Source organism: Amaranthus tricolor, chromosome 4, assembly GCF_026212465.1.
Source record: "Amaranthus tricolor cultivar Red isolate AtriRed21 chromosome 4, ASM2621246v1, whole genome shotgun sequence".
Classification (NCBI taxonomy): Eukaryota; Viridiplantae; Streptophyta; class Magnoliopsida; order Caryophyllales; family Amaranthaceae; genus Amaranthus; species Amaranthus tricolor.
This window is the reverse complement of record NC_080050.1, coordinates 10,042,959-10,115,047: the sequence shown is the minus strand read 5'-3', so window position 1 is coordinate 10,115,047 and position 72,089 is coordinate 10,042,959. Positions and strand designations below refer to the sequence as shown.

The following is a 72,089-nucleotide window of genomic DNA, read 5'->3' as shown; positions in this document are numbered from 1 at the left end:
GATCAACTTAAACATATTCAAATTTTAAAAAATAACCCAATTCCTCTAAAATATTTAATCAACGAAGACCCTTATAAAATCTGGATGTTGTAGTGCAAGAATCCAATTACATACTTTACTTCATAATTAAGGATGATATCTCTCGCCAAACTAAGTCAAACAAATTCAACTTTAAAAAAAAAAGTCAATCAAATTCACATAATTCACTAATCCATCTTTCACCATAAAAAAATTTATTATCTGTGTAAAAGTCTAAAATATATTTAATGTATATTATTTTTATTGTGTATATTTTTTAATTACCAATTGATAAATTCATATTTCTCAATTTCTATTTCCAACTTTGTGATATTCTCACACTATTTTTATTTGAACAAAATTTATAGAAGACAAGTTATTATTATAATCAAAGTGTAATCAATGATACGAAAGAAACGAATTACATAATAAGCACTAACATATAATAACATATATTGAAAAATCCATTGGAGTGAGAAATACTTGTTATTAGTTGACTGCTTAATCTTAATCAATTAAAACAACAATTCTAATTTGGCGTCTTACCTTAAACTCACATTTAAAGCATATAATTATTAAATATATTTATCTTCTTATTGTCAATATTTCTTCATGTCCACTAATAAAAGCACAGTTTTCTTTATTTTTAATCATTATGATATGATACTAAATAATACTCCATTATTTAATTTAAGTCTTTGGGGCTATCATCAATCTTATATATCGTTGAGTATAACACCTTAAACAATTTGTCTTTTGTGTTCTAACTTTGTTTTTTTATCCTTATGCTGAACGTTTTTGTCGTTTTCCTTTGAGGAATCCTTTTATTTTGTTTTCTCTTTTGGTTTAGATTTAGGGTTACAGATTTAAAAGATCTATCTAACAAATTTGTCGATTTGAACTATTAATCAAATGACATTATATTCGTCATTATACATCAACAGAGCTCCGTCAAGAAAGATGAAAAGACAGAAAATGTTCTACAAGAGCATATCAAAAGTAATGCTAATACTATAATGGTGATTATTATTTGTATTAATATTTTATATCTTATAAGAAATGATTATATGAGTAAAATATTTTTGTTATTTGAATAAAATCACCCCTTCACTATTCCCTAACACAAACTAAATAATAAAAATAAAAACAAATAATTACATTACTCATAAATGAAAATAAACTATGAAGTTCGATTAATAAAAATACACGTTAATTCATTATAATCATATATATATATATATATATATATATATATATATATATATATATATATATATATATATATATATATATATTAATTTACCAAAAACACTTGTGGCTCAATAGATAGAGCATCTGCATGTTGAGCAGAAGGCGAATCCTTACTAGGCGTAGGTATCAGTTGGGGGGCGCGCATCCTTTTTACTCCCTCCTTAAGGAAAACAGAAATGATTTATCAACATCTTTAAGAAAAAAAACGCTACCTAAAACCTACCTTGTGCGGAATATTGGGAGTGTCTTTTACCTTTATATACGTACTACTTGAGTATTCATTCATCAATACAATCGGTTGTCTAATAAATACTTCGTATAACATAAGAGCTTAATCAAAATTGAAAAGACTAATTAGAATTCTAATCTGGCGTCTTATAATAGTAGTCAGTAGATCGTACCATAAACCAAGAATTAAACGCATAAATGAAAAAATCTAAGGAAAAGGGGGAGTGGGTCCAAGTGAAAAGCAGCACATTTGACTGTGAGGCTGAAGAAGAAAGACAGAAAGAGAGACGAAGATTCATATACAGTAAATGCAGTCCCCTTTGCCTTTGGTTATGTATGCCCTATTTCTTTCTTTGTTTTTTTTATTTTTTTTTTGTGTCAATCAACAACAGCTAGCAGGCAACTATATTATACAGTATTTACCATTTTTTATAAAGTGAATATCTTAATAAAGTTTTAAAAATCTATACAAAGATGATAAGTTAATTTAGCATGTGTGCTTATAGAATAAAGAACTCCTGTACCAATGAAATTAATAACAGGATTAATACAGGATCATCTAGAAGGTCATAATAAAATAATTCCTCCATTCTTTAATGTTATTACAATTTGGAATATTTCATCTTAAGAAAGAGAAATTTAATCAATATTTCTGACACATATTTACAAGACAAAATATATCCATGTGAAATCTTGTTAGATTCTTCTTAATGCATTTTTTTATTATGTATTTTTTATAGTTTTTTATTATATATATTTAGTGTAGACTGTGTTAGAGATGGGAACGACAATAAGAGGGGGGTGAATTGTTGTTTTAATAAGTTTAAATATTTTAGCCCTATTTTTGCGGAATTAGATAAAAGAAATAAAACTTAAACTTAGAGCGAAATAATGAAAGAGACAACACAATTTTACGTGGAAACCTTCTAGGCCTAAATAGAAGGAAAAACCACGACCCCTCGGGATTTCAAAACTCTCTAATATGTTTTAGGCAATTCGTTACAAATACATAAAACAACTTGCTTCACTCGAAACTTCTCCAAAGAGTCCAACTTTACTTTCTCTTTCTCTTGCTTCACTCGAAGCTTCTCCAAAGAGGCCAACTTTACTTTCTCTTTCTCTTTCTCTTGCTTTACTCGAAGTTTCTCTCTTAGCTTTAATCAAAGTTATTCTCTTTTCTAGCTTCATTAGAAGCTTTCTAATTCTCCCCTAGACTTACCCAAGTCTAGTTACAACAATTCACTCAAAAACCCTTTACAAGGATAAATTCACTAAAGATAAAATTAAAGAGTTGCACAAGAAAATATTATAAGTTAATTGGCAATTTTAGAACAAAATATTTCTTGTTAATTTTTGAAACTTACGTATGAATTTTCAAGGCTCATACGAAGGCTTAATTCGAGGAACAAACAAGTCCTCTATTTATAGATTTTAATTTAGCTATAAAAAGAAAGTAACTACACATTATTCCCTTATCCCTAATAAAATGGATCTTGAAATACAAGGTCAAAACACATGGTTAATCACTTGTACCTCTTCAATAAATAAGGGAGAAATAATTGGAAGTTTAGTCCAAAAGCTACAGTTCCCTATTTCTGATAATAGGTAGGTTGGTTACACGGTTCGCCTTTACTAATAATAGCTACGGTTCCCTTTACTAATATTATCTATGGTTCCCGTTACTAACTTTAGCTAAGGATCCCTTTACTAATATCAACTACAGTTCCCTTCACTAATTTTAGCTAAATTAGTTAATCACTAAATATAGATCCGAAATAAAAGCCTTTTTAAAAGGATTAGAAAATCACACATCAGGTGGTTATAAAATATTTTGCCAATTAACTTAATAATTAAATAATGCAACAAATTAATTTTAACTAATACATCAACTAAAAATTAGAAAATAACTTAATTAGAATTTCCAGCAGACGTATCTTCTCAAGACTCCAGTCTGGAAACAATGCACTGTTTTCATTTTTCAGTAACGTTAGATCATCAAACTTGGGAACAGTAGACCTCCTTTCTACATTTGACATCCTAAGCAATATACCTTATCTAACTTCTTTAGATTCTTTTGACAAGTACACGTTCATAGATCAAGTCATAGGTACTATCAACGATCTTAGTCATGATCGGATATCGACCTGCATACAATCTCTAAAAATACATTTATTTACATAAAGTGTAGTTATCATCAAAACCTAAGAGAGTCAACAAATGGATATCGATCTTAGTCTAGAAATTAGATAAAATATATTCATGTGAAATCTTGTTAGATTCTTAATGTATTTTTTTATTATGTATTTTTTATAATTTTTTATTATATATATTTAGAGATATTGAGATTTAAAATTTGTGTTAAAAATTGTGCTAAATACAAATAGGAAGATAAAAAGAAACGGAAGGGAGTAATTAACCCGTCCCATTTTCTTTTGCTTTTATGTTCATCTCTTGACTTATCCTTCTACACTTTGGAGTAATTAATAAGTCAATGGGTAATAAATGAATTATCCCAAAACTTTTTCTTGAGTCAACGGGGAATAAATAAATTATAAAAGGAGAAATTAAAAAATTAAACCAATATTTATTTTATCTACTGAAAATAAACCTAATTATGAAGTATTTATTTTTAAATAAATCCACTTATTCAACATAATTGCTGAAAATAAGCCCAATTATTTTTTATTCCTAAATCTTAATTTACGAAAGAAGTTCTTTAGATGGTTTTAAACAATAGCTCGCTTTATTTTTAGCGAATATAACGAATAGGTGGATATATTTAAAAATAGATAATACTCTCTATTTTTTTTGTCCACTTAACTTTTTACACATATATTAACTCAAATTTTAATCATTAATATCTCTAAGTACGTATCATAAGAAATTGTAAAATTATATATTAAAATTCTTTGAATCAAGATAAATTTAACAAGATCTCACATTAATATATTTTTCTGTTATGTAGTATATTATAAACATTAAATAACATTACATTCAAAATTCACTTTCATAAAATGAAAACTTAAAATGAACAAACAAAAAGAAACAGAAGAAATAGGTGGGTTTATATTTACCCGATCCTTAAATATCGCCACCCTTTTCATTTTATCGCCACCCCCCCTCTCCCTCGAAATTACGTATTTGCCCTTAGAGTTTAAAAAATTACAAAATTGCCACTCCTTACAAATTTCTTATTTATAATAATAATAATAATAATAATAATAATTATTATTATTATTATTATTATAATTAACTTTTTTATATTCTTAAAAAAGAATATAAATAAAATTAATAATAATAACAGTAGTAATAATAATAATAATAATAATAATAATAATAATAATAATAACTTATAGATTAATGTGGCCTATTAGCTCAGTTGGTTAGAGTGTTGTGCTAATAATGTGAAGGTCACAGGTTCAAGACTTGCACAAGCCATTATTTAATAATTATTAATTTTTTATCATATATATATGATAAAAAAATAATAATTATTAAATAATGGCTTGTGCAAGTCTTGAACCTGTGACCTTCGCGTTATTAGCACAACGCTAGACCACATTAATCTATGAATTATTATTATTATTATTATTATTATTATTATTATTATTATTATTTTCCAAAAAGAAAAAAAAATGAGTCGCCCAAAATTGGGCGATTGAACCACGGTTCAATCGCCTAATTCTAGGCGATTCAATTTTTTTTTTGAATAATAATTATTAATTTTTATTTTATTATTGTTGTTGTTGTTATTATTATTATTATTATTATTATTATTAATTTTATTTATATTCTTTTTTAAGAATATAAAAAAGTTAATTATTATTATTATTATTATTATTATTATTATTATTATTATTATTATTATAAATAAGAAATTTGTAAGGAGTGGCAATTTTGTAATTTTTTAAACTCCAGGGGCAAATACGTAATTTCGAGGGAGAGGGGGGTGGCGATAAAATGAAAAGGGTGGCAAATACGTAATCTTGATTTACAAATGAAGTTTTTTAGATGGTTTTAAACAATTGCTTGATTTATTTTTAGCAAATATACCGAATAGGTGGATATATTTAAAAATAGATAATGCTCCCTCTGTTTTTTTGTCCACTTAAATTTTTACACGTATATTAACGCAAATTTTAATCATTAATATCTCTAAGTACGTATCATAAGAAATTGTAAAATTATATATTAAAATTCTTTGAATCAAGATAAATTTAACAAGATCTGACATTAATATATTTTTCTATTATGTAGTATATTATAAACATTAAATAACATTAAATTTAAAATTCACTTTCATAAAGTAAAAACTTAAATTAAAAACTTAAAATGGACAAACAAAAAGAAATAGAAAAAATAGGTGGGTTTATATTTACTAGATCAACCAAAAGTTGGTTAATTTTCGATAAGTTAACCATTATAATAGTGGTTAGTTAAATATTGTTTTCGGACATATTTCGTCTTGAAACACGTGTTGCGCACTTTATAGGTGTTGGGACGTGACTACGTGACGTTTGATTATTCTTGTTGGTAGTGTAATAAAAATTCATTAAATACTTAAAATTTAAAAATAGTTAGAACTTGGTACTCATCAGAGGTAATTGGTAATTTTCGGACACGAGCAAAACCAGTTTTTCTGTTTGGGGTACCGAAATTTCCTGATTTGAAGTGTTTTACTTGTTATCTCTGTAGTACATGTATGTATGCTTTGATATGCATTCTAAAAGTGTTTTGGATTGTAAGTAATGTATGTGTTGGATGTAAGGATGAATTGGTATGGTTTTACATGTGCTTATGAGTGCGTGGTTTGTGTGCTTGGATTGTTGATAGGACAACAGTTTCCAAGCAGACACTAAGATGCTTATAAATAGAATTGTTAATTTGAACTAAGTTTATCAAGGTACGTACACGCTTAGACTATTGAATAACTTTTCGAATTTTTGATAGTATACTTTTCATTCATGTTGGGTGTACATAAGGTATATCACATAAGGACTATATTAGTTACCTCAAATAATTTAAATGACATTAAAAGAAATTGAAGATGTTATGTTTATATTGCCATAAAAGGTGATTACAAATAATTGTGATACCCAAAAGGGATCCAAAAATGATAAGAAGGAGGTTGGGATAACCCAAAGGTGACCCAAAAAATTTATATTTTCCAAATGAAGCCGCTCATTTGAGCACCTATATATATGACTCGTTCAAGCGGATGCAGTTTAGTCCCACATTGCGTTTTCTATTTCGTGGCCTTTGCTTGGGAAACAATTAAGTAGTGTGATGTCCTTGGGCTTCTCTATTATATTGTGGGCTATATAAAGGCTCAAATGAAATTAGAAAAGATTAGAGGGAAGATAATATATAGAGGCAACTAGGATTAACAACAAGGGAGTTTCTACTACATTGTAATAGTGTATTTGAGGGTGATTTTCATTAAAGGTGAGATCTTGATCTTGAGAGGTTGTTCTCAAGTGTGAGAGGTTTATTGTTTGATATATTGGTGAATCATTAACGAAAGTAAACATCTTTTGAAAGGGAGGTATTTAAAATACCTCATAAATTGTTATGTATTGGTTCGTTAGATTGTTACTTAGCTTTGTTTTTATTTTATCAAACATTCCTAATAGCTCTCATTTCATGAATCATTTTAATTCAATAGGTCAAAGCCAACACAATTGAATTAGAGTTGGAAGAAATTTGGATTTGAGATCCCTAATTGAGACTTTACTAGTTGTCTTATAATTAGGTTAGAACCGATTTGTGAGATAAGGTTTAGATAGATAAATATAAATTTTATATTATGACCTGATAATTTCATCTTATAACAATAATATATATTGAGTAAAAAAATGTAATTAAGTAAAAAGATAATTTAGAGAAATTAAACATCAATTAAAATAAGTTTATTTTTTATGAGTCTGAATCTGGCTAATGGAATCAGGATCCAAATAATTAATGGTAAATCAGAGTTAAGAGCTACTAAATAGGGAGAGATTATTAAATAATAATAACAAGGACGGAGCATTAATTATGAAGTTGAGCAAGTAGTACATCTGCAGTACATAGGTCACTCAAGTAAGGCTAAGAGGCCACATCCATGAAGCTAATGAGAAGCTGTCACATCATGGTGTGTAGCTGACTCTACAAGGACGGTGTATTGGAATTGATAATAACACCCTCGGATGGATATTTGAGACATTCCTATGTAAATACCCATTACCACACCATTCACAAGGTATATGTGATTCAATAGTTCAAGCACTTTGCTCTCAAACATTAATTGATCTTTAAATAATATTTATTGAGAACAAACTGCATTAATACATTCTTCAATCATTTTTCCATTAATGAACTCATCTACTCTATAAGACCAATAAGAGTTTGTTTGCATTACTTAGGACTCACACCACAAACAAACCGGTTTAATATTAACTCTCCAAGCTAAAAACCATTGTGCACTAAGGCAAGGATTTATTAGGCAAACATTAGGAACACTCATTGACTTGGGCAATGGAGAAGATCCCCGAAAAACCATTTCTTGTCCATCTAACCGTTGTTACTCGTGTTGGTTACAGGGCATTAAGGTAGTCTTATTCAAGATTAGCTAGAATTAGCAAGATCAAATCCCGAAACCAATATAATCTTTCATATGACAAACTATTGACTAATTCTGACTTAGTCCTTAGTTAATTGCATCCAGTTCACAACATGAACAATTTTCAATTTAACAAATTTATATATAGAGAGAAAGATTATCATCCCACAAGAATATTCTTTTACGTATACATATATACTAAATTTAAGCTAAAGTAAATTCTATGTCTTAAGGACGATTACCAACTTTAAAACAACCTTTTAACATGTGCAAATTTGCAATTGTATCTTCATTTAAAATGGTGTACACCAAAGTTGGTGAAGATAGAATGTCAAATGCGTAATGTACAAGTAATAAAACTAGGAGTACATCAGTATAGTCGAAGAACATGCATAATGCATGGTTGGCAACTTGGCATGATGCTTGTATGATCATATATTACTCCTTTCATTTTGTTAGAATATATAAGACATCATGGGGCAGAATGAATTATATTATGTAATATACTCTAACATATTTCTTTAAACTTTTGTGCCTTTTACATATTTTTTTGAGAGCTTTTTGAGAAACAATTTGAAATCAAATCGATAGAAAAGTATTTGTACATCTCTAATTCTCGATGATGAAGTTGGCAATTATAATAGTAGAAAAAAGCTAAAATTTTTAAAAATTTCAATTAATGGACGGTCGAAATTATTATATTAATTAGTATCAAAAAGTAGAAACAAATATTTATAACAAATAAAAAAGTTGTAATTAGTATATCTTATTATAATTTCTAAATATGAAACATAAGTTACTATTGTCTTTCAAAAATACCAATTTTTTTTAACAATATCGTATAATGATAAATAATCCCTATCCAATAATAATAAATTAAATAAGTAAATAAAATAGGAATTTTTTAATAAATTCTAAACATTATAAATTAAATTATTACACTACTAAATTGATAAGAAAAAAAATTAATGTATAGGTTTGTCAAAGTATCAAAATGATATCCTGAATTTACTTTCACAAAGATGATGAGACTAAGTATATAATGTAGAGCCAAACAAATTTGTAAATAAATATTATTCTCTCCTATTTATTTTTCTTGTCTCATTTATTTTTTCACACTTATCGAGATAATATTTTGACTCTTATATCTAATTATGTTTAATTATAAAATTATGAAAACTTGATATCAATAATTCTAGCATTGAGACGAATAGAAGAAGACCCTACTTGACTATATTTTAAATTATAGATTACAAATTAAATACAAATTAAAATGAATTGATGAATAGTGACAAAAAATAAATGGGAAAAGTAAAATGAACACGAAAGAGTATTGATATTTATTCATGACATACCTTGGTCATGACATAGCTTGACATATGAATATAATGATATTTTTTTCTCGATGAATGTCATTTTTACTAATTAATGTATAAAATTGGAAAAAATTTGAATATATAATTTTTTTTTTGTCTGTGTAAAATTATTAGATAACATCTAAAAATCTTGAAATTCAATTTACCTAATTTAGAAAATTTAACCGGATAAAAGACTACATATTGTTGGTGTGTACACATAATCAACTGGGGTTGTCACACATAAGCATGAAAAGCAAAGATCAAAGACAAAGCTGAAAAATATAAAAGAAAAGATTATGAAATCAACTTTGGAATGCTGGGATGATAAACTTTACGTACAAACCCAGTAGTGAAAATTATAGGTGGCAATTAGCATGGTCCCAATCTTTGTAAAAGACACTGTTGTTATTTGGAGAACAAAACCTTTGGATTTAAAAGCGCCAAGTTTCTACTGATTACTATTGCAATTTGCAAATTCTTCTACCATACAAATTAAAGGGTTTAAGCCTTTTAGTTACTAGTAAAAGTTCAATTCTTAGTGGAGATGGCAGCTCAATTTTTTAAGTGTTTCTTAATATACTGCTATATACTCCCTCGTATTTTACCTATTAGTGTTATTTATTTTTTGTCACCATTCACTTATTACTTTTAATTTGTATTTTATTCTTAATTTATAAGTTAAAACATAGTTATGAGGAATCTTGTTTAATTCGTCTCAATACAAAGATTATTAATATCAACTTTTATAATTTTTAATTAAGAACAATTAAGAATTTTAAGAATTAAAATGTTATCTCGACAAGTGTGAAAAAACTAAATGAAATTAAGTGTGAAAAAACTAAATGAGGGAAGATGACAAACAATCCATACCTGTACTCCCTTGAGAGAAAGTACTAGGGAAAAGCGGTCAATTTTACCTCCAAAGTGAGAACCCTGCATAAAAAGGAATGTGATTAACAATGTTGCCTGAAGATCAAAAACTACCCACATAAGAACCACATTAGCCAAAACAAGGGTTGGGATCAAATAATAGACCCAATAAGTAAAAAAACTACAAAATGGTAGGTAAGTAAACAGTTAGGCATCAGGGCAAGAAAGACAACTAAAGAAATTATTAATAGTCTAGAATGTGAATTTAACGTCTCTAACGATTCCTATCCCTATTACAACATATTTATATTTATAATAAAAAAAGATTAATAAATATTATGGTTAATCGTCATGGTCATTAACAAGCTAACCTTTATGACACAATTTATTTTTAAAAACTTTTTATTTGTTCCTCAATCCATCCATTGAACATCTCTAGTTAGATACTTATGTAATGTGCTGCGTTGTCAGTTTGATTAATTAATATTTTTTAATTAATATAATGTACTTTTAGCATTATGTGATTGATTAGTCGTCCAAGTTAAATTTTTGAGACAAATATACAACATTTACGGGTTAGTTTATAGGTTGAGTGTTCTCAAATTGATAATTATCTAAAAAAATTTCAGAATACAGTTTTCACTTAATTTATATATAAAATGTAGTTGCATTATTTATCCTATATAATTATACTTCAGTTATTAACTAACATACTTGATTTATTCTACACAATCTTCCCTAAAAAAAATAAGTTAATGAATGCCTTCATTAAATGTCTTTCACTATGTTAATTAGCGTCCAAAGATTATATCATAATAGCAATGTTTGTCGCGGGTTTTGGGTCATATTTTTTTTATGATTAGGCAAAAACTATAATCTGGGAATGATTGATATTGTTAAAGTAAGTGTCAATATTCAGATGAATGACGTTAACTTTAAACATATTATCGAACATGTCTTTTCATGTATATTGGAGGAGGATGGTGAGGATGTGTCGAGGTACGTTGGCTTAAGGTTTGGAACAATTTATGAAGTGCTAAATGTGGGGCAAATGAGGCTTCAGTACTAACGGGTGGAACCATGCCTTGAACGAGGCAAGACATGGTATAAAGGTTACTTGATCGAGGCAACAAGAAAGGAGGAGTCAGAAGCATCGCTCGACCGGTCGAGTGGACCTGGCTCGATCAAGCGGATAGCAGGGCAGTGATTAGTAGCATTCTGAAGTCAGTGCTCGTTCGAGCAAAGGGTTGGCTCATTCGAGCACTGTGCCTCGGATTCCCTTTTGGTCAGTATTGTCATTTGAAGAGCATTGAAAGGTTGTGTAACATCTAGTTAAATGCTATGTTTATTGAGTTGTTTATTGTCATACTTAATTAGTCTAATTAATTGGGGTGTTACATGTGAGTTTATGTGATTAATGTGTGACTCTATGAATGATGCTTTCCTTCCTCTATAAAAGGGACTAAGGGAGTATTATTTATAGAGCAAAAACCACCACAAACACATATATTGTTGAGAGGGCTATTGCATTGTTAGAAGCTTGAGAATGTTCTTATTTAGCTTTAGCATTTGTGATCTTGAGAGATTGTTCTCAAGATAAGGGGAAGTTTATTACATTGCAATTCTTGAATTTCAATCTAATAAAACTACATTTGAGGAGGAGGTATTTAAGATATCTCATAAATACTTGTGTTCATCTTTTGCTTTGATTTTTATTTTTTTTTTCATTGTTGAATCTCTTTGAGTCTTTCATGTCAGATATGTATATGGCTAAAAGGAATTATTAGAGAAAACCTTTTCATCAAGGTAAAATAGCATCAAAGTGTTCCAAAGATATTTTTTTCAAAGAAAACATTTGTTAAGTAATTTAATTACAATATGATTATAAATTCATATTCTAATTTAGGGTTGCTGTCATTCAGAAAATGGGGTGCTAAGTAATCAGTTATTAACCCTCTATATTAAATTATTTGTCAAGACTAAACAAGTGAGAATTGTAATCTATCTATCTTTTATCTCTAAAAACTATTAAAGAAGAAACAATCTTGACACGCGTCCTGTCCATTCTTCAAGTTAATGTGGTAGAAAAAGATTGAAATTTATAATTCATTTCTCAACACAGTAAATATGCAACCATATCTTTCTTATTCCATAATAAAAATAGGTAAATATGTCTGTACAACTCTTAATTAATTATTCATTTCTTATTGAAGCAACGTAATAGTTTTCTACACAACTCTTAATTAATTATTCATTTCTTATTGAAGCAACGATCTGCCAATTTTTAAAAAACACAAAATAAATATCTTATTTCTATAAATCATTTAATAATTAAATACAATATTTTTATTAGTTAATAAACTCATAATAATTGCAAAAAATATCTTAAATTCTTTGAGTCAACTATAAAAATAAGGAAAAATTACCATTATTATTACAACCTTTCGTTAATTTCTCTATAATAGTATCAACTATTGATTAACCATGAATAATAACAACTTAAGGGGTTTTTTTCATAGAATAATACCAACTTTAGCTTATTAACTAATTTACCAAAATCTTTTGTCATATAATCTCCTATTGTTTGATTTTTAACATGTTAGGTATATTTTAGGGAAACACCCTCCAAAGTTGGTATTATTCATAGTTAATCAAAGTTGATATTATTGTAGGAAAATAAGCAAAATGTTGTATTATTCCTGGTAATTTTTCCTAAAAATAATTACTATTACAATAACATCTAAATCTTGCATAAAAGATTTTCCAACCTTTGAATAACTTTAATATATAAGTAAACCAATGACACTAAATCAACTCAACTACATAATGATCCAAGACGTTGAAATCATTACAAATTTAATATCTAATGAAATAATTAGCAAACTTCTAATGTTCTTTCACAAAATATCTTTCCATTATAAAATAATGGTCACATTGAATGTTTGGATTCAACATGTCATTGACGTATATCTTTTTATTAATCAATTTTCTTCTTTATAGAAAAAAATATAAATATTTAAAAACACCTTTATTCATATATTAGCTTTAAATTTAAAATGGGACAAATATAAAGAAAAATTTAGTAAAAACAGTAAAAAGATATATCCAATTGGAAAAGGAGAAAAAATACAAAAGAGATTAAAATATAATATAAATATGTAAATGAAAATTAAAGAAATAATGCCGCTCATGATCAATAATAATAATAAAAATATTATAAGAAAAATTATAATGTTTAAAACATTACCCAATAGCCTTCATATATAAAAAATAAATAATCTTATTAATCTTTTTTATACAATATGTAATTAAATCAAGAATATTTTTCAATCTCCGTGAATCTTGTAAAGCACGGGTATCCATCTAGTTAACTAATAATTAAACTATAACTAACTTGGAAAATCTATAATCTATCTATAATCTATAATCTATAACTATTACTAAAACAAAACACTGCTGATGTCATCACTTTTTAAAATTTCTTACGTGTCGCTTTCTCCACAAAAAATTTCTCTCTAAATCTTAATGATGATGTCATTGTTATTATGACTAATTATTTCTTTGAATTTTCAACTTTTTAATTATGACTATAATATTATTCATATTGATTGATTTTTTACTATTTAGGTCACATTATTTAATGTATTAGAAAAACATATATTTTGTTTTATTTTTTCAATTATTTATAAAATCTTTATAATGTTATTTATTAAATGCGTATATAATATTTTGAGATGGTTAAAACATAACGCCGTAAATTTTAATTTTTTTGTTTATACAAATATGTCAAAAAATTTAATAAAGTCGTAGAAGCATTATCTAGTAAAACATACTAATGAAGAATTAATTAGGATACATGTCAACTTTACGATAAAAAATTTTCTGCTCTTTTCATGTTCTAATTAGACAAATTTTTTTTAGCATATCATGTAACATCTTTCTGATTAAATTTGTAGAAGCAAAAGATTTTTAAACTATTTTATTTGCTAACTTTTTACCATATACAATCAATTAAGATATGTAGTACTTTTAATTACAATGGATAATTATCGGATAACATATTAATTGTTGATGTAAAAAAATATTTTCTCTAAAATATTTTTGTAATAAATTAACAAATGAATATAATTTTGAACGAAATACTTTTTCATAGATAATCCTCTATATTATTACTTACATGACTATATTAAAAAAACTAGACAAATTAAATAGATTACACATTAATTATTTATGTAAATAATTAGTATAAGATATCAGTGAAATAAATGTAAAATGATAATTTTATAACCTATATTTGACAAATTTATTATATATAAATAAATGAATTAGGTTATATGGTAATTATTATGGTAAAAAAATAAATATGTTATCTAGGCTGAAAACTTATTTGGAGGTTTTACAAAGACATTCAACATTTAAAAGATTTTTTATAATTTCTTTATGTGTTTTCCTATTATATTTATGCAATTATTTATAATCTATATTGTCTAGTGCATAATTTAATGATTGTGTTTTATATATATTATTAATATGTATTTCAATCTAATAGTTATTTTAATCTTATTAGTATATTTATAGTTTTTAAAACAAAACAAGTTATAATTTCAATATGATTAAGGAGTTATATAATAACTTAATTACATATCTAATTAGTAATTTTTTAATTAAATAATTAATAAATTGTGCTCGAAACGAACGCATATCTAGTTTTCAAATATTTTTAAGAGATATGATATTCATATAAATGATATGATATACTACATATATGATTGGATTTTGTTTTGATGGCTAAAAGAAAACCGTCTCGCTAAGGAAACAATGAAACCAGAAGTACAACGACATATATCCGAATCCCAAAATATTAATGGAACGTAATTAAATTCCACAATTGGAGAACCCTTTGTGATCAAATTAAGCATTGTATTAGGATGAAAAGTACTACAAATTCTTATTAGGAAACCCACTTTAATATTAAGCATCCATTAACATACACATTTCAACTAATAAGTTTGGTTCTCGATGTTGCTTTAGCCGGATCTTGAACTAAGTTTGGCCATTAGCCTAATTATTTTGTTCCATTTTCTCGTCTAACCAACTTTTTCAATTGTTTAATTTTATTTTTGCATAACATCGATGCCCATTAATATAAAGGCCAACAAAAATATAAATCTATTTTAAACAATAAACTCAAATATATTAATTTTAAATTTTGAATCATAAATAGTAATTAAATTATTTAATAGAGAATAAAATGTATAGTTTATCAAATCACATGTCAAATACATATATATATATATATATATATATATATATATATATATATATATATTGAAGAAAAGTATATTATTATTATTATTATTATTATTATTATTATTATTCATTATTATTATCATTATTATTATTATTATTATTATTATTATTATTATTATCAAAGAACAACTAGAGAAATTATTATTTTTTGCCTAATAATTAAGCCAAATTTTTTATAAATGATAATTAAGGTGCCATTATTACAAGATGAAATTTGAAAATACATAGTAATTGGTTTTTTGTCTAGCAAATTATACATCTCAAATTCTTCATCATTTGAACTACGCAAAGATATGAGATATCCATACATTTGCTGCTGCTTAAAAAAAATATCTCAACCAAATAACTCATGCCAGTATTTTTCAAAATTATTATTTGATGTACGTATCCCACAAAAGTACGAGTTAGAATAGAATGATGATTTGTTTCTTACTTATTGTTATTTTTTTTTATTGTATCACGATCAATATATTGAATTATCTGTTGTGATTGATGTAACCACACAATGAATGCATTGTGTTAGGCCTTATGTGTATTTGGGTAACTAACTTTGGGCCATTGTATAGCCTTGGTATGTCTTAGGCCCATATTTTGTATATATAAACCTTACTAAATCTATTGAATAGAAAGAGGGGAAAATAATTTCTATCACATTGTCATGTGGATTTATCTATTCCTTACAATAGTACTACATTTGTTCCTTTTCCCTTTCCTTGTGCTATATATATGTGTGAGGTAGTGTAGTATTGTGTTACAACTGAAAACGAAATACAAGAAAAACTGATATAAGTTTATCTCTTATACTACTTTTCTTCTTATATTCTCCCTACCTTTTAACATTATCTATTTTATCCCTTCCTCTTTTTAACTCTCATTGCACTCTTCTTCTCTAAATTCACTAAATTAACAATCAAACATCAACATATTGGAATTGAAAGCTTAGGAGATACAAATTTGACTACGCAAACGACACATAGATAATTTTTAACCACATATTTTATTTTATCAAATTAATATAAATCTTGAAAGGGACCAAGTGGCACGTTTTGTGCAACTGTGCAATTTTTTTTCATAATTAATCACTTGCTTAATTATTATTTATTATTGTTAAATATTAATAAATTAATTATCAATTAATTTTTTTATTTTAAAATCAATAAACTAGTTTATTATAATTATTCAATTAATTAATATTTATTGTTATTTATTACGTATTCTTCTAATTATGTTGAAATATGATTGATAATCATGATAGAAACAAAGGTTTCTTCATGTGAATATTGTCTGGGAATAATTCTAGGCTTAGCCTTCTTAGAGGCCAACGTCATAAGCTCAAAAACATATCTTTTTAATTTCAGTAGAACTTACGATCATTCCCATTGTCCAATTGTTCTCTTAATGATCATTCTTAGAGGCCATTGTCCAATTGATAAAACTGTCTGGATCTCAATGGTCCCATTTATGAGGAAGTAGGATTAGTCTGACGATTTTGATAATTATGCTCCCTGGACGAATGATCTACTTGATTTTCTCTGTTTCCATTCTTCCGCTTCTTTCTATTCGAGTAAAACGGGGTTGCATATGTCTGAAGCCGTGACAAAAGTTTTAGCCTGCTTCATTGCCTTAGCGTAAGACTTTACCTAACTCGTTGTGACTCAAAGTGGCGGCCTTTGGCTATTTCATCTTCCTGATTTTTTTGTGATGCAACATGTTTCCCAAAAGGTTGCGCTACCATGTTTCGAAGGTCTTGGAGTTTTCCGGATTTGAGGTTGATTTTGTGATCATTTTTCTGGTTCACAATGGCGAGAATTTGTTTTGTGAAGATACGATTTAGATTATTTGCTAGATAGTCCAAGTCCTGCCAACTTACAGTTTATTGAGAATGACTGAGAATTGGTGGTGTGAACTATGACTGTTGGATTAAGAGGGTTAAGAACTTTAATTGTGCGAGTCTTTAATTGTGTTGTTAGTTGTCACATCGGAAGTTATGTTGGTGGTTACATGAGAGATCATGTCGGTGATTATAGAGGTTATGGTAGTTGCAACATATGATTTTTCACTTATTTCTCTAATAGACTTTTCCATGGGTGTTGACTGAGGACCAATTATTTAGGCTTACTTCGTCAAATATTTCAGAGTGAAACTTTGTAACAAGAATGGACACATGTTCTTTTTAAAGGGGTTGACAAATTTATTATTTGTTTTGTTAATAGAGAAGGAGAGAGATATTAGTGGAAAAAAAACTATCTACCACGCAAGACATAATTGTCAAAAATTGCAACACATGAGGTTTTTTTTCTCTAGTGAGAGAGGCTTCCAAACACAAACGCTGCTTGAGAAAATTAAGGCTTGTTTGGATGATTTTGAAACTTGTAGTTTTTCTTTTAATAATAGAGAAAGCAATCTTGTGGCTCATAGTTTAGCTCAATGGGCAGCAACCTCTAGTATTCAACCAAACTATTCCCAAACTAATACGTTATCTGATTTTTAATAGTTACTATAATTCTGTTTTTTACGCTATCTAATGCACCATTTAGATCTTCAATATCTTTAATTTCATGTGATAAAAATTTCAAAAAAGTTAATATTATGAAAATATGCATTAAGGATATTGTAAATAAACATTTAAGATATTGTAAGTGCTACACGCTTACTCGTTTGGCATTAAGAATATTGTAAGTAAGCATTAAAGATACGGTAAGAAGATATTTAAGGAGGATGTAAACAGGCATTAAGGAGACTGAAAGAAGGCATTTAAGGATAATGTAAGTAAGCATTAAGTATATTGTAAGTAGATATCAAAGATACGACAAGTAGGTATTGAGAATGATGTAAGTAGGCAGTAAGGATGATGTAAGTAGGCATTAAGAATACCGTGAATAGGCATTTAAGGATACTGTAAGTAGGCATTAAGGATATTGTAAGTAGGCATTAAGGATACAGTACGTAGGCATTCGTGACGATGCAAGTAGATATTAAGGATGATGTAACTAGGCATTAAAGACACAGTAAGTAAGCATTAAGCTTTAATGATTGGGCTTGAGAGACTCTCAGAGAGACGGTCTCTCAAAAGACTGATTGTTACTTAATTAAGGTATTCGACTCCTTTCTAGCTATACGTCCAAGGCGAATATTTACCTTGTCTAGATAAGAAACGGCTCTGAAAATAATTGATCGTCCACTGCTCAAGTTGACAGACACAAATATTTTGAATTATCTAATGATAACTGAAATTGTTGTGTAAAAACAAACATGCCAAAGTTGCCAACCAAAGAGTTCGTTTTAGGCCGAACCTTAATACAACATGGAATATGACTTATAACTCATTCGTATACCCACTTATTTCTTTGAGCCTGCTCCTTTATATAACATGAATCCAACATATTTATTTGATTATTAATATCTTTAATTACGTACATCTAAAATATTATGTAGTATTTGGAAGAAATATTTCATTCTCAAATTCTCAATTTTAACTACTTTAAAAGTTTTGAGAGAATTGGATCCAAATTCAAATTTCAAATTTTTTGATTTGTCAAATAATAAATTTAAGTAAATTTCAAATTTCTAAATGAAATTATAATTCCCAAACATAACATTATAAAAATTTAATATTTAAAAGCAAAATTTTTATACAAATTTAACAAGTTTCCTTGACTATAATTTTTTACAAATTAATTTTATCATGCTGAGAATATTTTCAATCATCAACTGCATTTTTGTTATGATTTTTTGTTTTGATATTTTTGGTTAATTTTAAGGTACAAAAATCTTCAAAGAATATTTGTATAATTGTAGTTAGTGATTAAAAAGGATTTTTGTTTTTTTAGAGTTTTTGTGGTGACTAGTGAGTGACTGGTGTGTACACAATCTCACGGCATGAATGAGGGCATAGTTCTCAAAATCCATAACAACTAAAAATAGTACTTGTTGGCGGTGTGTGGCTGTGTGCCATGACAAAATAGTCTTAATTATCTCCCCTATTCTAATCAAACGTCTTATTTCCTCTTTCGACATATTTACATTGAATATTCTATTTCCTCTTTTGATATACTCTCTTTTCGGGGGTTAATGTCATTCCTGATATTTTATGAATTTTAGGCAAACTGAAAAAGAATAGGACCTCTCAATGAAGGATCGATTTTGAATTTTAACAAATATTTGAAAAAATAATAGACATGAATCCTATATATTATGATTGTGATTAAAAATTAATTATAATTGTAAATTTTTAAATGTCGTATTTTTTCTAACTTTGGACCCTAGGCAAATTTCTATTTTGCCTAGGGTCAGAAACGGCCTTCCTCGTGTTTCATGTGATCCATCCTCCATTTTTCTTAAAACTAATATGAAATTCAATAGGCATTTAATTAGAATAAGAGCGGTGATTTCTTTACTTCCACGTCACACATGCTTAAACAAGCTTTAAAATCTACGTATAAAAAAGATTTTGTAGAAGAACAGAATATTTCTTTTACAAGGAAGGAATCAGAGGCCTAATCAATTCTTTTTCTTTCCATTAGCTTCAAGAGGATGAGAAAGTACACGATTTTGGCTTTGGCAATTGGCATGGACATAATTCATATTCAATTAAAAAGATATCATATATTAATACAAAGTTAGACTTGCATCTTAATCTACAATGAAATGTTCGAAAGAAAGGGACCGCGAAAACAAAATTATAACGGAAACATGTATGTACAATCACATTGCAACATAGTAGCGACTAGCGAGTGATAAGGGGGTACAAAGGCCCCGATACTAAGCCTCGCTATACAAACACTAACAAAAACGCAACACATAATGTGCTCTACACGCTAAAGATTAGTCTCGAGTCTCTAGACACATGCATCAATAGCTCAAACTATCATATAGCATGTTTACACAAGATCATTAAGGTAGGTAAAAACTTATTATAGAAACTAGTTATGGTGATAAGGCTTAACCTCTAGCCCCTAGTGAAAATAAATATTTTTCATAGGCGTCATGCACCATACTAGACGATAAAGAAAGAGCTTAAACGCATACGTCCATATTAGCGTTGACAGCTTCGGGATGGTAATGCATAATCTCCTTCCACATCGATTCCCTGATCATTTCTTCGTCTAAATCTTCATCGATTTCAAGATCGATTGGAAATTGAGCGGGAGGGTTTGCTCGAGGGTCATAGAGCGCAGACATATATGGATGTTGGAGTGCATCAGTAACACTGATTCTCTTTGTGGGATCGAAAACCAGCATCTTTTGCAGCAAGTCTATGGCTAATGGATGAGCAGTCGGGTAAAGACGAGACAACGGGGTGCCAGGAGAATAAGGAAGTGAGAGTATAAACTTCTTGGCTTTCGGGTTGTCAATAAATTCAAGATCGGGATCTCTTTGGCTACCGAGGATATTGATGATTAATTTTAGCTGGTTCAGACACTCGGTACCAGGGAACAATGGTTTACGGCCAAGAAGTTCAGCAAAAATGCAACCAACAGACCAAACGTCAATTGAAGTTCCGTACTTATCACAGCACAATAAGAGTTCGGGTGCTCTGTACCACCGTGTTACCACATATTCCGTCATGAATTGGCCCTTGCCACTACTTGTACGAGCCAATCCAAAATCGCAAATTTTCAGATCGCAATTTGCGTTTATAAGAAGGTTACCAGGCTTCAGATCACGATGAAGGATGTTTGCTGAGTGAAGATATTTTAGACCTCTCAACAACTGCAATAGGAGGATCAGTTTAGCAAACAAAATAAAAATTGTCTAAGAAAATAATTAAATTCAACTTATTAACAAAAATCAGTTAAAGCTCATCAATAAGCCAAAAAAGGACACACCCTTTCATTCCAAGTCTAGTAACCTTCAAAAAATAATGTTACTTCATGAAAAATCAGGATCATATTATATTTAATATACCGGCTATTATTAAGATGATGATGATGAGGGAAGTTAAAATTTTCATTAAAAGACTACTGAGGTCAACACGATATCACAACGATCCATGGTAAAGATTTCGCTGTAAAGTTAGTGAAACGACATCAGCAAACAGGCCTCAACATGATGACAAATCATTTGATTACTTCAAATTCACATCCGAACAGAACAGAACATTTCGTGAAGGCCAAAAACACGGTTCTACCTAGATTACACTAATTAGGAAGAAATGGAATGATGCTAATAGATTTTAGCATACAAGTTGGGAAGCAAGATGGACAAAGTCACATAAACCAGTACACTTAAACTTAGCACCATTTCATCTTTCTAGGGAGTTCAAGCAAACTCCACAATATAAGTACGTGGTAAAGCCAATATAATCCAATCACACCAATTACTAGAAAGAATCACGGTTCGAAAGTAGCTGTAAGATGCTTAAACCAAGAAGAACATGAACCCAAGACCAAAGGACTCGGAACAAACATATAGCTACAAATTTTGTTGTCTAAAAATCATTATGGTGCTGCCAAGTAGTTTATAGTTTATACAGGTATTGAAAGCATATTATCATCAAACTCTATACGCCCAAGATTCGAAATGGATATCAAAACACAATTAGAGTGGAACATATCACATTAATGTTTGTGCTTATTCCATATGATAAAAATGTTCTGAATGTACACAAAGGAAACCGGCAAGTGTGATTGAAAACAATATAAACTCACAAGAAAAACTCTTAGTTTATCGTAAAACCAACATTCATGATTTCATAATCCAACATTCTCTATGAAGCAATGAAAAAAGAACTGATATTTGGTTTAAGTGAAAGATTTAACAATCACTCCATCCCCTTCCACACAAAAACGAAAAATCTTACATAGTGCTCTCTTATAGAACAACCCGATAAACATATTTTCTTTATGTCAATAGAAACCATCAGTGTCTTTGCTATATACTAGAGGAATTCTATAAAAAAGGATGTCTTCAAAAACTGCAGGATCACCATACCATCAAAGGATAAAAAGAGACAACAAGCTCTAGTCTATGTTAGTCGGACTTTTGATTTTACTTCACGTACCCGTGTTTGATCCTTGGTGCTCGGATATTAGTATGACCCTTAAACACTTCATTTTATGTGTAAAATTAAATATTGAGACATATTCAACACTTGGATACGTACAAGTATCCAATACCCGAGTGCAAGTAACAGGCTCTAGTCAACTACCAGCATTCATATTCCCAATTCTAGCATCTTAATACAATACCAAAACAGAACTCAAGAGGCAAAAAGAACATGCTAAAGAATGCAAAATCAACACAATCCCAATAATAATTCATCCCCTAATGACATAAATCACACTATAGCAGTCAATTTTATGATCATGAAACTCATTAACATAGAAAGATCAATCAACACAACAATTATGAAGAAGTAAAGACAAATTATACCTGAAACAAAAAGTATTGACAATGATCATTAGAAAGTGCCTGAGAGGACTTTATAATCTGATGAAGATCAGTGTCCATAAGTTCATACACCAAATAAACATCCTTGAAATTCTTTGGATGAGCAGGTAACATCACATCCTTTAAAGCAATAACATTTTCGTGCCTAAGATGTCGAAGAAGTTTCAATTCGCGCAATGTTCTTAACGCATCAACACGATTCTCAAACGCGTTATGAATCTTCTTAATAGCCACTTTCTCATTTGTTTCCTTGTTTATGGATGAACAAACAACTCCGTAAGCGCCTCGCCCAATCGGTTTAATAGGCACATATTTTGTGTCAATCTCAAACAAAGCTTGCCACATTGAAAAATAATGCTTCCCTGGGCATCTAACCCCATTCGGAGGCTCAACTTGAGTTGCCATTTCCTAAAGATGCAGAAACAAATGAATCTAAGTAACTTTTTTGGACATAATTTTTTCTTGCATAAGCTATTTCATTGATAGAGCATAAAGTAAAATGGCATATCAAAGGTTCATGAACCTATAATTTATGTCTTTTTGAAGATTTATGAAGATTAACATTTAGAGTATAGTAAACCAAACAGAAAATTATGGCCCACAAACATGAAAATACATCAAACACTTCAATTTTCAAGTACAATTAGAGCATGTGATAAACGTTTAAATTGACAAAAAAGGAAAAGAGAAACATAAATATCTAATTTCATCTTGAGTTAAAAAACTAGCTGTAAAATACACATAATTTCAAACTTAAATTCCTATTGAGTAGTTGTAATTTAATCTTCATGCTAACTAATACCCACAAATTAGTGAAACACAGCAAGTACACTAAAGAGACACACTCATTATGATTATAAACAATAATGATAAATAAAAGTCAAAAACAAAATTCTCAATTATAAAATGAACTTTTAGGACTATTTAAGATTATGAACCAATAATCTGAAAGAATAATAAGCAAAAGATTAAAACTTTGACATACCTTTAGAATTAAAATTCAGAAAGCAAATTTACAAGATTCAAAAACAAGAAAAAAGCTTTTTCCCCAAGCTTGCTCCAAGCAGAGGCATCTTCAAAATGAAATTTTTTTCGTTTTTTGGGAAAAATTTACTGAACCCACATATTCTGATTAAAATCCAACAAAAAAAAAGTCGATTAGAACTGAAGACTGAAGCGAAAAATAAGAATCCAAAATGGGGTGATTACAAAAAGTGGATCAAAGAAAGAGCAATGAGCAGCAGATCTGGAGCTAAAATGGTGGGGAAAATAGGAGGAAGAAGGGAAAAAGTGGAAGTGGGTAATGATAGAATCATGAAATCGGATGAGGGGGTGATGTAAAATTGGATTAGATCCTCGATTTGAGAGATTTTGTTATTGCGTCACAATCAATTGAAGAGAGAAAGAATGGGAGGATTGAGGAAGAGGGAGGTTACAGCAAAGGAAAAAAGATTGGTGACAAAAAAAGGCCATGATTTTCTGCAACTATTTTAATGATTTTCTTACCATACCAAATACCGGTTAAAATTAGATCCCATTGGAAATTTACTTGCATTTCGATCGGATTTTGTTGCATATAATTTGGAAATTTTGATCAAGCACAAAAATATCGGATCCACTATATTTATTTCTACTCAATTTTTATATATCTATTTCTCGTTGAAGTATCTTTTGACAATTAGCCTCTTGAGAGACCGTGTCTCTAAGAGATATATTTCAAATTCAACCTAGTAAAAAGTAATGTCTACTTACTGTATTCTTACTGTTTACTTACAATATTCTTAATGCTTATTTACCGTATCTTTAATGCCTACTTTTAATATTTTTAATGTCTACTCACATCATTCTCAATGCATACTTACAACATTTTAAAAAAAATATAATTGATCGGTTCAATTAGAGACGGTCTCTTACAAGAATTTTTTTTTTTTTTAATTAGAGTCATCACTCTTAGATCCATGCGATTATGTTTAGTAGAGATTTACTAAATTTCTACTCAATCTTTATATTTTAAGTTAATATTTATGCTCAATTTTTATAATTTGAGCCAATATTTCTTTATTATATCCTTAAAATAGGTAGATTTATCGTTTTTATAAGAAGACTTTTTCTTTGAAAATAAAAAATTATTATTATTTTTTAAAAAATTAATAATAAGAAATCTATTCTTTGACCCGATGGGTCATCTCAAACTCTGCCCTAATTCGACTAGATTGACGCAAAAATCACTTGACCTATAATTGAACCGTTCAAAAGTGTCTTGACCTACAACCTAAAGGATTTATAGTTTTGATATGTCTATCTGTTGCAAAAAACGCAAGAAAGAGAAACGGGAAAAAAAATATTTTTATATATAGAACTCCAACAATACTAATCTAACTCTAGAAAATCTAATTAAAATAGGATTGATACTAGGCACCATAGTAGAAATAGTCGAACAATTTGGAATTGGTAATAATTTTTGAGGGCGATACCCCTCCTTTTTCGCCACGGGATAACACAAGCTTTAAGGAATGGGTTAGATTTGTTATCTTTTATTTTTCTTTTTTAATTAACTAGGGAATTAAAGATAGAAAATAGAAAGTAAAATGGTTAAAACTTATGTAGTTAGATCCTAAAATAATAATATATAGGGTAAATTTATTAGAACGAACCAAAATAAAAATAGGAGAAGTTTAATACGACGGTAGTATTTATTGTATTTACAGGACTTTCAATTTTAGTCCGTTCATATGTGTCAAGGAACCAACTCAACCAAACGCTTTATAAGCTATTAGAGACCTTCTTCCCATTGCCATATGGTTTTGGGATGGTATATATCTCCTTGGCTTATGAAGTGTGTGCACTTGTTTCCCCGTTAATATGCTGGCATTCACAATAAGTCCAGCCTAATTTAACATGGTATCAGAGCCGATGGTTCGATCAATAATTTTTAAAAAAAATGGTAGGTTCGAAAAGAATGGCGTTCCTACCCTAATTGATTACTCCCACATGCGAACTTGACGGGGGTTCGCATGTGAGGGGGGGTGTTGGGATGAGTTATCCCACATCGATAAATTGAAAATGGTGTGTACTCTTTATAAGCTATTAGAGACCTTCTTCCCATTGCCATATGGTTTTGGGATGGTATATATCTCCTTGGCTTATGAAGTGTATGCACTTGTTTCCCCCCGTTAATATGCTGGCATTCACAATAAGTCCAGTCTAATTTAACAATATGACTTTACAATAATTCTATTTTAAGTAATTTTCACATCATTTTCTTTAATTCTTATTCATAAATATTTTTTTCACATTTTTAATCTCCCCTACATAATTTAGTGTTCTCTACTAATTTTTTAATACTAATATTAATTATTTATATTGTAATCTCTTAAAGACAAAAAATAATTTTACTAAATTACTCCTAAGGTTGGCAGGCAATTTGGGAAAGGGGAACAATTTTTTCCATATTACATATTAATTAGATATGTTTTGAGTATGGGAGCGATTTTTAAAACAGTCGTGCTCGCGCTTTGTTCAGGCTAAAGGTCGTGGTTGCGGTGGTTGGCATCACACATCCAAACGTAAAGCTTTGTTAGGGTTGGGCTGGGTGAAAAGGGGATGTTCAAGGGTGGTTTTTTTGGGTAGTTAGGGGTTAAGGTTTGGGTAAGTGGTGGCTAAGAAGGAGTAGATGGTTTTTGGTTTTTTCTTTTTTTTTTCACTTAATATATATAAAATAATGAAAAAAATAAAAAGAAAGGATTTGTTTGTCTTCTCATTCATCTTTAACAAATATTATACACAAATTCTTGTATGAGACGGTTTCACCATGAGATATACCTCATACTTGGGTTCAATAGCCCAATAAAATGTTACGGTCTTTAAAAATTTAAAACTTTATCGCTATTATATGAAAAAAAAAAAAAGTTTAATAAAATGCAACCACAGTGTTCGCTATAACCAATTATGCTATCATATAAAATTTCTCTAAAACAAATTTGAAACTTTAGAGTCTCATTTTCAATAAAAATAAAATGGGTTGGGCAAATAAGTATACGATTTTTCATACCTAGAGGCCCACTATATATCCATCAAACCCATACACAAACCCAACTTGATTGGGGTTTTCCAAAAAATTTCAAAAAAAATTACAAGTTGTAACTGTATTAGAAAACCTCAAAAAATGAATTATGTATACAAAATTATTACCCTAAACTAAAATATTTAATCATAACATATTCCAAGCATCAACCATTTAACAAAAAAAACTTGATTTAAAAAACCATTATTATTTTTTGTTGTCAAAAAGAGTTTGGAGATGGAAATAAAACAACTCATATCCGCAAAAAGAAGATGCCAAAAGCTACGCTAAGCACAATAATTATATTAAGGGCATACTTAGATTGGGTATAAATATTTAAGGGGAAAATTAAGTCAAATTAATAAAATAAAAGCAAATAGAAATGCATTTAAAGTAGTTGAGATAGTTGTAAAGAATGTAAAATGAGCATGAAATAAGAATATTGAAGGAAAAAGAAGATGATTTTTCTTATTATAGAGATAATACATTACCCACTATTTCGTAGGATAAATATTTACCCCATAAAATTGAGAGTTACCTTCATTTTTCATTACTTTGCAACCATTTTTTCACCTTTACAATAATTAAATTTCACTAATTTTTCATTTATCAACTTCGTTTTTTTATTTTGACTTTTTTCACCCTTAATATTTACACCAAATCCAAGCACGCCTTAAAGAGTAATTAGACTAATTATTATAATAATTAAGCTTAAGGGGCTTACAATTCCAGTAGATGGGTGTTTGAAGAAGAGGTATTGAATGATCAAACGATGGCGCTGTATTTAACAACGCAACCAAAATTTTCCTGATATTATTTTACTGTTTCGTTTAGGGTTTAAATACTTTATCGGAAGGTTTTTACGGCTAAAAATAGGATATTTAAGTTCTAATTTATTGCATAGATTAACGGAAGAGTTTGTTAGGATATTTAATAAACTCCTATTCCTACGTGGATTATGTTTAACTGACTTTATTTAAATTTTTTTATTTTGATTATTAATCTATTTAAGAAAGACACTTTAATAATTGATCACCATTATGATAAAGTCACGTGAAAATAAAAGGCTAATCCTTAGACAAAATTCACTATGTTCTAATAATATTTGTTGCCCTTTTTTATTTTTGGTGGCTTAGGAGCAAGATTAGAAATAAGAGACTCTTAGCGCCTTTTGAATATACTATAGTTATAAATATTAATGAAAAAAAATCCTATAATGCACAATTAAAAAAATATGAATTATAAATAATAATAAAGATAAGATAAATGATAAAATGAATGACATTATATATCAAAAGTCAAAAAAATATAGTAATAGAAATATCAGAGTATAGAATCAAATTAGAAGTTAAATTATTCTTAAGATAAATTTGAAAAGTTTTCCATTTTTTTCTTAAATTCACAATAGGAAATGGAAAAGTTTTCATTTAGGTTGGAAGAATAAAGCGTATAAATCTTCTAAAGTTATTATACTTGTTAGACAATTATTGTCTTAACAATATTATGCAATTCACATTCCCACTACCGTACCTTTCTAATGTTTTTATTATTTTTTTAATATTTAAATTTAAAGCTACATAATTTGTGAAATATGAGGCCTTGGGCCTTTGCCCCACCCGCTCAAGGTCAGATACGAGCCTGTATCTATTTTGGTAATTGCATTGTATAATGAGTAATGATATTTACCGTCCTTAGGGCTGTAAATCAAAAATTAATAAATTCTCTTATTATTAATACTTTTAACTTTTAAATAGAATCCATTCTAGATATTGTGAAATAATTAATATTTTATATACTTATTTTAATTTCTTAAGAAAGAATAAACGGTAAACTAATAAAGTATAATTGAATTCTTATGTTTTCAAAGCAAAAATACTAGTAAATTACATAAATAAAATACAAAATTATTTCTTATATACAACCCTTAATAGTATATATATCATTTTTCTTGTATAATTAATAGGACTCTATATAGTAAATGCTTGGTTTTTCAAGAATCTTACCAAATCACAAAAATGTTGCACCAAATCACAAAAATGAACTAAATCACTAACAAATCAACAAAAATTCAAACTCAATCCCTAACGGAACAAATCAAAAAAAAAAAAAGAAAAAACAAATTAACTATAAAAAATCAATGTAAATTTGAAAAAACAACCAATATAAACAGAGAAACTTCCTAAAGAGAGTATCATACTTAAGAATCAAACAAGGTGTATTGGTTGTTAGATACTCCAATCCATTGGAGTTCAATGCATGATTTGTTGAAAAAGACTACTCCTATTAAATATCATTATGTAATAACACAATTATATAATGAACGTATGGAGCAAAGTATAAAATGTGAATAATGAAAACTAGGTGTACATAAGATATTAAAAATGTGTGATTATGGCACTCAGATTTTATTCACTGTGTACGAATCTAACATTCATTTAGTAATAGGTGAATGCATTACTATTTTTAATAGCTTGTTAACCACAATAATGACGACACTAATTAATATTGGAAATATAATGCAAATACAAATACAAGTTACTAGTACAAACAAACTAAATTCGTGTTCTCTTTGTGTTTGGCTATAAACTCCTTCTTGATCACCAATTAGAACTTCTTGAAAATGAGGTTGCAATAATAAAGGTCGCTAAAAACTTGATATATGTAGTATGTGTGCTATCACTTTCCTTTTCGGATATATATTTCTTCCTCAAGGTGCTTAAGATTTGATATTAGAAATTTACAAAGAGATACAAACTATTGCATCATTCACTTAGCACTATAAATGAAAAGAAACAACAATGTATGTAGATGAATTAAGAACTTAAAGATGCTAAATGAGATTATAACTCTCTTCTCACGCTTCATGGAACAAAGAGAAAGATGAACAAAGGAATAATCTAAGAGTAATTCAGAAAAATGCTTAAGGGGTGTCTATTTCCTTCACATGCCACCCTATTTATAATAGAGCACGTGATTAAAATCAATAAAATTCGGATATAACTTTCCAAACCGCAAAGAACAAAGAACATAAGCTAGGCAACGAGTCGCTGCTCCTTGGCAACGACTTGGCGTCTTCCTTATAGTCGAGTCGGCTTTAAGTTATGTCTCAAATTGAGACTTCAGAACACAAGTATAAGCAAAAATTCTTCTGTCTCACGACTTGAATTTTGCGATTTTCTTTGTGGCTTACTTTTGGACTTAGTATTATTGCATACTTGTCCAACATATATGTAGTCTATTGTATATAATACTTAGGACCTATATTCTATAAATGCTCAACAATTATTTCTTAAGTCATTCTCTTCAAGTGTAGAAATATATAAATATCTAAAACATCATTTTGAAATTGCACCCCATCAATATTTATATATTTTATAATAGTGAAAAGAAAAATCAATTAAATTTCCAATATTATCGAAAATTGCAAAGTATATCCTTGCAATTTTGGCTTTCATAATTATATCAGCGTCTACTTCAGTAAAAGAGTGGTTGATGAAAAGAGATCTTGTGTTGCTTCACATACTATACATATATGTGTTTATAAAAAAGATTGGGATCAAGGTGACGTCCAAACATAAGGACTCTAGAATGATGGTGATCAAGGTGATGATGATCCATGGATTACAATGGGTACATCCACATCTTCAGGAGAAGTAGCAAAGACATTAACCAAGTAGAAAATGAAGACTAAGATTACGCAAATTTGACAACGACTAAAAACCATAATAGAAAGGTATGTCCATATTATTTTAACATTTCATATGAATTTTTTTGTTTGAATTTAAAGCAAAAAAAAAAAAAGTATGATCAATGGTTCAACCCGTTCAACCCGCGAGTCAAACTGTCTAGAACCGCCTCCTATCCCACCAATGAACTGCCAAGAACAAGATTTGGAATCAAAATCAAAACCTTACGGTCCGAATCAAGTTCCACTTTTGTGGAATTAGAAGCATTTGAAATCAGAATGGACCCAACCCAGACTGTAGCCGTCACTAATACAATTATTAGTGCTGAAATATGATATAATATCAGTTAACCAACAAACAATTAAGTTGATCGACAAATCTACACACAATCACTTTAATATATTCCACTAACTTATGCAAAATACGAATTCAAAATTAAAGGTATCACTTAATCTTATTCTATCTAAAATGATAACATAATTTGTTCCTTCCGCAGTAAATTTTCTGTTTTGGTCAATTCTAGAAGAATTTGATTCCAATCTATTGTCATTTATGGCCAAAGTATTGTCTAACATATAAAACGTCAATATGTATATATATATAGTAATCTACTTTTGACTTGGTAAATTAAAAGAATAAGAGAATATGTAACACCTAAACGATAAAATAATCAGCATGTCATAACAGAGACCGTCTCTTTGACAAACATCTATTACGTTCAGTATATTAAATCTTAATGTCCACTTACTGTATTCTTAATGTCTACTTACATTATTCTTTATGCTTGTTACAATATACTTAATACCCACCGAAAAAGTACTTAAAATGCTTACTTACAATATTCTTAATGTCTACCGAGAAAATTTAGCCTACTAGCCTACTTACCATATCCATAATGCCTACTTATAATATCTTCAATGCCTACTTAAAATATACTTAATGTCCACCGAGTAAGTACTTAAGTACTTATTATATTCTAAATGCCTACTTACATTATTCTTAATATTTATCGAAAAACTTACTCTATATTTTCCTTTTTAGATCAGCCCAATTAAAGATGGTTTCTCAAAAAGACCCTCTCTTACAAATATGCATTACAATTACAGAAAATTGTTATGAAAATATAAATAAATTGGTGGTCTTTATTCTTTGACGAGATAACATATATTAGTAATATAATGTTGCTCTTGCTCTTTCTTAATTCTTATGCCCCTCTGTCCACAACATATTGCATGAGTTGCATTTTGCCATTGTTTATGAATAGTTTTTAGTTTTTATTTTATTTTTAATTTATAAGTTAAAATATAATTTAATTTAAATATTGTTTTATTTTTTTAAAAATGTAATAATTATTAATATAAAATTTTATAAATTTTTTTTGGGATTTTGAAAAAGTGTATGTAACAACATTTAAGGAAAAGTATAGAATATCTAAGCATCTCTTAGATTTGAAAGGCAGCTTATTAAAAGTGACGTTGACATTCGTAATAGTAGGGTTTTCTTTCAAGTGTTTGTAAATTTTAATAGTACTGGTATTACTTCAAATAAAGTTAGATTGAATATATGTTTTTTCATTGCATATATTCTCTTGAAATAAATTAAAGTAACTTGAAATAAATAAGAGTTTTTTCTTTCTTGCTAATAAAAGGAATTTGATTCGAATTACCTACTAAATCTGTTAATTTTCTTTTTCTCATGCTTGTAGGAATTTTCTAACCTTGTAATCCTTACAGATCTAATTATATAATATTATTTATTATAACTAATAAAGAGTAGTGGTTGAACCACAAGAAAGAATTAGAATAATTTTTACTTTTATTATAAGTCCACTAAGTAACCAAACTCAAGATTATAAGGTTTAATTATGTAACCAAATTATAGAATCTCAAAAAGTAAGTAAGACAGGAGAGTAAATTTATCCTTCATATTAATGGTGAAAATCAAATTTCTATAACTAAGATAAAAGAAAAAAATAAAACCAATAAACTAACCAACGATAAAACCTAATTAACCTAAGCCTTATTATAATCAATTAAAAATTGTAATTAAATGAAAATGAAAACAAATCTTACAAACACTAAAAATAAGAAGCATTCAACAACGCATCAACCTTGGGGTTTTACGGGTCATCAAACATTCGACATTAAGTTTCCTTACCCTTATTCATATAATCACTTGAAGAACAATAAGCATCCCATAAATAAGCAAAATGATTATTATATAATCACAATAGTCATATATATTCTTAATTTACTAGAGCTGACATATATCAAGCCACAACACAACTTATTAATTTCACTTTGACAAACTGACATGTCTATTTTTACCCCTTTTCACAATAGTAATAAAAAATTTTTAGAAATCATTTAAAATCTTAGAAGTCAAACGTATAAGAACATAAACCCGCTCTAATACCAATTATAACATTTATTATTTCTCTTTCAAAATTGTATGGATTGATGGATAGAAGATTGGTCAAATTTTCCTTACAAAAATTTCCATTTTGGTACTTACCAAACAATCAATAATAATAACTTCCAAAACGAAAATGTAACCATTCTATTTTCATTTTTTTTATACAAACCAAAGAACCCTTAAGTGGGATTAGAGGTGGATCTATGCTCAGTCAATGCTATCAACTGATAATGTTCAGTTATATAAACAATTATATTTCTAGAGATAATAATATATACGTTGGTTAGTTAAGTTAGTATATATGAGCTTTGATATGTGATAGCAAAAACTCCAAAAACCCTTATTAATCATTTTTTTATGTGATCAACATCATTTAATTTTATTCTGGTTAGAATGAAACTCAAATTGGTTGTGTATAGATAAGGTTTAGAAAGACCAAATAGAAAACGTAGAAGGTGGTAGGCAAAATGATGGTGGTGTGAAGTGAGTATGATGAGTGTATAAACTAATATGTAGCAATGTGGCTTATGATTAGATAAGAGTGTGATCGATCGCGTGACTTTGGCATCATACCATTTTAGATTTTGTTGTTGAATGAAATCTGTCTTTATCAGAATTCAAACTTCGATTGCAATACCATATATTTAGGGCTCCACGTATTGTATTGGAGCTCTATTTTATGTGATCAACCCACGTAGATTAGCAACAGATTAATTAATGATAATATAATCTACCAGTGTTAGACTAAGAGTGCAGTTACAATTATCAAACATGCTTATAAAGTCATTATCACCATCATTGGTGTAATCAACAACTACAAGACCATGACCATCCCTTTGTACTTTGATAGTTACTCCATTCTGTTTTACACGCTACATGATTGTTTTTCACAAGAATTAAAAATTTAATTTTATTACGTTAAAAATTAAAGATAATTATAATTTTTAAAGAGATATGTATAAAAATTAATAAGGTATAGCGTGCGAAAAAAAGTAGAAACAAATAAGACATTTCTATAGTTATTTGTTCTCGTTAAATTATTATTTTTTGTAAAAACTAAAATAATCTCAAATATTGCTCATTAATTCAATAAAAACTCTATTATTAAATAATTTATAATTATATACCCAACTAGTATGTGTTAGGTATAGGCTATAGAGTAGGGAAAAAAACATTGACAAATAAGACATTTACATAATTCTTTGTTCCAATTAAATTACTAATATTTTTTTCTAAAAATAAATTAAATATAACAATTATAAAAAATTATCACAAATATTGCTCATTAGTTCAACAAAAAGTTTATTATTGAATAACTCATACTTATATGCCCAACTAGATGGTATTTGTATCTCCTAGCCTAATATTCAGTAGAAAAATGCATAAAATTACTTAGCGTTTTTTTTATGAAACACAATCAAATCAAAAACCAATTTTCCATTGGATACTTGTATTTTTAAAAAAATATAGTTAATTAAAAGAGATATTCTATTGAACACCTTGCTTATGAAAAAAGTTTATGTTTGAAAATTTTTCAGGTGCATTAAAAATACACAATGAGAAGCTTCTTTTAAGTGAATAAGTGATCAATAATTTGATGAAGTGATCAAAGTGGGAGACTTTGTGTGCCTTGATGAAGGCAAGAGAGTGCTCATGAAAGGTTTCGAAGATGGCTCGAGTGGTCGAGGATGAAGAGCAAAACAGAAGTTGTCCAGTGAGCTCAGAACTGGCGCTCGACTGGTTGAGCCAATCCAGCTCGAGTCGAGCAATGTGTAGCAGCCCACAGTGATTCTGTTTTGTATCCGGTTTTGTTTGGGCTTTTAAGTCTTTTGCCCTAGGTTATTCTAATTCTCCCTCCGTTCTTTTTTGATCTTGCACATTACTATAACGGGTAGTTTCAAAAGTTCTTCCACTTTAGAATACTTTCCACTTTAGAATACTTTCTATTTTTAGAAAGTTTTTATCCCACTTTTACCCCTTAAAACCCCCCTTTTCTTTTAATGTAACCCTTTTCTTTTATTTATAATTATTTTCTCTCTCATACTTTCAATACAATCATAACTTCACACTACTATTTAATTAAAATAATACTCACTACAACCTCATACTTCCAATACAATCATTACTTCACACTACTATTTAATTAAAATAATACCCACTACAACCCAAAGATTCTATCTTCCTTAATATGTATGAAAAACCCAAAGTGGAAGATCAAAAAAGAATAGAGGGAGTATGTTTTAGGGCTATATAAGGAGTCTTAGAACATCGTTAGGGGTTTAAGAGAGGCATATACAAGAGAGTAAAACTAGGGTTCACATCATAAGAGCTCTTCCTCTTTGTATTTGGATATTTATAACTAACATGGATTTTCTAATACTTTATATTAATTGAGCGACCATATATATGTAGTTTTCAAACATTCAAGTTTTTAAAACGAAATATTCATCAAGTCTTTCGATTTTGAAAGTATAAATATAACAACCACATATCCAATTACATGAACCGACAAAGTTTCAAATCATGTATTGTTCCATAATATAAAAAAATTCCAAATCAAACTAATACACATAATAGCTAATATATAATTTTTTTAAAAAAAGTAAATGGATTAATGAGTTGGATTTGGATCTCAAACATGTGAACATGGACCAAGATTTGACCCGGACCCATAGAGTCCAAAAATAAGTGAATTTTAGAGCCTTAAATCAAGATCAGGTCGTATCTAAACCCTTAGAGTATAAGATCCATACCCATCCCTAACTCTGATCCATACTTTATCCCAAAATAAGAGAAGTAGATAATAAATTATTTATGTATCCAAATTCCCAACTTCTATATAGTAAGGATAGAGTTAAATAAAAAAAAATAACTTTTGCAGCAAAATCATGTTAGAAAAGAGCTGTTTTGGTGAGAGATCATTTTTCGGCGTTTTTCAAATAAACGATTTTAAAACAAAAAGTTTATATACTAATAATTTGTACTATTAGACTATTTAGTTTATATATAAAATATATCTCACGATAAAACTGTTTGATATAAGAATTTGTGATCAGTAAATAGAAAGGACCATATCGATAGTCCATACTCCATAGGTTCATGCATGCTCCACCAAGAATTTGTGGCATAAACTTCACTGCCCCTCTCCCAATGTGCTCTTTAGTCTCTTTCCCCTGCTTGTTAAGCTTCAAGTGGAATCTCATCGTACATGACATTAGCATATCCACCTTTAGATTTTTCATTCTTCTTCACCCATTATTTTTATTTTTTTTAAAATCAATCCTTGTCATTTCTTTTTCTGCAAATTTATCTTTACAAAATTGACTTCTAAATATAATTTAAATTTTTAGCCCATAGTTTTTCCCTTGTCATAGGTTTTTAACTTTTATTTATAATAATTTCGGAATTGTGCTCCTTAAAAATATAATTTTAGTGATGACTAGTACTTATAAGTACAATTTTCCCTTAACTAGTCAATTTAATATAGTTTACCACTTATAAAATTTTAGTTTAATTATGTAAAACATTGATATTAGTTAATATAATATAAAATAACAAAAAAGGGAGTAAGGTATATTTATGTAAGAACTCTTGAAATAATTTCTTCATATATGGAAGTAGATATCTTTGCGCATATTGAGCCATAAAAAAGTCTTCAAATAATTGCTCATATATAAATTTTCAAAACTTAACAAAAAATATATTTTATGTAAAAAGCTATTTATTAAAAGCTTTATCAAAAAGATATAAATAGTCCGTTGAAAATGTTAAATACAATTTTAAAAATTATACGTTTCTAAATTTTATTATTTCGATTTATTTGAGATATTTTATTTTAGGGTGAATAAAATTCTCTATCAATAAGAGTAGTAATGACAAGTAGGTGTTCATGTAGGTGTGAGAATTGAGCTTTCATTACAACTCACAAGAGAAAAGAGAGTTTTTAGTTGCTAAATCAACTCAATCATTTATTAACCAATACTACCTCATGTATATTCATGTTGAATATCATATATTTTGATACCATCCTACACGAATTTAATTATTAATATATTTAATTTTATTTAATTTAAAATTACAAAAAAATACTACTATATTACAATAAAAGTTATAATGATACAAATCAAACAAGAATATCAAGAACCTAGTTGTACTTAGAGGTGTTCATTCAGATCATTGAATCGTTTTCGGGTTACAGGTTGGTTTAAAAACAGGTATAGTATCCATGTTGGTTTTTACATTATTGTTAATCCATTTTTATGTCCTACCAAATCGGATTTAGTTACAAAATCAAATAAATATCTGATTATCAAATTTATTTCCAACACCTCTACCTTTATACAGGAAGCATTTTGAATCGAATCAATTTTAAATAGCTCACAAAAAAAATAATATCAGATGACACATGGAACATTTAGCAATAGAATGGGATTGAACAATTATTAATAAACCATGTATGTCCCTTTAAAAATGGAAGATCTCTTCTCCTTGCCACCCCACTCCTCAACAAAGGCCCCCATCTCTTTCAATTCTTCTTCCTCTACCACCAATCTCTCTCTTCAAAATATAAGACCAAAAAAGAAGGGAAAAAAAAGAAAAAATAAAAATGACAGCAGACAGCAAGAAATCCCCAGAAATCCCAGATTGTTACTACCCAAACAATCCCATATTAATCACCCCAGATCGTCCAACACCAAAGGAATCATTATATCTATCAAATCTTGATGATCAGAAGTTTTTAAGATTCTCCATAAAGTACTTTTACCTCTTTAAAAAAGGAATATGTGTGGAAAAACTGAAGAAATCTCTATCAAAAGTACTTACAGAGTACTACCCATTAGCAGGAAGATTAAGAGGAAGTAATGAAAAGCTTGAAGTAGATTGTAATGGTGAAGGTGCTCTGTTTGCTGAAGCATTTCTTGAAACATACTCTGTGGATGAGTTCTTGGAGTTTTCTAATAAGCCTAATAAGTCTTGGAGAAAACTTCTTTACAAAGTTGATGCTTTTAGCTTCTTGGATGTTCCTCCACTTGTTATTCAGGTTTTTTTCTTGCCTATGATCTTTCTTGACATTTATTATAATGATTTCATATGATTGTGCGGCCTAGCAGTTTAAGCTGTTGTTATGGTCAAATGAGGTTAAAGTATTACTATAGGAAAAATATGATTATTGAACTATTTTTGTGAGAAACTGTTTTAAAATAAGCAGCTCATATATTAATAATTATGTTAGTTAGACTATTCAATCTATATAAAAAGTGTCTCACAATGAATTAGTAACTAGCATTAGTAGTATTTAGTCATTTATGTAATGATTTTCATAACATTACAACTTATAGCTTTAAAATGAAAATAGCTTTTAAGATTTTCTCTATTTTAACAATTATTTATTTTCCTTGTTTTCATAACGCAGGTTGTTTTTCCTTGTTTCCCCTCTTTCTTGTCATTTATTTTCTAAAGATTTTATCCAAGTTGATATACGATATATCAAACATATATATGGGTATGTTGGGTGTAATAGTTTATGTTGTTATGTTCAAACAAGACTAAAGTATTACTTTAGGAAAAATATGAGTATTGAGCTACTCTTATGAAATGACTTCATAATAAAGAATTTATATGCTACTAATAATGTTAGTTGTGCAATTTGAATTATATATAAAGAGCGTTTTATGATTAGATAGTTTTACCCGGAAATTTGTGTGTGAGTATTTGGTAAGTAGCAATATTGATCGTATATAGCTATTCATTAATTTAATGTTTTCATAATGTTACAACTTATAGCTTTTAAGATTTTTCTCTATTTTCAATAACTATATTTAAACAACTAATATAACCATCGTCATCATAACCAATATCCAGTTCAAGAGTAGAGTCTAAGTGAGGGAAGATGACGGACAATCTATACCCGTACTCTTTTCATAAGGAGAATTAAAAGAAAGCGGTTGATTTTACCCAAAATAGAAGAATCCTTAATATAACCCATGTTTATTGCAGAGTAATAATTTACACATCCAATTAGATAGATAAATACGCTACAACTACAATCGTACTATTACAACTCTCCAACACTAACAGCTACTAAAATAGCTAATAATTCTCTCATAACTACTTTATGTCAAATATTTTAGGGAAGGTTCTGAGCATGTTTAGCATGTTTGATCGTATAGGGCCCCGAAAAATTAGAGGCTTAAAATCCTCAGTATTAAATTACGTGGTATATGTTAAGTGATTAAAATCTACAAAATTGTTAAAAAAATATCACAATTTTTGAAATTACACAAGACCTTCAAATAATTTATCTATTTTTACTATGCCCATGCAATATTTCCAAGCTATAATCTTAAATTAAAATCTTATTTATATTAATGTTGATTATAAGTATAAAGGGCAGGTTGATTCAAAATCTATTTAATTTATAAATGAATGAAATGAACTCTAATGAAATAAAGAGAAGGAATGACGACAAGCCAATACTATTAATTTGTCAAAAGTTTAGTTATCTAAATAACAAGTAAAGAGACTTCAGAACGAAATTCAGTAAAGAAAAAAAAAAAAAAAAGTGGGCCATTACATATAAACAAAGGTGATAAAGAATTATCCAACTCCACTTTTGTTTTTGTCCTTTTACATAATTATTAGAAAAGCTTTAATTGAAAACATATTGGTGCATTATTTCCCTAACATTTTTATTATATTTTTGATGTTATGAAATACTTGTTATCTTAATATTTTTTAAAATAATTTTATATATTGTAGTTAGTATATCAAAATATATATATATATATATATATATATATATATATATATATATATATATATATATATATATATATATATAAAATTAAGCATGGAACAGTATAAAAACTAAAAAGTGAAATACAACAAATATATAATGAAAGGAAATAGTATATATATTCATATAATATACTCCCCTATGGAGAAAGTATATTTTATTTGGAGTATACACATTACAAATTATTTAATAGGAGTACTCTGCATAGCATTGATGCTGGACAACTCACTAATTAAGTAACTAAGAAAATTAGAAGTTAAAGTAAAATTATTAGGTTGTGTTTGGTTCACAGAAATAAAGAAGCATTTGTTCAAAAATGTAATAAACATTTGATCCCAAGCAAATATTTAAGAAAAAACTGAAATGATCGAGTAAGTAAATTATTCACTACTAATAGATAAATAAAATGTATTATTATTGGTAAATTAAATTCTATTACTTTTTAATTTCTATTAATAGCAGGTATTTACCAGATAAAATAGATATAGCTAAGCAAATAATCTAAGCTCATTACTTGTGGTTTTTCTCAATGGGATGCTTAAAACCTTAAAAAGAAGCAATTATCAATGATCTATAAAATTGCTCCATTATAAAACACTATAACCTTTTATTATTTACAAATAAGTTACGACTAGAGTTGTACATAAAAAATAGTTGTGTCCAAGATTGTTAGGATTGGGATTCTATGTAAAATTGTTGAAGGGGTGGGATAGAAATTAGTAGAATTGAATCATCAGATTGTAGGATCCTACACATATACATTAATATGCTTTGGATAATAAATGGTTAATTATATTTGTTTTTCTTAAGTTTTAAGGTGTAAATAAAAACTTATTTAACTTCATCTATCAAAAAAACATATTTTTATTGACATTTTTAAACTGCAAATTAAGAGAAACTTGAATTCTATAGTCATATTGATATGATTATTTAGATATATAGATATTATACATAAGTAAAATCTTGACTTTTGGAATTTTTTTATGATTCTAGTTATCCTTGTAGGATCGGATTGTTGAATTATAGGATCGTGCAATCCAGTTATGATCCTACCAACTAAAATCTTGAGCTAAGTAGGATGACGTAATTCTACCAACATTAAAATCCTACCTACATTCCAGTTCGGTCGCCTATTTTGAAATCGTAGTATTATAGAATCGTAGATCAGATATAGATTTTAAAACCATGGTTGTGCCGTTTAAGACCTCCTTGGATATGGGCTCTGGGCCATTGCATATGCCAATGGGTGGTCCTGTCTACAAGTTCTCATTTGAGTTGCCTTCAAACCTCTTTAATTGTGAAATTTTGCTTTAAGATTTTCTAAAATAATGGTGGTTCTCCCTTCTCACTCTCTCTAGAGCTTCTCTTAAAAATCACAATCTGTAATTGGCTTTAACGTCCTCTCGAGATTATGATTTTCGACAAAGCACTTTTCAGGATTTTTCACAAACAATTTTGTTTGAATGAATAGTAGATCTACAATTGTCACCCTTGTTATGGACTTCAATCTCACATTATTTGTGTTCGCTTGTCTATATACTTCCTCGGCATTCAAATACATGACCATAATTGTTCCCTTTAAATCCTCCGTAGAGGACCATACTTGTACTAGTCACCATCAGGACTCCATCTTCACAGCTAATTATGGTTTATCCTCTATTCTTTGATATCCTCAATAAGACTAGAATTCTTATTATCTTATGTATGTATCTCACACCTTTCATTGTGCATCAAAAACACTTCTCCAATGACTTCAACCTTAATTTTTTCATCCTCTCAACAAGAACATTCTTTCTTTTTATAATTTCTCGAAGTTGTGAAATACCTTTCATCTTTGCAGATGTGATATGAGTGCTCAAACTCAATATACATCCACCTTTCTCAACATCAGTGTTCTTTGTCATCTAAGCTTAACGATTAACAAACATAAGCTCATATTTTGGCATTTTCTCTTTCTCTTTAACCATCCAAAGCCTTTCAATGTTTTCCTTTACAATCTAAAGCTTTGTGTTTTGTCTTCCACATACCTAAAGCCTTAACAATCAACAACCTTAAGCTCTGATACCAAGGATTTTAAAACTTAAAAGTAGGGTTTTCAATAACAACAAGAACAATATGAAACACATTAATGTAGCAAAATATTAGTTTTATTCCATAGGTTTTGTATAAAAAGTAAATTCATCACCTAAAATAGACTTTTATTCTATAACTTCACAAATTACATGTATAACAATGTAACTAATAATATTTTTATACTAAAAGTTTTTATATTTAGCTTCTTACTTACAGCCTTAAAGGATGTATATGTTATTACCCTTGAATGTGTGATTTAAGAATTACATCAATCTTTTATTTACAATCACTATATTTTTACGCTCAAACTTATGTAGTGTTTGCTTTCTCTTATCACTACAATTTGAGACACTCAACCACCTCTATAGGCTTTCATGTAAGCTATATCTTCAAGATTACTCCATCTTGAATGGTGACTTCGTTAAATTATCCATTGTTGAACACAAGTGAGTTTTCCCACATCGGAGAAAGCAAAGAAACTGTATCACTTTATAAAGTTGAGGAGTAACTCATACTACTTATCGGTTTTAGTAGTGATCCTCGTTTAGGGTAGTAAGTGGATTATCTTTTATACTTCTTGTTTAGATTGTCCATGTCTATTTCTTAAATTTTAACACTATCGCTTCTCGCGCATACTCTCTCTAGAGCTTCTCTTGGAGGAAACCAGGGGTGGATCTAATAGTGTTTAATGCTAACAATTCACAGCATAACATCTTGGAAGAGTTGGTAGTAGTCTTTGTCTTCCATCCTCAAAACCTAAATTTAAATCCCAATATCCAGATTGCTGCACATTTTTGTTGTTTTTTCTTTATAAAAAGTTTAATTTTAGGGTTAACATTACCCAAATACCTCAATTATTTTCTCTCAGACTTATACAATTCGCATCAAATTCAAAGTCCAAAAAACTTTTATCCTTACTTTTATTAATCCACCACTAGAGACAACACACCGCGATTTCATAAGACTAGGATTTTCTAAAACACAAATTCTTGTGAGAGACCATTTCTAATTGGACTAGCCCTAAAAGGAAAATATAGAGTAAGTTTTTCCGTAGGCATAAAGAATATTATAAGTACGCATTTAGAATATTGTAAGTACTTAAGTACTTACTCGGTGGGTATTGAGTATATTGTAAGTAGGCATTAAAGATATTGTAAGTAGATATTAAAGATATGGTAAGTAGGCTAGTAAGCTAAGTTTCTCGGTAGGCATTTAAGTACTTTTTCGGTGGACATTAAGCATATTGTAAGTAGGCATTAAGTATAGTGTAAGTAGACGTTAAGAATACAGTAAATAAACATTAAAATTTAATGGATTGGGCTAGTAAGACATCTTTAAAGAGACACATGCTCGAATGAGCATCTTATTTGCTTGTTCGAACACCAACATCAACTTTAGACTAAAAACACATTTCTAGTGAAAAAATTAAATTCATGTACTCTTTGTTATATAAAAATTGTTACAACTAGTGTATGTTGAAGTCCCCGATTAATTTGGGATAATATTGAAGCTTATTGTCTCCCTTCCTTTTTCGAATGATGCCAACATAAAAAAGGATTGGTTGCTTTTAAGGAGTTGGAAGTAGGAGTTCTTTCAGCCATCCACACAAAAAATATACTCATTTTGGTTTTTAATATTGAAAGCAACTTTTTATTTTGGCTATGATTCTTTCTTTCGTGGCTTATTTTACATTTATACATGTTCTTTCTGTCGAGTAGCTACTCTTAAACGTCAAAACATCACATGCTTTTATTCTCCCTCAAACACCCATATGCTTCCACATTTGGGTTTTTTAAAAAAACAAACTAAAATATATTGAATAATTTAATTTTGATTTGAAGGAAAATATATATTTAAAAAAATATTAGAATGTTATATATGTTATGAAAGGACCGGAAAAAAAGAAGGGAAAATAAATGTAACATGTTACTAGTGGAGGTATAAAAAAAGATTAATTATGTAACGAGTTCAGTCAACTCTATTATTTTTTTTGTTTTGACTAAATATTTTTTATTGTGAACTTAAATTAAATAAGCTACCAAATAAAACATTTTCTTATCAATTTTAATTTGATGATTATTATTATTTTAGCCGAACTCAAGGCTGACTCGATATAAAATTTCTAACTATAAAAATTAACACTAATTTTGATTTGAATTTATTCTAATTTCAAGCCTATCCAAGTTTGTATGTCAAAAAATATTCTATTTGCGTTATTTCATTAGAAATTTAGGCTTTGATAAAGAATAGTATGTGTTAATTTTGATAAAATGTACGTGTACAATTTTTGGTAAACTAAGTATTAGTAATATATTTTTGTTTAAGTTTTACCACTTATTTATCGGAAATTATACATTAATTGATTTATTTATTTGTGACGGCACCTGGCCAAATATAAAAGGCTAAAAATATTAAAAGTGTGACATTCAATTATATAATAATGAAATGTTTTTCACTTTTAGAAAAACTTTTTTTTCAAACTTTAAAGAATTGAACAAAAGAAAAAGGTAATTGCTGAGATTGTTTTCTCTGGCATGATTTCATTTTGATTATCTTTAACTAAACTTTTGCTGATATTTGTTGACGTTTGATTGTCACCTTTTTTTTTTCAAACCCCTAAATGTTTTTTGGTCTTTATTTGCTGATAAATGTAATTTAGCAATTATATTGATTTGTTGTGAATGGATAATTGTAAAAGATCAATGGTAAAAGATTTTATTGTTTGAAAAGCTAAAAATCAAAAATTTGAGATTTTAATGCAAGAATGTAAAAATCTTTACCATTTTTTATATTATCTTTTTCAAACCTATATAATTTTGTTTAAACCGAATGATTGAATAAACTATTTTCGTAACTGAATAGATCTTATCCGAAATAATTTGATTGTATTAGTCTATATTAAAACTATTTTCAGAAAATAAATGAAATAAATAAAATAGGAAAGAGAAATTCACCTTTTTATTTTCTTTAAACTATCATAACCTTATCGACAATCATGTAAAATTATTTTTCAAAATTATTAATCTTCATTTAAAATTTTTTCTTAAAGTAATAAAAATACAATTTCTTAATAATTACATATCTCTCCTATTTATCACAATTGTTCCATTTTCTGGAAACTTATAAATCACTTTTAACATGTATTATATTCTTAATCGCACTTAATATTTAGCAAAGCACTTCGAACAAATCATTTGAGATTTCCAATAATATTAGTATATTATTTGATTGGTAAAGCTCTTATTAAAAATAAAGTTAATCAATATATATTGCATAATTATCAGTTTATTACTACACAAACTAAAGATTTTGTGGGTAGAAAAATCATAAACATTTGAACATCCAATACATGTAACAATTCAAAAAATACATATTGCATCAGTATAATTTGTGAATTTGCTCCCTTATTCATAGGGAAAGACTACTCCTAAAATCAAGTAACTTTGAGCATTTACAACTTTAATACAAGGACATCAATCTATTCCTACCTAATTAGTCCAACTACATTATTTCACTAAATCGAAGATTGATTGATATGAAAGTTTTAATTAATGTAGAAAATTTTTTTTTTCCTCTTAGGTAATGCTTGGATTGAGTGTAAATATTTAAGGAGGAAATAAAGTCGAACTAATGAAATAAAAATAAATAGAAATGCATTTGAAGTAGTTGAGATAGTTGTGAAAAAGTAAAATAAACATGAAATAAAAATAATGATGTAAAAAGAAGATGATTTTCCCTATTATGGAGATAATATATTCCCCATCCTTCCCTAAGGTAAATATTTATCCCACAAAATTAAAAGCTCCCTTCATTTTTCATTACTTTGCAACCATTCTCTTACCTCTACAATAGTCAAATTTTACTAATTTCTCATTTAACAACTTTATTTTCTTACTTTGATTTTTTTTTACTCCTTAAATATTTACACCCAATTCAAGCATGCCTTTAATTTGCATCCCTTAAATAAATGATCAAAGGAAATAGATATTTTTTTATCATATAAACTAGCTTAATTTCTAGTGCAAATGCACAAATTATCTAAATTCAATTACCTATAATTGTTGCTAATTGTAGTGGAAATAATAAAAAAATTACTATAATTTAGCTAGAAATTAAGTTACTTGGCAAGATTTTTGATTATGTTTTCTTACTTTATTAAAAAAATTTCTTTATAAATATGTTATCATCAATTACCATTTGGGAGGGTAGATTGAGTAGTAAGGAAAAATGATAAAGAAAATATATATTTGAGCATGAAAGCATTATTACCGTCAAAATTACATGCATTTTTCACTAAAAACTAAAGAATAAATTACATTAGAATTTGACACTTTTGCGAATTACAGCTTCAATATTTATTTTTTGCAAAATTACCGACACCTAAGTATCAAAGTCAACATTATTCATGCTAATCGTAATTTTAGGTTAAGTGGTCGGAATTCTAGAATTTGGCCTAGAATGTAGCCTGAATGCAATAAACTTTGACACTTTGAGACTGTAATTTACAAAAAATAAACATTCACATTATAATTCACAAACTTTTTAAACTTTAATATTGTAATTCGTGAATTATTTAAAATTAAATCCAAAAATCATTTTTATTAGCCAAAAAAAGTAAATGTAACCATTTAATTTTTATTAACCTATGCAGGTAACTAAGTTGAGATGTGGTGGAATGATATTATGCACAGCCATCAATCATTGTCTATGTGATGGTATTGGCACTTCTCAATTTCTAAATGATTGGTCTTACCTTACTTCTAACCCCAATTCCGATCTCCCAATCCAACCATTCCATTCTAGAAACTTGTTAAAACCCAGATACCCATTACAAGTGACCTTTCCTCATTCTGCCTATGTCAAAATTACCCCTGAAATGGAGCAAAATGACCATTTTGCTCTCGACAAATATTTACAATCTCAACCCCTTGTTTCCATTTCCGTTACATTTAACCTCCCACAAATCCTTTCCTTAAAAAGTAAAATCACTCCTTCACAAAAATGTACCACATTTGAAGCCCTTGCATCTCACACGTGGCAAGCTTGGGTTAAATCATTAAACTTGTCAAATCTAGTCAAAGTCAAACTTCTATTTTCAGTCAACATTAGGAAGAGACTTAAACCAGAGTTACCAAAAGGGTATTATGGGAATGGATTTGTGCTTGGATGTGCTGAGACAACAGTCAAAGATTTGACCACAAATAACATAAGTCATGGAGTGAAGTTGGTACAACAAGCAAAGTCAACCTTAAATGATGATTGCATAAGGTCAATGGTTGACTTTTTAGAGGATAAAAAAGTCAAAACAGATTTATCCACTACACTTGTAATATCTCAATGGTCTAAATTTGGGTTGGAAGATCTAGATTTTGGGTCAGGAAAAGCTTTGCAAATGGGTCCTGTGGTTAGCGATATATATTGCTTGTTTTTGCCCGTAATGAATCATCCGGACTCTACTAGAATTCTCATTTCATCACCTCAAAATAATGCAGAAAAATTTGAGTATTACATCACTCAAATTGATCAGTTCAATGGTTTTCACAATGAAGACATAAATAATACTCCGTCTGATTCTTAAAACTTGCCCGTTCTCTAACTGATCACATATCGAAATTCACAATGTATACCTAAACATTCCATATCTTGTAGTGGAATATGTATTTTTGTACTAACTTTGTAATTATAAAACAAGATAAATAATAATTTTATATTATTTTCTCTTTATTTAGAGCATGAAATAAATTATAAAAATTTTAGCCTCAAAATTGTACTCCTATGTGTTGCATTTTCTTGAATATCTTTCTATATTAAAGGATTATTTTTTTTACTTATTATTTGTTTAAAAAATCTTAGAGTAGAATTCTCTATGAGATTTATCTCACCTATAGTAAGTACTGTTTTTCCTATGTAAGATTTTGGGTTTGGCTCTCAGCTTGTCCTAGTGTCCTACTACTCCCTCCGTCTAACTTTGTTTCATCATTTTATTTCTCAATGCTATTAAGTGGCTGGATGTATGCAATTTTACTATTGTTGTACACTTTTAATTATAATGATAATAAAGATATTGTTTTCGATTGACCTTTAATAATAAACATTATCTGAAACTTCTAATCAATAAGAAGTCAACATTATTTAATATATCATTTTATTATAATTCAACATCAAAAAAACTAAAAGTCTTGCACCATCAAAATTAAAAAAAAAAAGTAACATAGGGGATGACAACCTAAAAAAGTAAAATTGCATATATATAATTTATTTGTGGATTATGATCCATGGCTTTTATGAATGGAGATCAAATAAGGATTGTGTTACCAACTAAAATCTTTGGAACATTGCTAGTCAATCTCACTTTCATCTAGTCGGACACCAACCGTTGTTGGTCCGAAAAAATTAACTTACATCAAGTCAGTGGCGGATTCAGAAAAAAAAAAAAAAAGTGATATCAATAATTAAAAAATTTACAATAACCATTAAATAAATTAACGCAAATACCCACACCACGTTTTCATATTTTGGAAGCGACGCATAATGTCATGCCAATAAATTGGGGTATTATTGGATGGCTAATACAATGAAAATTAAAAATTTATATATGAAACATCAAAAACCAAGTAATGGGTTTGAGCCATGGTCTTTCCTGTGGGAGATAATAGCACGAACCATCTCATCTAGAATATATTTACAAATACTATTTGATTTTATTTTGGATTTAACTGAGGTCAACTGACATCGATGACCACACCTTGTATCTGCCAATGCATCAAGTCTATATTGGTCCTATGTGATTAAAGCTATATGTGCATTATTTGCTAATCAATGTTTGGCAAATGTCTTAACCCTAACCACGAACATTAAACGATCTGATTAATTAGTGGAATTTCAAGAAATATTTTCTAAACATCTAATCCAAAATCACAAGTATATCATAATAAAAATTTATTAACATAAGTATGTCATATCATTGACGTGTGAATTTCAAATTGTAAAGTCGAATATAAACTACACTGTACGAAGATATTTGAATGTCAATCTTTGTTCCTCTATTGTTGGTGGTCCTCAATCCAGCACTAATTGGATCGCCATGTATAATAATACGAAATAAGAAACCACTTTAATTTCTTGTTATTTTTTAGGTTTTAGAATGGTGTATGTAGAAAATATGCACTTATAATGGAAAATACAATGTATGAAATATATTAGATGAACAAGTGCATCATATATACATCAAAATCATGTCACTTCATATGCCTTAATACGTTTAAAATGACATAATAAAGATTAATATCTCATCATATGCCTTTTTATGTTCCATATGACATAATGAAGATTAATGTCTCTTCATATCTATACTTATGTTCCAAATAACATAATATATATTAAAATTTGTTTTAATTCACCGATTAAAACACACGATCAATCCATGTGAAAGCGCAAGCCTCAAAGAGGTTTAACAAAGAAAAACAAATGAAAATATAATGCAAAAATGAACACAAGTGTTTATGAGGTATCTTAAATACCTCCCCCTCAAATATAGTTTATTATAATGAATTCAACAATTACAAATATAATAAACCTCCCTTATCTTGAGAACAATCTATCAAGATCACAAATACTAAAGCAAAGTAAGAACACTCTCAAGTTTCTAACAATGCAATAGCCCTCTCAACAATATGTGTGTTTGTGGTGAATGTTACTATGAGTGATGAATCCTATTTATAGGCAAGATATTCATCACTCTTAGTATTCCCTCATAAATCACCATAAACATACATGTAACATCCCAATTAAATATGACAATAAACATTACAATAAACAATAGAAGTAATGCACCACATTATTGCATAGACATTACAAATTCTGACCAAAACAGAATCCAAAGTAGTTTGCTGAAATTCCGCTCGACCCGAGCCACTACCTCGCTCGGCGTGCTTCCAGGAAAGCTACTGACTTGTTCTGGACTTCTTGCTCGACCGAGCCAACACCGCTCGACCGGTCGAGCCAGACATAGCTCGATCGAGCGCCTGGTCGAGCCGCTCACAGTCTGTTTCTCTTCTTGTTGCTTTGATCAAACAACTCTCATCAACCGTTCCAAACCTTAAACCACCCATATTCGACACATCTTTATCGACCCCCTCTAAAGTACAAGACAAAGCATGTTCGATTAAATGTTTAAAGTCCGTCGTTATTAAGATTATTGGCACTTGCTTTAACACCATGCAATAAACTCCGATCAATCCATGCAATAAACTCCCACCACATTACCGAAGAATATTCTATGTCATTTTGTATAATTTTTTCGATCAGTACTTATAATTGTGATTTTATAGGACTTGATTATAAATAGTACTATAAACTAATCCAATTAAGTAAATAGATCAAAGTTGATTTTTAGTAATTAAACGATATGATCACCTAAAATAATTGAGTGTATTTTATCTTCATATAATATAAGGAATTAATATTCACACTTGATCAAAGGGCATTCAATTTTTCATATTGAAATGCCATTTATTAATACTGTGAAGTTTTATTTATCTTCTAAAAATATTCGTAATTTTTATAGTAAAAATATACTTTGGATTATTATGAGAATGTAATTATCATCATCATTATATCCATTATATTCCACTCACAAGAATATGTAACTATAATAATACGAATTATTTTGCATCAACCAAGGCTATACATTATTTTGATCAAATGAGTAATAGTGAATAAAGATTATTTTTAACGAATTTTCCAATTATATGTACTATGTATAATAATTGATTAGTTTCGCATGCTCCATTATTTATTTACTAGTCAAAGTTCATCAGAATTATAACAGAAAATATTCATATTGACTTACTTTAAATTTGAAATGTTTATTCAATTAAATTGTTGATCAAATTAAGTAGTAACAATATTAAAATTCTATTGTTTAAATGGTAGGCCATACTTATGATAATTCGATAAATAAACTTAAATATGTAAATATATTAGATATTATTCATAATTATTAATTTCAAAAGTTGAAATTTATAATATATAATTTATTTGCCTTATTTTTTAGAATGAGAGACATTTTTTTAATAATTAGTCTAAAAGTCCATAACCATAGAGAATATCTATTTTTTAATATTTGTAATGCTTGTTGAAAATATAATTGATCATGGGCCGTTCATAAAGTATAAAAACTATGTTGATTCATTTGTAAGATGTCATTTTACTAGTGTCACAATCAATCTCATCCATTCGTTTTAAATAATTTACTTAAAGCTCAAGTAGGGTTTTCCTTCATGAACTCCTCTCAATTTTCTTCCTTATCCTATATCATCATACTAGCATGAAGCATCTACTCCTAATTTTGTCACTTCCTGCAATCTCTATTTGAATTAGTAGTACTACTATTTAATTCTCAGAAGAAAATTCAACATACTTCTGTAAAATAAAAGTTTCTGATCTCTAGCTTTTGCCACTAATATAATCTTTTATGAGGTGTTTGATATATGGTTTTTGGCTTTGTTTTTTTTGTTGGTTTTTGACTTTTGGCTTATTAGTTGGTCGAATAGCAAAAACAATTAATGGTAATGGTTTTAAAGCAGCTGAAAAGTTAACTTTTAAACCAAAATGAAAAAGGTGTTCCAGCTAGCTTTTTTGGTGGGCTTTTATCTTGTTTGCCCACTTTTTTTCTAATAAATAGCCAACAACCAATGCTTAAATTTACCAAACATCTCTACAAACAGCTGGCTTTTTCAGCTAGCTTAAAAGCCAACAAAACAGCCAACATTTTCAGCTTGTCAAACAAACCAACTGAAAAAGCCAACTGCCAACAGCCTACAGCTAACAGCCAAACACTCCCTGTAAAAACTCAAAAAAAATTAGGTAAAAAAGTGTGATTGATGGATAAGTTTAGATTATATAACATATTACAGGCCTTAATCATTAATTATAGGTTTTTTTGAGTTGGTTCCTTGACATAGTATCAAAGCTAATGTGACAAAACTCAACCCTTTAAATTTAAGTGGAATATTTATCGCCGGATATAAAGAAAATATGTACTACACTCTACTTCTAACCTATATTAATGACTCTCGTATGAGGGACGTGTAAGAGCACCATAGTCGTACTTCTTAGTCATGTCATTCTTACATCATTAGCTATTTAGGTTTAGGTACCGTAACAGAAATTTTCCTAAAACAAACATAGATTAATCAGTAAAATAATGATGCAAACGCATAACCTAAACCAAGCACTTAAAATTAAGTATTCCTTAATTAATTAAAAAGGACAAAATGTCACCATATATATTTTGAGCTTAGTGCTTCCTTGTGTATGATCCACCGGACCCACATAATCCTAAAGTGTGCATTTTATTATCCCAAATTCAGGGTTGTCATTATGACGGCCTAATAATTTAAGCGCGGATATATTCCCTGCAATTAGTTTTGTTATGAGGATCTGCTGGTTCTTTTTCTTCTTTCTATATTCAGATTTCAATTCTGAAGGTAGTTTTAAGGTGCAATCACTTATAATCCAATTCAAGTAAAGATTTAAATTGAGTTAATTGTTAAATTAAAAATTAGTATTTATATAAATAACTTCTAGCTTATAATTAAAAATTAGTTTTAACTACCTTTATTGACATTAATGTGATGTTTAAAGAGAAATAATATGATGCATAGTTAGAGAAAAAAGAACCGAAAATTACTTATATAAGGATCTGTTTTTTTTTTACCTAGGCCTAAATATTGTCCGGAACGACATTGTCTTAATATCGATGCATACTGCAGAATTTATCTAGTGGGATTTTTTTTATTTATTAGTATACCATTTTGTCCAATTATAATTCTGAAAAAATTAATATACTCATATTGTATATTATCGGTATGTGCATATGTAAGGTGGTGGTTACATGATTTAAAATAAATCACTTATGAACATTCCTTCTATCATTTATATTTTAGGTTGTGTGGTCTATCATTTTGTAATATTTTTATTTTGGACGGTATTTCTACTTTGTTTCTTCAATCCTACTTGCATAATTTCAACGTCTTCACCAATTTCTTGATACTTGTGCAATTATGTGCTGTGCAATATCATGGGGTCAGGGGTAGAGGAGTAATTAATAAATTCACATTCTTTATTTATTCTTATTGAATTATACGACTAGCCTAATTTGACAATATAGATGAGTTCAGTCCAATAAGATTCAAATCAAATCCATAAATTTGTTTGATTCAAATAGACTCGAAGAATTCTTAGGGTCTGTAAATTTTGGATATAGTTTTAGACTTTTCAAGTTTAATGGGTTTAGATCATAAATGAATTCATAATATTCTTAATTTAATGGTTAGCAATTTAGTTTTTTAAGCAATTTTTGTATGAGGTCGTCTAATTGTGAGACAAGATCATATAAAGAGCTCGAATTAAAAAATGAGTGTTTAATATTAAAAGTGGATATTTTTATCAATTAATTAAACTATTCAGCCTAATTTTAAAATGTTTCATAGTGAAATTATCTTATATTTCACTATGACAGCTTTTAAGCATTTTAAAGATTTGATTTAACACTATTTGGGTCTCAATTTGAGTCCACATAAATATAAAGGATAGGATTGGAATGAGTCTAAAATTAATGAGTTGTGTAATGGATTTTGAATGGATGTAGGGCATTTTTATCTTAAACAAGTTTATAAATCAGGTCTGAATCTAATATTCCTATACTCAAGCAAAACTCATATTTTACTTGTAAAACCCGATTCTAAACTCAATAAATCTCAAAAAATCGAACTCAAAAGCGGATCTCAGTAAATCTAAAATTCATGGTCATAGCTTTCATTATTCTAGCAAATTTGGCGGGCTAATTAGAGCAATTATTAAAAAAATGAGTTGATGTAGGTATGAATCATTGTACCCATCCGTACATATTCGTAGCTTGCTAATCTTTTGGATTTTGGCCTGGCCCTCTATTATCATGACTCATGCCTTACCAAGTTGACACCACTTGTCCTTGTCCTTGTTTTTAATAACAGCTAGTATCTTGAGAAACGTATCTTAAGTTCAACCCATTAAACATTAATGTCCGCTTATCGTATTTATAATGCCTACTTATATTATCTTTAATTCTTACTTACCGTACCCTAAATAACTACTTTTAATATTTTAAATGTTTACTTGCATTATTCTTAATGCCTACTTACAATATTTTAAAAATATATAATGGGCCGGCTCAATTCGAGATAGTCTAAGAGACTGTCTCTTACAAGAATTTGTGTTTTAATAGCACGGTACATTGTTGTTGCACACTTGCACTTGTATAGCAGCATCATTAGTATACTCAGTGTATCTCGTTCTTAAGATAGTCTCTTGCTAAGACAACTTTAAAATAAAAACATGCTAATAATTTATATAGTTGGTCTCTTGAGAGACTGTCTCTTTGAGAGACGTCTTTCAGGCACAACCCATTAAACATTAATGTTTACTTACTATATCTTTAATGTCTACTTACATTATCCTTAATGCCTACTTACAATATACTTAATGCCCACCGAAAAAGTACTTAAAATGTCTACTTACAATATTTTTAATGTATACCGAGAAACTTAGCCTACAAGCCTACTTAGCATATCCTTAATGTCTACTTATGATATCATTAATGCCTACTTACAATATACTTAATGTCCACCGAGTAAGTACTTAAGTATTTACAATATTCTAAATGTTTGCTTACAATATTCTTAATGCCTACCAAAAAACTTGCTCTATATTTTTTGTTTTGGGCCAGCCTAATTAGAGATGATCTCTTATAAAAATTTGTGTAATTTATATTAGTTGGGCTATTCAACCTATATATGATTATTCGTCTAAGGGTGAAACTATCTCATACAAGATTTGGATCTTTGTATGCGACCGTCTCAAAATAAAACATACACATACAATTAATCCATTTCTGCAATTGATCACTTATAAAATAGTAAGTGATTAATTTAAGTTATATATGATCACATTCGGACTATAAAAAATAATCACTTTAAAACTATAAGTGATTATTTTAAAACTATATTAATCACTTTAAGATCAAACTGATCATTTAAGATTATAAGTAATCACTTTAAAATTCAAGTGTAAATCAAGTGGAAATTATCTCATCATGAATCCATCTCACCTGCCATAATTCCATTAATCTTGGCAATCAAATGAGTAGGATCTGTAAGATCAACTAGCACCAGCACAGAACATAATGTAGAAAATTTGATTGGTCGGATCAAATATGAACAGGTCAGGCTGAATAAATTCAGTCTGTTTAATCCCATTTTCTTTTCGACTTGTTGCAGCCCGATCAAACCCATTTTTATTGAGCTTGACCCGTATTCAGCCTATTGCACAAGTCTAATTATAGCATACATTAAAATACATATTTAGGGATCAAGAATGCCCATCTTCCTTGCTAGATTTGTTTGAGTAGAACAATTTTCTGTTGTACCAAAGATGAAACTTTTATCCTTCAATATCTTCAACAAATGCAGAAAATATTGCAACTTTAACAAAGTAAAATAAACTCCAACCTTATTCATACATTTTGGAATGCCATAACCAAGTGAGCAACTCATCCAATGAACAACGGTAATCAGGATTGACTGATTGACCTAAGGACTCGGCCACACAGGTCAAGGTGAGCACCACTCTTGCTACACCCGTCCTCGCTTATTAATACAACAATGACAACAAATGCGCCTTAAAACTTTCTAAACTGTACAACACAATGCAACTAATCTATCATCCAGATACAGTAGCAGGCAGTACAGACATAGAATCCCTACAATCCCGTATCTCTCGGGAAAACCATCAAATTAATCAGGTGAACTGGTGAGATATTGGGACATCATAAACTGTCGAGCAGATGATGTCCATACTCTTTAAGATCATCGCTCTTACTCTCATGAATGCCGCCAGAACCTTCCAGCCACTCCTCTAATCTGGCTTCCTTATTGGCCTTAAATTCGTCATATTCTCTTTCTTCTGGTAATAAGAGTTGAGATTTTCCATCCATTGATATATTACTGCCTTCAACTGTCTCATCTTCAACCTGACTAGATAACGGTAGCTCATCAGTTTCCTCCACCTGAGTAGAAATATTGCTTTCAAACGGTCTTGGCTGCGTCACATCAAGCTGTGGAACTTGTGACCATTTCAAGTTGACAGCCTTGTCTTTAGCAGACTTGAACATGCTTGAAAAGTAATAATTAGATCCCTCGCCATCATTCTGGTTATTACCCGTAGTGCGAGCCCAAGTAACTGGGCCCCAAGAACTGCTTGCACCGATCCGATAACTTGAACTACGCTGTTTGATCACACCTCTAACCGGCTGTTTAGTTGACATTATGGTTAGAGATGCTTTTATATCTCGAATCATTTCATCGATAACAGGCGATCCACATTGTTTCATCGTCTTTGTCATATTAATCGAATCCTCTAAATCCTCGGTGTGTAAACTCACTTCATGGGACTTTTCCGAAATGTTGTTCTTGTGTCTGATGACATTAGGCACTGCATTTTGAGCATGCTGCTGGATGTAGTACAATCCTACCGAAGGTTCGTTTGCCACATACTTTATCATATCTCCCAAGTTTTCATTTATCTCCACAAATCCGTCAGCAGCAGAGAGCTCACACATTTACTATAAAACACAGGTGGAGAAATTAACGATACATCGTGGCAAATCTAAAATGTTCGAACAATGGAGCATAGGAGAAAGCACACCATAAAATCTGAATTCACTATCCAACACTTAACTGATCTACATTTTTCTACGAGTTACTAGTAGCTAGAATGTTGAACATTTTCCTTATCTGACAAGTAGTAATCGATATTGAGGATTTCAAAAAGATTGACCCTTTGCGGAGAGAACAATTATCCCTTATTATTTAGGGGTTGTTTGGCACAGGGAAGAGGAAAAAAAAGAAAGGTAAAGGAAAGGAAACAAAGATACCCTCCAGTCCTTATACATCCATGTCGTTTAACTAAAGCATCTGTAAGGTTTCAAAACCCTTAAGTTTTTTCTACGAAACCAATCCATGACACCACTGTTTGAAAATGCCAAAAACATCCTTCTCTTGAACACACACACCCCTTGTCTGAAACGTAACAATCACAGAAATTGGCAGATGCTCCTCGACTACAATAGTCAGTGTTGCTTAACCATCGTCACCTTACGCGACAATGCTTTCAAATTTGACCACAAAAACTCCAGAGGTGGAGATCTCACGGTCAAGTTTGTTAAATCGGGATTTTACTTTGAATTGGAAGCAGCTCACAAAATCGAATCATGAAATCGGATCGTAAAATCGATTGATTCTACAAAATTTGCAGATTGATTTTAGTTATAGATGTTTGTATTTAGTTTTGAGGCATTTTATCTGTAAAAGAACACTTAGATTCATCTATTATCAAAGTATTTCACAATAATTTAACAAAAAACACCCAAACATAAAATGATCATAAAATAATACTTAAAATTTCACCACAATCTTACAATATTTTGGCAGTAGCACCACAATAAAACTTCAATTTCACAATCAGAAACATTGAGTATTTATGTGATTGAGTCTACAACAATTTTAGAAAAAGAAACAAACAATAAGAGCAAAAAACCTCAAACATCACAAAAATCATGACAATAATGGCAAATCCAATAAAAAGCAATACAAAAATATAAAACACATTGGAGAAAGTAATACATAACCTCAAAAATCAAACATCAAATTCAGACAATAAAAATTGCATCTTCCTCAAAACGAAATCAAAATAAAAAAAAGGGGATATTCAACATGATAGGCATGAATTCTTGCAAAAGGCCAGTGGTAGCAAATCTTTAAAAAATTTCCACAAAATAGTATTGTACTTTTGAACATTAAGCTACAGTAACATTATGAACCAAAAAACGTTTGTTTTCCGTCATCTTGAGAATTACCTTTTTACCCTTGTGTTATTTCATTAAAACACAGTAACCCCTTCTCCTTCATCCATCTTCTTCCTCTTCCTCTCCTTCATTCATCTTCTTCCTCTTCCATTCATCTTCTTTCACCCATTATCAGTTTGGAATTTTTGTACAACCTAAGAAGTAAAGAGGAGAAAGCAACCCTGATGGAAGAGAGAGCCATATAAGCACCAGCAACCAAAAGAAGGAAATTTTAGTTTCAACCCTCCTTTGTGGCCATTCATTTGTTTTGATTGGGGAGAATATCCTTTGTGGGCATTCATTTGTTCGTCAGTTTTGGCTTTTTAATTTGTATTTTTGTACATGATGATGTATACTTCCTTCCTGAAATAACATTGTTTTAATTGTGGAAAACTTGGTATTCCGTATTTCCATTGACCCAAAAATCACAACGCTGTAAAATTGCAAAATTGGTGTCTTTTGCTATTTTGAAATTACGCACTCTTCCATAACTATATTTGCCTTGAGTTTTCTTGAATATTTTCCTTCAATTTGGATGATTAAGTTGTATCGGACCCAAAGTTTAACAAGGTTGTAATATTATTGATCATCATGGTCTTCTAATTGAGTATCACTTTCATTAAATAGAGTTTTTTACAATCAGAGTTCATGAGTGAATTACAAGCATTATGTGGGGATGAAAATTTATCATCTATCCAACAAGATGAAGGTGAATCTGAGTTTTTATTGCACTTCCTTCTACTTGTGCTTCTGATGGAGGAGACTCAAGATTTTTGAATGCAAATCAACTTGAAAGTGCATACTTTTCTGCTTGATCCCAAAATCATGTTTCCACAAACGGTTCTGTAGTTCGTGCAGACAGAGAGTTGTATCTTGTACATCTTGAACATCTACATCTCTTGCTACCACTTGAAAGAATATAAATCAACTTGAAAGAAAATGAATGGAAGAGGAAGAAGATAAATAAAGGAGAAGGGATTATTGTGTTTTAATGAAATAACACAAGGGTAAAAAGGTAATTTCTCAAGATAATGAAAAACAAACATTTTTTTGTTAGTAATGTTACTGTAGCTTAATGTTCAAAAGTACAAAATGTTCAAAGTACAGTGCTATTTCGTGGAAATTTTTTTTAGATTTGCTACCACTGGCCATTTGCAATAGTTCATGTCTACCATGTAGAATATCCTAAAAAAAAATCATCAATTATAAGAATTTTCTTACCAGACAAAGATAATACAAAATGAAGTGAAAATTTTAAAAATGCACTTTTTACAAACAAAACTAAAGAAAGATCAAAGGAAGAACCACTTACAATCACTGAAAGAAATGGCGTGTAGAATGAGCAAAAATAGAGAAGAAAATTGAGTTGAAAATGGCAGAGGTTGGAGAAGGTTGAATACAATGGCAAAGAGAGATCTTTTAGAAGACAACAATGGTGAAAACCAGCCTCAAATTGAGTTTCATCTGTTATGAAAGTTGGCTAGGGTTTTATATCTATAGCTGGCCCATTATTTTAGATATTTAAGTTCTGAAATGACTTTTGCTAAAATTATTATCGGTTTAAAATCGCGATTTCACCAATTTTAACCGATTCTAACGATTTTTTCAACGATTTTAATGAGGTCCAATTTCATTTTCGAGTCAACTAGGTAGGGTTGGTGTATTTAAGATCTTAAAATTGTCCGGATTGCAATTTGAATAACATTGTGCAGGGTTGAATGATACCATCCATATGCAGAGTCAAGTTACAAGTTGTGGTGGCGGATTTCCTTTCGGTTGCAGTGTAAGGTAGGAAGAAGCTGGAGTTGTCACCGATGGTGGAGATTAGGCAGTTAGTTGGGTTGATGGTGGTGGTGGTGTTAGTGCCTCTAGTGGTCAAGTTGTGGGGAGATTCGGACTTTGTGAAACTCTTGGGGGGCTAGGACTTCTAGTGTGGAGAACTGGGGATTTACGAGAATTGAGAAAAGGAAAGGGGGTTAAGGAATATATAAAATGCATCAACAAAGCATTACCTAAGAGAATTAAAGGTCTTGGCTAGGACTTCTAGTGACACAAATTTACGTTGTTAGGTGCCAAGATCAATGTTGGAGGATGAGAAAAAAAGATCACAACCCATGAGGTCAGCGAAGAAAAATCATCACAACAAAGGAAGACCCATTTCAACTTCCAAATTTTAGCAAGACCCTTGAATTACATCCTCCCGATAAATCAAAACTTCAACATATGTAGCTATCTAATACGTAGATCCTATTGCAAGGCAATATTTTTCCAAGCCAAGATGTATTCAACCTTACTCGAAACTATTCAGAAAAACAATAGCTGAACTGTCACTCCTGACTCCTCCCAAAAAACTGAAAACAGCAAAAATGAGCTGTGTCCTGTCATAGATAATATACTACCTCCATATTTAATTAATGACAACATTCCATTGTATATTCATAACTAAAGTGTAGTCATTAATTATAAATGGAGGAAGTAGATGAGTAGACGGAGAGAAGCACTACCATAACGAAAAAGAACAGACTGTGAAGAGGATATGTTTCTTGAATGAAGACAGTAGACAAGATACATGCAGTCCTAAATATAGACTATAGAGGATGGAAATTCTTTCCAAATTGAGTATGTGAATGTGAACAGACTTGAGATATCAAGATATCAGTATTGCATTTCCTGCATTCCTATACTTTTGTAAAATTGACAAACAAGTCTGTACTGAAGTAGAAAAGCCATTGTACATAAATATAAGTGTGTAGGCAAAGCAGTAGCAGTAGCAAATTAGAGAGAAATTGTAGGAATTGCATGAAATAAATTTAAACGTAAATGATTATTGATTATAATTCAAAGTATTACAATAGAAGATAGGTAATAGTCTAATAATCATCAACTTGGAAAGCATTGTCGTGTCATAAGAAAAAAACATACAGACACTAATTTAGTTTAATAATCACCAACGTATAGCATTGCCGTGTCAGAAATGGAACGTGTCAACACTGTGCTATTAGGGAAATGAAATATTGTTGTATGACTGGTACTGAAATAACAGTCAATTTTATGACTGCAAACATACTAGAATATATTTAAAACTCCTTTATTCGTTACAGCCTCCACCCCCCCCCCCCCCTCCCCTCGGTTTGTTACATGTTCCTCTTTCATCCGTCCCATTGAGTTTACTACGTTTCCTTTTATAGGTAATGTCCCACCACTTTCATCATTTATCATCCATGCATTTCTTGTCCTTTTTAATACCATCCACATAATTCAAATTTTTTGTCTTATTGTCCCAACAACTAAACTAATTTTAAGTATTTGATCAAATTCTTGGTAGCAAACTCAGGGGGACACAAGAGTATCTGCCATCTCTCTTTTGATCATGGAAAAACTATCCCATAGTCTATTTTGATAACTCTAATAGCCTTTCATGAACAACAATATTCTATGCCATCAACTAGAAAATTACACATAACTCTAAGCCTTGAGATTTAAGAAACAAAGACAAGAGAAGGTATATATATTTACCTTTTCCAAGTATAGAGAACTTCTATAAAGCTTTATACATAACCATATGAAATTTAAAATTCAAGTTGAGAAGCTAAGAACAAAATTTCAAACATCTACATGGTTTCAAGGTGTACAACTGCAAACAAGCTCATACTCAATCTTCCTCCAAGATTCACTACTTCATAAACAAAACTGATACAAATAACCTGACTTTTCGAGAACTTATTAACCCCAACCTGCCACAGCAATTCCATTCGACAACTCTTCATAAAATGTTTTCTTTCACAATTTATCCCACCCAAATCAATAGATCAAACCAACTGTTTCTCCAATCTATATGCTTCCTTGTTACCACCATTAACCCGCTCACACCAAATCTAAAAACATCCTTTTCTATCAACTTGATTCACAATCAAATTCTTTCCCAATATGAGTACACAACAGTCAATAACTGTGTACAAAAATTCTTTAACTAATTAAATTCCTGCCCCCCTCCTCCCCCACATGTAATCATAGAGGAAAAATGAAGTGTCTCTAAGCATAGTCCAAAACTCCAAATTGTACATCCAAATGTGATAAACCTTTGTAAACAATGAATTTTTCCTTTTTTTTCACATTTACTAAATGGTACCTCATATATGAGCATTTATATTTATTGTAAGTTGGTAATGATAATTGCAATCAAGGATCAATCGGTAATAGCCCCTTTGGTATTACAATGATTTCGTCACAAATATTGACAGCCCAACATTTACAAAATGGGGTAATGAGAATGATTTATAATGTAAAATTTCATAAAATGAATCATGTAATTAGGGTAATGGAATGAACTCTATTAGCACTCTACAATTGGAATGAATTTTGTGAAGAGATAGATAATTTTCCACAAAAATTACACTAACTTTCCACTATCATTACCAGTAATTAACACCAACTTAGATCATTAGGGTAATGGAACATATATTTTGTTTGAAGGTTAGGGTAATGGAACATTGTTAGTATTACATTTACCAAATTCCATAACAAATACATCCTATCCCTGAAAAAATTAATAAAAGAAGCATGCATGAAAAATTGAAGTATAAAGATAGTTACTTTAAAGCAAATTACCTTCAATTAACATAAGCAATTAAAGAAAAGATTCCAAGAAATCCCAAAAAACGAAAGAACAAGTCTCAACCCAATTCCAGAATCTGAATTAGAATTTGAAATGTAAAAGAAAGGGATTCAAAACTAGTACCTAAGTTCTTCAATTCCTTGTCCAGACTATAATTTGTATTGCTTGAAGCAGATCCACATATAGAAGTACCAACCACAATTTCATCATAAATTTGGAGGTGCAAATGGGGATTCTTTTTTACATAAAAGTATGGTCCAACCCAACGGAAAAGTTAAATATTATGTATGAATGAGATTTGGTAATTGAATTATAGTGAACGGATTGATAGTGAATTTGAGGATGACAAACTTTTGGCAGATTGTAATGAGACAAAGGTAGACGCTAATTCGATGAAGAAGAAAAGACCCAGATATAGAAAGGGATGATTCTGATTAATATAAATTTAAAGAATTAGAAGAAATTAGCTTAGAATGCTTACATACATCTCTTTCCGTCCCTAAGAGATTTGAACACCATAAAAATTTATGTAGTGGATGAAATTGTTGATATTGAAGTACATAAAAGTATAAATTTTAAAGTAAGATCAAATTATAATTCTAATAAAACATAAAAATAGATATAAAATATTAATAGCACATAATGGTTGAATGAGTGAATAAATAATTATGGGCTATATATAAATTATTATTTTCCAACTCTTTTATTAAATAATACTCTCTCATATTCACCCATTAATTCCATTTATTTTGTGTCATTATTCACTCATCATTATTAACTTGTATTTATTCTTAATTAAAAATTTAAACATAACCATGTGAGATCGTGTTTGATTCGTCTCAATACAAGGATTATTAATATTAATTTTTTACAATATTTAATTAAAAACAATTAGAGATATTAAGGGTTAAAATATTGTCTCGACAACTGTGAAAATCTAAATGAGACTAATGATTTGAATCAGAAGGCAGTACTAATTTAAAAATTCATGCAATTCACGAAGTTTAGTATCAAAATATGTACAAATAAAGTTTTCAAATAATAATGCAAGAGAAAGACAACCATTTTTTTAAAGAAAAGTACATAAATACTTTTCAATCCAAAGGATACCAAAATCTTCCACCAAGATATATTTCTTTGATTCAATCTAAAGGTACATCATTGAAATATTTTCATTTGTGGTGAGTTGTAGATGCTGATTCAATCCATATGGGCATTGAGAATTGTTGTATAGGATGCAATTTAATTTCATATTGTGTAGAGATTTAATTAAAACAATCTAAATGGGGGGTATTGCTGGATCTTTAGAGTTTTATAAGTCCAATATTCTGAGTTAATAATAGTTATGTAAAGTATATTGCATAATGAATGACAAGCAAATATCATTGAGGGTATGTAATGAAGGAATATGAAACTTTAAGGAGATATAATGAAGGGATGTGATACTTTATTGCATTGTTTCAAAGTATTATTTTAAGGAGATGTAATGAAGGGATGTGATATTTCATTATATTATTACAAATCTTTAATTAAAGACATTAAGCCTGATTTGTATATACATGTTCACTAATTTTTAAATGAGACAGTCTCATGATGAGATCAATTCTATTGGGCTGGCTCAATATATATTTTTTGTCTTAAAATGATCACTTATAACGTTAAAGTGATTACTTATAATTTTATGATAATCACTTTTTATAATCTTAGAGTGATTACTCATAACCTTAAAAGTTAAAACGATTACTTATGATCTTAAAATAATTAATTGAAAAAATGATCTATTATATGGATCCATCTCATGATGCATCTCATACAAGACGAGCTGATATATTTTTCAGAATGTATATTCTTATCTTCTAAATTTTTCCTCTCTTCTCTACATATTTATGATCCTACAATCTTACTAACTCCACTTTCATAATTTTGGAATTACTTCTCATAGAAATGCACTTGTTTCTTCACATCGACTTTATATAGTTCTTACATTGTAGTGCAAACTGCTATATCGATCTATAGCGTATTATCAAAGTTCAATCCAAACATCATCGTGGGCAAAATAACTGTATAAGAAAACTATCAAGATGTGCCTCAATTTTATATTAAATTTCTGAAGATTTAAATGTCTAAATCTTGTTCGCTACTGTGTTAGTTTCATAAGTTTAAGTGGCTATCATAAGTCACAATTTCACAAGTATTCTTATTATTATCGTTTCTAGTCACCATAATAGATTTTTTCATATTTGTAAAATTATTTGTAGTTAATGGTTATTGTACGTAAACGTAACGTAACTAGGGCTGCAACAGTCTTGTTTGGTCTGGTTTGATACTAAAAATAGACTAAATTAACATTGTTTGAAAAATTTTCAGACTAGATCAGACCATTTAAATTATCAAACTGGATTTGACCAGACTGTTCTATATACAACAGTCTGATCTGGTCTGGTATACTATTTTAAAAATTTTTCATTTTTCTTAATTCATATATGATGTACGTAAATATTTCGTACTTAACTACAATCACAAAATTTAATAATTTATAATTATTTTTGTTGCATCGACATTATTCAAGTATATTTATTACAATAAAAATAACTACACTTTGAAATATGAAGGTAACGACCTACTTTTTTTTTAATAAAAAAAGACTATGATTTTCAGTCATAGTACGATTTGCGATCTATTCTGATCTGAAAAATAAAAAAATCGAGACCCGAACAGAAATCGTAATTATTTTTGAAAAAAGTCGGACTATGTTAGAATAAGGCAACTAGAATAAAATCAGAAATATTTTTCAGAATATTGTAATTTAGGAAACTATATTATGCAATCCTAGTGATGCAGAGAACCCTAGCAACAGTGTCTTTGTATATAAGCTCATCTTTGTATCAAGTTTAATATACAGAAATAAGAAAACGCAGATTAAAATCCAAAATTATTATTCTTTACTTTGTATCAGACCAGATCGTTTAAACCGTAGAATAGACAAAATACTAAAATATCAGACCAGATCGTTATATTTTTCAGACCAGATCGTTTAGACCAAACTATGTTCAGCCCTAAACATGACTCAATGTTATCTCATAGAAAATGTTTAACTTCAACTTAAGTCATTTATCAAACATTTTGTAAACTTACCTAGCTAACTCATTAAGCCATTTATTGATTACTGTTATTTTTTTCTCACTTGAACAATTACATTTTAAAATAATTGTAAAAGATAACTCACGATAAAATAAAAATATTATGTTCTGAACTACTTTAAGATATTTTAATATTTTTGTTCGATTTTATTAACTTTCATCAAATAAAATTATAGAAGTACTTTTTTGAGGTTTTTAGACAAAAATAATGGGTTAGAAATGGAAAGTAAAATTGAATTGAAATTTTTTAAATTGAGATTTCATTTCTGAATTATAGGAGTAATTTCTTTTGTTAATGAACCTTTTTTTAAATTTAGATGTTGTGGTTGACCAAGTAAAATTAGGGTAAGCATTAAGCAAGTAATTGAAAAAGGCAAAAGTTCAAAAATCTATCCTATATTCTTACATGTACCTTCCAGTTTCTATCACATTTTTTAACCACTGCTTAATTCTTTCATCTCTTTTCTACAAAACCTTCTTTATCGTCTCTTCTTACCTCAACAACTGTTAAAGCAAGTAACAAAATTCGTGATAATGACGTTAACTTTAAACATATTATCGAACATGGGTTATCATGTACATTGGATGAGGATGTGTCGAGTTGCGTTGGTTTAAGGTTTGGAACGATCAATGAAGTGATAACCGTAGGGTGTTTGAGGCTTGACTAAGTGTGTAGGAAACATGCCTTGAGCGAGGCAAGGCATGGGAATGTGTGGTGCTTGTTCGAGACAAGAAGAAAAGCAAGACAATAGGTGGCTCGACCAAGTGCTCGTTCGAGGGACACTTAGCTCATTCGAGCAAGTTAAACAGAAGCAGCATGTAGTTTGCTCAAGTGAAGGCTCGTTCGAGCAGTTATGATCAGAAGGCTAAACGGCTATTTTTGATTAGTTTGGTTAATTGTGTGTTTATTGCCATGTTGAATGTAATGTTAATTGTGATGTTAACTGTGGGTGTTACATGTGTGTGTATGGTGAATTAAAAGGGGGTTCTAGAATGTAGTATTCCTCACTATAAATAGGATACTTATTTATAGAACACAATGCACCACCACTAATGGAAAAAAACATATTTGTTGCTAGACATGTGCTGCGGTTTTTATCAAACGCAGCATTAAATAGTATAAAATAATTAGGCAAAAAAAAGAATAAAGATCAAATGTTGCGGTTCTTTAGATGCCCGCACCAAATAACACGTTTGCACAGCAACTAAGTAGTTATATGCTGCGATTTTTGCATTGCCCGCGGCATTTAGTGTCTTTATTAAAAAATAAAACCCGCCATTCAACGTTCCATTTCACAAATACTCGACCCACGTATTGTTGTATTCTCTAAAGACCGCCATTTTGCAAACTGCTTCATTCTTCATCATCTTCTTCATCATCTGCAACTTCCTCTTTCACGAAAACCCCATAAATTCTTCATCTTCGCATACCGCTTCTTCTTCTTCATCATTTTCGCATAAATTCTTCATCATTTTTCTTCATTGTTCTACTTCTTCCACGCGAAAAACCCACGAAAAATTTGGGCTTAGTTCTTGCTCTTCTTCAAGGTATAATTTTTTAAAGCTTAGTTCTCAAACCCATTGTTGTTCAAGCTTCATTAATTGTGTTTTAGGGCTTAGTTTTTTTATACTAATTTATTTATTTTTTTCATTGTATAGGTTATACACAACCCACAAAAACCCACAAAAATGCAAAGGTATCTTTTTCATTTTTGATTTTGTAAATTAGGTTTAAATTTATCATAATTTATGAATGTGTATGTAGTTGTTGTTTTTAAGTTTTAAAATTATCATGTATAGCATGTTTTGTTATATTTTTAAGTAATTTCTTCATTTTATTTATGAATGTGTATGGAGTTGTGGTTTTTAAGTTTTAAATTTATCATAATTTTTTTTATAGTTTGTAAATTAGGTTTAATTAGGGTTGTTTATGTAACAAGAGCGGCAATCTCGATATATAATTAACATTTAATAATAATGTTTAATACGAAAAAATATTGCAGAAGTCTCAAATGCCGAATTGTTAAAAACTTTAAATTATAAAACTAAAACTGTTTGAAACAAAAGTAAAATATTATTACCTTTGATAAGAAATATTGTTTGCTCAAAAAGAAAAAAAATACATCATCATCAAGTCATTAATAAAGATACAAAAAGCAGCTAAGCTCTCGATAAATAGTAATTGCTGCGGCCTGGATCGGAACCTGAACTAGATCCTGCAAAATGTTGTCATCCATGATACGGATGACAGCCAATTGAATCGGTCAACGCTTAACGCCTAGCATAACTTCCTATCTAGCTCAAAATACGGAAATTATACGCTACATTTACAAAATAATAATTTAAGTACGAACTTCTACTTAATTGACACCACCGTATACTTTTACCATGTTCTTTTTCTATTACATACTTTTAAGCCATTAAGTACTATTCTCGATCCTGACAGAAGTACGTTACTGCCACTTATACAATTCGGTAATCTTAACACTTGAGTAAGTTCATTTGGTTAATACTCATAACCGTACCATGCATCATAGCATCAACACTAATCAAGTTTATCACTGATCAACAAACACATCAATATGACACCTAATATATGTAAGGGTCTGGTTAGGTGAGAACCGTAGTCCTAAACCCTAACTGTGGTGGGTTTCGTCACCCCTCCAATACAATATTTATGCTCGAGCTCTACAGGATAGATAGCGAACCCCCTGTCTTACACCGCATTTTACGTGCCAGCCAACACGGACGCCGGAATTTTACATGCTGGTCCATGGTTCGACATTACCTTACTATCAGGGTCATTCAATCAATACATTTCACACAAGTACATCACATTTTTATTACTCCAAGTTGACTTTGAATTTGAATTTGACCAACCTAAGTGGTAACTTCATTTATTTAATATAATTCTTAATCATAACGTTTAATTTACCTTTACGTCTTTATATGTTCATTACTTAATTTTTACACATTAAATTTTATATATAACTTTATTTTAATATGTCACTAAATTCACACTAATAACTTAATATTTTATTAATAGTCTCCAAATTAGTATTTTCCACAAATAGCTACTAAAATCTATTTCTCTTGAAATAAGTTCCCAAAATAAAAATTTCCAACTTTAAAATAAATAAAACTTTATTCTCCTCACAAAATCAAACTTTAATATAAATTTTGGTCAAATAATTAGCAGATAAAATATTATTTTGTACTAAATAGTAATTAAATGTCACAAAAGTTTTTTTTTTAATTTTGAAATCTCATATATTCAAGAAAATCACTTCAATATTTAATAACTTATAAAGCTTTCTCAAAGTTAACTTTTAAGATTTTATTTTAATATCATCACAAAATAGCTTATAATAATGTAAAAAATAAATCAAACTCTTTTTCTTTTTAATATGATAATGTTTGAATGGCCTATGAGCATTTTGGGGCCTTTTTCACTAACAAAACAACTTCATTTAATTTATTATAGTAAATTCAAGATTTAAATAATTAACATAACCACTAAAAAAAAAACTTACACAATAACTTAGAAATTTACTATAACTTTAAGGATAAACTTAAATCTCAGAATAAAGTATAATAACAATATTCTTAATATAATCATACTTAGTAAAATACGTTCATAAAATAACTTACTATCTTATAAACTAGTTTGAGGCTAACATAAACATATTAATACAAAATTCTAACACAAAACAAATTCTTAAATATAATAACACTTCTAATGTAACACATAACTCATAAACATACTAGCACTAGTTTATAATATAAATCATGCTTAATATGACTAGAATATAATTTTGCACTCAACTTCCTAAACTTGTTCAAAGATTATTAAATTAACATACTAAAAATACTTTTAACATACACATACTTAATATAATCTTGATCATAATTTCATTAAACTAACTTCCACTAAAATATATCAACATATTTCATACCTTTCATATTATAAAGTAAATATAATGTAAAATTCCACAAAAAGAGTGGGGTAAGAAGTTATACCATACTAACACCAAGGATTAGTACTAAGTATTAATTAGGAAAATAATAAGAAATAAGATCCTCCAAGATAGATAATAATGCTCCAAATAGGGATGCAGGCGGGGCGGGTCTAATAGGAGACCCGCCCCATCCCCGCCCTATCGGGGCGGGGATGGGTCCCGATTTGATGGGTCATGGGGCGGGTACGGGTATAAAATTCATACCCACCGCGGGGATGGGGATGGGGATGGGTTTTAGGTGATACCCGCCCCATCCTCGCCCCGCCTCGCCCCGCCCCGCCTAACGAAATGTACAAATTTTGAGAATTGGAATACCCTAAATTATTTTTCAAATTTCTGAAAACCTTGAATTATTTTCAAATTTTTAAAAAACTTTAAAAACCCCGTTTTTATATTTCTTTTAAGGTCTAAGATCATGTTTTTTAGAGTAAGGTTTATAATCATGTTTTGTCTATTTTTTATCCTTTTTTCTCAATAAAATTTGTTTATATTCATTACGAGTTGTGTAGAGGTAGGCGATATTAAGTGATGATTAGATGGGGATTTGAAAATAAATATGTGACACAGATGGGTATTAAGCGGGGATTTGACGGGTGGTGGGGCGGGTAAAATGGGTATTAGACGGGGATGGATACCCAGATGGGGATGGGGATGGGGATGGTATTAGGTACAAACCCATCGGGACGGGGAAAAAAATTATACCCGCCGCGGGGATGGGGATGGGGATGGGGATTGATTTACCAGATGGGGATGGGGATGGTAACGCCAATACCCGCCCCGCCCCGCCCCGTTTGCATCCCTAGCTCCAAAGATAATTAATTCCAACTCCCAAAATAATGATGATGATTTAAGCTAAATAAAGAGTGTTCTAAGCTCCATGTTCTTTAATTTCTTCAATTAATAAAGGTGTTAATGTAGTAAGATTTTAATGAAGTGAAAATATAAGAAAGAATGTTAGAAAGATTTGATGATGGTAGTGTAAGTGATCTCATGACTAAGGGGTATTTATAATAGATTTGGACAACTTTGTAGTTCATTAGATTGTATGAAAACGAGTGTTAGGAGTACAGAAGAAGGTTACCTTGTGTAAGTGATTTAGAGTGTGTAAGTGAATGTGTAAGAGTTGGAGTGTGTAAGTGAATGTGTAAGAGTTTGGAGTGTAGAAGAAGATTAGCTTGTGTAAGGAAATGGTGATAGCTTGTGTAAGTGATGAACATCATGGGTTACCATAGAAAGGATTTTGGTTCATCAAAATTTTGTTCTAGTATGTACAAGTGAATATATATTTTAAAATAATGGATAAATTTGATCATGAAAATATGTAGTTTATTTAAAATTTTGTTTAAACTATACTTAATGTTAATAATAAAAATACGACTCATTTTTATGTATAAAATAATTATATCAAAATTTTAAGGTTAAAATAATAAGTAGTAATGTTAGTTTAAGGAAGAAAGTTAAAAAGTTACGTTTTACAAAATCGTGAATATAATAATAAAATTTTACTTTTCGTACTATAAAATAATAAAATAATATTTTAGTGCTTATAAAAAGATTTTAAACAAAAAAAATACTATTTTAAAATTTAATATTTGAAAGAAATTACAAAATAGGAAAAGATTTAGTAATTAAAGATGGTTTGAAATGGATAATCAAAGGATTAGAGATTTGAATTGAAAATTCAGAATAATTAATCGAAAGATTAAAATTAAGAATTTTGAGTCTGTTACAACTCTTTCCCCCTTAAGATAGTTTCGTCCCGAAACTAGAACTTACAGAAAAGTTAGGGTATCGCTCTCTCATGTCTACCTCCTTCTCCCAAATAGCTTCCTCACTCTATGGTTTGACCTCAAAATCTTGACCAATGGAATCCTAGACTTTCTCAATTCTTTAACTCGTGTATCCAAAATCTCATAGGTCTCTCCTCATAGGCTAAGGACTCATTGATCTGAAGGGGTTCATGGGTTAGCATATGTGATGGATCATGAATATACTTCCTCAACTGTGAAACATGGAACACATAATGAACTTTTACCAAACTCGATGGTAAAGGCAACTAATAAGCAACTTGTCTAACTCTTCTTAGAATTTCAAAGCGTCTAATAAATTTCAGACTCACCTTTCCTCTTTCTTTTAACTCAAAAACATTAGTCTCATTTCCCTCAACTCTATGGATCAACTAATTAATCTCCGGATTCTGAAGTTGTGCTCATTGATATGGTCAAACAAAGTTTGTATGTATGATCATCGCTCCCAAATACCATCTAACCTCATGTTGGTTACAAATCTCTAATCTCAAACTCTGCATTTC

At 29.4% G+C, this 72,089-nt stretch overlaps 3 protein-coding genes across 4 annotated transcripts; 1 reads left to right on the top strand and 2 right to left on the bottom strand.

Moving 5' to 3' along the window:
* Positions 1–20,221: 20,221 nt before the first annotated feature.
* LOC130809804 (mitogen-activated protein kinase homolog NTF3) lies at positions 20,222–24,644 on the bottom strand. The gene is made up of 3 exons (XM_057675610.1): positions 24,014–24,644; positions 23,011–23,436; positions 20,222–21,348 (listed from the first exon to the last, which is right to left on the bottom strand). The coding sequence occupies exons 2-3, from the start codon at positions 23,431–23,433 to the stop codon at positions 20,653–20,655; spliced, it is 1,119 nt and encodes a 372-aa protein (XP_057531593.1). The 5' UTR covers positions 23,434–23,436; positions 24,014–24,644; the 3' UTR covers positions 20,222–20,652.
* A 12,958-nt stretch (positions 24,645–37,602) lies between these two features.
* Positions 37,603–47,829, top strand: LOC130809803 (alcohol acyltransferase 9). The gene is made up of 2 exons (XM_057675608.1): positions 37,603–38,233; positions 46,713–47,829. The coding sequence occupies exons 1-2, from the start codon at positions 37,799–37,801 to the stop codon at positions 47,637–47,639; spliced, it is 1,362 nt and encodes a 453-aa protein (XP_057531591.1). The 5' UTR covers positions 37,603–37,798; the 3' UTR covers positions 47,640–47,829.
* Positions 47,830–55,516: 7,687 nt separating this feature from the next.
* On the bottom strand, positions 55,517–63,186 carry LOC130809808 (uncharacterized). Of its 2 annotated transcripts, none has more exons than XM_057675618.1 (2): positions 62,743–63,186; positions 55,517–57,400 (listed from the first exon to the last, which is right to left on the bottom strand). In XM_057675618.1, exon 2 carries the CDS (start codon positions 56,718–56,720, stop codon positions 55,929–55,931), a length of 792 nt encoding a protein of 263 aa, XP_057531601.1. In that variant the 5' UTR covers positions 56,721–57,400; positions 62,743–63,186; the 3' UTR covers positions 55,517–55,928. The 2 variants fall into 2 exon arrangements, with proteins under 2 accessions (XP_057531601.1, XP_057531602.1); XM_057675619.1 differs by having other exon boundaries at positions 55,517–56,723.
* Positions 63,187–72,089: the final 8,903 nt, after the last annotated feature.

Coding starts and splice junctions, on each gene's coding strand:
- LOC130809804 (XM_057675610.1), bottom strand. CDS start 23,433: ATGGCAACTCAAGTTGAGCCTCCGAATGGGGTTAGATGCCCAGGGAAG. Junction 21,349..23,010: donor GTCAATACTTTTTGTTTCAG/GTATAATTTGTC, acceptor CTCCTATTGCAG/TTGTTGAGAGGTCTAAAATA.
- LOC130809808 (XM_057675618.1), bottom strand. CDS start 56,720: ATGTGTGAGCTCTCTGCTGCTGACGGATTTGTGGAGATAAATGAAAAC.
- LOC130809803 (XM_057675608.1), top strand. CDS start 37,799: ATGACAGCAGACAGCAAGAAATCCCCAGAAATCCCAGATTGTTACTAC. Junction 38,234..46,712: donor TTCCTCCACTTGTTATTCAG/GTTTTTTTCTTG, acceptor TAACCTATGCAG/GTAACTAAGTTGAGATGTGG.